Source organism: Cheilinus undulatus, linkage group 13 (genome assembly GCF_018320785.1).
Source record: "Cheilinus undulatus linkage group 13, ASM1832078v1, whole genome shotgun sequence".
Classification (NCBI taxonomy): domain Eukaryota; kingdom Metazoa; phylum Chordata; class Actinopteri; order Labriformes; family Labridae; genus Cheilinus; species Cheilinus undulatus.
This window is the reverse complement of record NC_054877.1, coordinates 33,470,539-33,534,317: the sequence shown is the minus strand read 5'-3', so window position 1 is coordinate 33,534,317 and position 63,779 is coordinate 33,470,539. Positions and strand designations below refer to the sequence as shown.

Below are 63,779 nucleotides of genomic sequence, written 5' to 3'. Positions count from 1 at the left end.
ACATTCAAGTTCATTTTCTTTAATTCAATGTAAATATTAACCTAAAATACAAGTTACACTAATAAATACTGATTGAAAATAACCGTCAAATTTTGATTGTAATTGTCTAATGTCTATTCTTAAAAAGAAGTAGAAGAAGAAAACAGATGCAGGTGAAGCGTTATCATGTCGTGTATTTCTAATCGGGATTAATCTCAGGATTTCTGTAGTTAATGGCAATTAATCACACCCATTTTATTGTATTCTAATATTCCACTATGTTGCATTTAAAACTGTTTTTGTTTCATTTTGGATTTTTCTACTGTCTGCAACTAAGAGTGACTGACTTCCAGTTTCAATATAGACCTGCTTTTATAGGTAGATTGAAGGTTTTTATACGAACTTAACTGCAGAAAAAGGAACTTGTTATGTACTGAAAAGAAATATGTGAAATGTAAAAAGGTAAATGTTTGAAAAACACGGGCAAGGGGATTTTTGACATGTCCACTGAGATGCAGTGGTGGACTTATTTTACATGACTGTGGCTGCAGGGAGATGCTGCAGTGGCTTAATCACGTTTGTTGAAATCAAAAATAAAGCATTCTATCAATTGTGATTGAAAAAAAATGTACTAATTGTGTATTGTAGCTAATCAGGATTTATGGGATCAAACCTGACAGTCCTAAAAAATTGCCTTAAAGAAGTTATTAAAAAAAAAAGTGAAGGTAAAGGCAGCATCGGCCAAGCTAGCCTAACTTACTTTAGCTTAGCAACTCATGTCAGAAACTAATGAAAAGGTTTCTTAATTCAACAGTGGATGTGTATATTTTTGTAAGTGTCCTTTAAAACATTGAATACATTAAAGGTAAGCTTAAATTAGCTTAACTTGTCAGTCAATGTAAGCAGTTACCACATAGCTACAGTGTCTATAGGATGTTAGCTACAGTCAGCTAAAGATGTAAAGACAGAAAACTGTAGTTAGTTTTACAGGGTGCTATTATGGGTCTTCGTTTTCTCAAGGCTAAGCATATTTTTTCTCTAATAACCCAAACAGAAAGGCTATGAGTTTTTAGCTAACAACCACTAGCTGTTGCAAATGTGCTAAAGCTATACATTTTCTTAAAATGGCTAAATTTTTCTTAAAACTTACCTCTGCATCAACAGTTGAGCAAGTTAGCAATGCAAAGAACAGAAATGCTAAATTAATAGTGGCTTAGCAATTTATCAAAATATAATTATGATAAAAAGGTTGTTGCCCACTATGATTAATGTGGATTTTCAAAGTAACGTAGTAATATTAGGAACTAATAGTCGGATGTGAGTTGCTGTTTTGATTTGCAAACAGCTAGTTTATTTCATTTCAAATAATTTTTGTGTCTATGTACTTTCTGATGAAATTCCTGTGAAAAGGAGTAGATTATACAAGATTATTCTCCTTTCATTGCTTGGATTTAAAGGTTTTGTTTGGTCTTTTAATGAAATGAAGTTATTGATTACCACAAAAATGCGGTAGGCAAACACTGCACCAAGTCTCATGCTTTTAATGTTATTTACCACATGTCTCTGAGTAGTTTCTGATTAAGGTGACTACAGTCCCACAGACAGTCCTTTGTTTACTTGTCAGTTTGTCCAGACGCTGTGTATCTTTATCAGTATAATCCATTAATAAAATTTTGTGCAGCTTTAATCCATTTGACCAGTGGCTAACCACAAGATATTTTATTAACCGTAATACTGAGTGTGGAAATTAGTAATTGAAGCAGTCACGCAGAGATAGTGAACTAAAGACAAGCCATAAAATATTTGATTAGAAAACTCAGAGGAAGCACTGACCAGTCGTTGCGGCATTTGAAAGAAGCGTCTTGCCAGAGTGTTTTTAGTTGAGAAAGTGTCAGATCTCTCAGCTGGAAAGCCAGGTGTAGGAACTGTTGTGACACCTAAAATCCAAACACATAAATGTACTGTATATTGTAGAAATTAAACTTTAATCAGCATTTTCAAAACTACCCCTGCTTAACTTGAGTTAATGCACCCACAGAACTGTGACTTTCAATCACCTGATCCCATAGCAGTAATTAAGAAGTGTGTCAAAAATTTAATTGCTTTAGTATTTTGAATGCCATACCAGGAATGAATCCATCACAAATGTTTTAGTACCAAAAAGTGGCCAATGTTTTTGTTCAGTTAAGATGCTGCGTAGGATGTTTGCCTGTTATTTTTGTTACTGGTAAATGAAAACAGAATATTTGATTAACCAATACTGGGTGCCTGGGACTTCTATTTTTTGTACTACAGTATCAAAACAGGTATTGATAATGTTTCTGATGTGGATTATGTCGAAGTTTAACATCCTTGTATTGTGGTAGCTCTAGTTTTAAACCTCAGAGTGTGCCTGGCTTCAGCTCTGACAGCCTCTTCTAAACACCTCCCATGTAAACAGACTGTGATGAAGGTTGCCAAATAGGCAACCTGTGTGCAGGAAACATTAACCTCGTTGGCCAAAACACAAGAAAGTCTCAGAGAAAGTTAAGCCACAACTTACAAACAAAAATAAGCTAGCTGTGGTCTGTCAGGCTACTTTAAAGTGATTCATATTGATGAAAAGCACTGCTACACCAGAGTGGTTCATCAGAGAAACAGACATGTTTGTCACATAGTTCAAACCTGAATCCTGTTCAGGCCTACCTGTTGTGGATCTGATGTGAGGCTACACAACATCCTAACAGTTTGGCCAGCATGCTGCAGTGCTGATGCTCTGGTTTTTCCTGGCCTTGCAGTCCCTTCATCCTCAAACTGCAGATCAGTGAGCACACCATGACCTAAAGGATCTAAAATAAAAGAAAATATAATTATTCATGAATTTTAAAAAGTATGGTTTCTCAATATGCAGGGCCTATGAAACGTAATTTGGCATTTTTGACTAAAAAACCCTCCTTAATGTCAAAGTGAAAACAGATTCCTTCAAAGTAATGTCAAATGAATAAAAATATGTAATGTAACACAAGCGACAAAGAACACTCCAAGAAACTCAGAGAAAAGGTTACAGAAAAGTATAAGTCAGGGGGTGGATACAAAAAAAATCGAAGGGACTAAACATCCCCAAGAATTCAGCTAATTCCGTCATCAAGAAATGGAAGGAATATTTCACATGTGTCACAAACTGATTGACCCTGTAAGGAGACTAGTGAAAGAGGCCACCAAAACACCTATGACTACTCTGAAGGAGTTACAAGCTTACAAGGCATACAAATATTGCCTGGGTTCCTCACCAGTCACAGCTTTATGGGAGACTGGCAAAGAGAAAGCCACTGTTGGAGAAACTCAGATTAAATCTCGACTACAGTTTGCCAGAAGGCATGTGGGAGATCCATGGTCAAGTGGAAGAAAGTTCTTTGCTCTGATGAGACCAAAATGGTGCTTTTAGGGCATCAGACGAGACGCTATGTTTTACAGACACCCTGCACATCCCCACAAACACACCATCCCCACTGTGAAGTATGATGGTGGCAGCATCATGCTGGGGGATGCTTCTCAGAAGCCTGCCCTGGAAGGCCTGTCAAGGTAGAAGGTAAAATGAATTTTCTGGAGTGGACGAGTCGAAGCCCGGACCTCAATCCCATAGAGTAGTCATGGCTGCACTTGAAAAAGGCTGTTAACGCCTGATCTCTGTGCAACCTGACAGAGCTTGTAGAGTTTTGCAAAGAAGAATGAAGTAAAAATGCAGTGTCCACATGTGCAAGCCTGATCGAGACCTATCCACACAGACTCAGTGCTGTGATTGTAGCCAAAGGTGCCTCCATTAAATACTGACTTGAAGGGAGGGAGTATTTTAAGCAATCACTTTTTTTAACTTACATAGTTTTATTTAACTGACATTACTTTGTACAAATCTGTTTTCACTTTGACATTACAGTGTTTTTTTGTTGTTTTGTTTTTGTGACAAAAAAGCAAAATCATATTGACCATGGTTGATTTATAAAATCAATAAAAGGGTAAAACATTGGGGGGGTAAATACTTTTTATAGGCACTGTAATTCTTGTTCCTGACCTGTGTCTGAAGGAGTCCCTGGCTGGGCCCTGAGCAGGAGCAACGTGGACACCGTTTGGGTCTTTACAAGCCCTGTAGTCCCGGACCATGTTGCCATGGAAACAGTTTCAGTACAGTTGACTTCTTCCATCACTGTGGATCCATGCCGCTGAAGACAGTGCAGCTGGGACTGCACTGACTACCAAAAAACAACAGGAAAACAGTTATTCCTAAGAACATGACAAAAGTTATAGTCATAAAAGTGTGTTTTGAAGGTGCATCTTTGACTTTCAGTGGAATTCAGACCCCAAACATCCAGACCCTATTCAGTGGGTCAGAAATCCTAAGCCACATCCTTACACCTTTTTCCATTCTCAACAACAATTTTTCATTAACTTAGGTATAGAAACCAGAGAAAAAAAATCACTGAGTATAAAACACTACTAGAACTGCAGGTGTAAGAAAATATCGATACATTTGTATTAACAATCAAATAATAACATTTCATTATGCAGTTTTTTTGTACATGTGAAATTGTTTATTCCTTTGCCAAAACTTTACAACAAGTAGTGCTATGATAACCTTTGACTGCTTTAAGAAACTTGAATATGGATGCATCACATCTTCTTTGGGGATAAGATTATTACAGGGTATAGTCATTTATTATAATATTAATGATTAACGCTGGTCTATTGTAGACCACAGCAGAGTATAGTATAGACCTGCCCTCTTTGTAAAGATCCTTGAGATAACTTTGTTTATGAATTTGAGCCATACAAACAATTATTGATTGATAGATTGATTGATTCATTGATTTATTGATTGATTCTTACTCACAGTACTGCAATATATTAATTAAGACAATCATAACTAAAATATTGTGAGTAAAACTGTTTTGCTGTTAGTAAGCCACAGGAAAATTACTGACTCACTGATACATTAACTCAACCTTAAGTGATTTAAATATGTGTAGTCTAAAACAATTGAAATCAGACAAACACCCAAACTCCCACAATTCCCAGTGAAGTACATTGCTTGGACATCCTCAGTGTTGGCAACTTATGAGTTCATTTAAACACAGATAAAGAAAGCAAACTTACTGTATCTTCAGTCATAGGTACTGAATGAGGCCAGAAATTTGCCAGCCTGGACTGGTGGCACTCTTTTAGCGCCCTGCTTTTTAACAGCAAAGGTCCTCGCCTCTCATACCTGCTGGTGCACGTCCCGTAAAAATCCATCTAAGTAAGAGTCATTAGAGAAAAGTCCGATAATCACCCTGTGAAAGCTCTACATTTGGCTTGATCACATTATTGAAGGTTATGTAGCAGAAGTGAAGGTGGTATTTGTTAGACTTAGGGAGGACCATGTTGCACTTGTTTTCTTTTGAAAAGACCTCAGCGTGCTGCATGGGGGCCTAAATTACTCAGAACAACAGAGAACTCATCAACCCTCACCTCCTTTTGTAATTCCTGTTTAGAGGCGGAGCGGGAGGTCTGGAGCATGCTCAGTAGAGCCCTCTTGATGTTGAGGGCCCACACCTGCTCCCCCTCCTGGAGACAGAGGGCCGTGACCTTTCCCCCCTGGAGGGAGAACTTGAGGCGCGCTCTCTCCAGTGAATCCCTGGGAAATAAAAACACCAGATGAGTCCCCCTGAGACCCGGGAACACAGACAAGTGGGGCATCTGAACAGAGTATCACATTCATAAGAAAAACAGTTGTAGCATTCCTAAAGATCTGGACTCATACTTTGAATGCTGCAGATGGAGGAGCAGTTTAGCCACATGTATGGCTAAGCAGATGAGGATTCATTCATTCATTCAAAAACACACAAAAAAATGATTTCTCTTTACCTCAAGCTCTTCAGTCTCTGCACAGAGTGTTCCTTTTGAGGGGACAGCCGCTTTATCTGAGGATTCCTGATCTGTTCAAGAAGAATGAGCATGCATTTACACATTTTTGGCAAACTGGATGCATACTTTTACGCAAACTTTTTGTGAAAGCTGACCTGCATCATAAGGTGACACTTTGAAATCACGTCAATATCAACCACACAGTCCAAAGCCAGTCCATTCCTGCCTGCACTAGAGCCATGAAGAGTTGTGGTGATCGTTGTCCTGTATCTGTATGTATACCTCACTCCTCTCTGAAAAGACAAATCAGGGCTGGAGAAGCCTAAATAACAATCATAAGAGACAAAGAAAAGAGAGGTTTCACTATAAACATTTTTGTCATCAATAGTTAAAGCTACTGTGAGGAATTTTTGGTTGTGATTATACTGGGGACCCCTCTGGATCAAGCATTCTTTGTCAATCTCATCCTGTGTCACTTGTGTCCTGTGAGACAAAAGTTTTATTCATGGGGAATTTATGGTGTGTTAAACGGTAAAAAATATATACATTTTTTGAAATGTTAAGTGAATCACTTTGTCTGACACCTACCCTGCGGCAGCAATTTGGACACAAAAAAAACCATACAGAGATAAAACTATATGCTGATGATCTTATTCACTGTCAAGGTCATAAAGAAACATCAGTTTTAATTCTAGTCTGTTTTATAACCCTTTAAACACTCATTACAAGAGCTTTAAAATACTTTCTATCAAGGCATTTGTTATTAGATTATATCAGATAAGCAACAAACTGCATTCTCACCAGCACAACTTGAATCACAGAGATTTGATTCCGTCTGGAGGCAATCACCAACTGCATAGAAAGTAAGATAAAATATCTTAAAATCCTGATTAAAAACATAGAAGCACATCTAAAGAAAACTTACCAATCATTCATACTGAACACTTAAGACAGCAATTGCAGTTTCAGTATGATTCCTCAGAAAACCAGATACATTAGGATGTAAGAATCCAATCAAAAGCCATAAAACTCACCATGTAGTAGCAGAAAAATCAGTGTAACATGACAACTGGGCAGTAACAAGTTCATAGCCATAGCAACCTCAAGTCACCGCAGGTCTGTCTGCCTCCACAGCCTCCCCACATGTAAGCGAGAAGAAAACCAAGCAGTGTTCACGGCCACTGAATGACCACGCTTGTGCGTGGGCTTCCACAGTGACCCATAGAGCTCAGAGCAACCAATCAGGAAATACCTCCAGAGCTGGGGCTACAAACAGTCAGTAAGCCAATCACTTAGCAGTAGGCCTCACAAAATATGACGTTTTCTTGGACTCTTTTAACTTGGAGAAACATTAGACAGGATGGGAGGAAAGCTAGTTTGGAAAGTTAGAGGCTGATCCAGGCTGAGATATCAAACCCATGGAATAGTGGGTTGACATTCATGGATTATAAATAACATAAACACATTATACAGTACAAAAGAATAGCGCCAGGTGTACTCATTGTTGTTAATTAGGCAACATTTTGCATACAATTTTACTGCCAGTATGACCATAATCAATAAGCCAAACTACCACTGTGGACTTCAATCTATCAAAAGTTGATTCATTAACTTTTCTGAGGAACAACAACAACAGTAAATGGAGGTAGCAGGAGGAGAGAGACATCTAGTGTCCATGTCTAATGGATAAAACAGTTGGAAAGTAGAGCTTTCGGGGGGTTTGTGGCTCTTTGTGATAGTAGCCTACATATTTCCCCATAAAAGCTCTACACTACACTACTCAGCCATATTTGTCTGCCTCCGACTGTGCTCAGACTAATTTACCCCACACGCCTTTCATCCCCATCTCCTTCCCCCATCATTACCCAAGCTGCCTGCCACCTACTTTCCACGATGCACCCGACGCCGCGGTCCACGCCCGTGCTGCGACGTCAGTCACTGCGCGCTGCTGGTTAAAGCTGCGTTCACGTACACAGAGAAAATGGTATATCATAATTATCTTTGAATAAGGTCAAACGTTAACTAGCTTTCACTCCAAATTTCATGGCGTGAAATTGTTGTATTGGCATAGCTTGCTATAGAAATTGTGTTAGATTTTATATTAAACAAATTTTCCTTGTGATGCTTGGGAAATTCAAAAAACACTTGAACGAAACAAAGGCGAAAAGTAAGGTTTTCGTTTGTGTTTGCCAATGCGGTTTTTATCAGCATAAGAACAGTTAGTGATTTGTTCACGCACATCGTTAAGGTAGAAACAGTAGACACAGTTATCCATATTTGTATGGTGAGCATACATTAGAGCAAATTAGGGCTAAAAGCCATTTAACCGACAGGACCTGAAAGCATCCTTAGTCCGGACCAGGGGGCGTAGGTTTGACCGGCTTCTCGGAGCTCAGACACAATGAACCGTCAGACGGTGAGAGGCACGCATGCGGGGCTGGAGGCATTGGCACATTTTTAGCACATTATTTTTGTAAATTGTGCCTTTTCTTAGTCTTACTTAGTAATTTTCTAACTATTGATACGCTTTATGGAGGTTACACCACTCAGTTGGAAACGGTTGCTTCGTCGAGTTTGATGAAAACGAGGTCGAGATAAGACAACCGTTAGCCCCTCCTGGTGGATTTTTGTCGTTATTTTTTTTCTAAGCAACAAAACAAGGCAGATAACGATGTCGTTGACTGCTTCATCTGATTATTTCGCTGCCGAGTGTTTGGTGTCGATATCCAGCGGTCCTGTCCTGCACAGACCCACCCCGGTCGCCCCCGCCAGCCAGCCGGCCATGGTGGGCCTTCTCCCTGGGGAGCCCGACGGGTCGAGTGAGGACAGGGAAGTGCGCGAGACGCTAAGGCTGGAGGGGGCGAACATGATGGCGGTGGCCGGTATTCTAACCGACCTCCACGGTAAGTTCCGCCCCATGTCGGCCTACTCGGAGAGCAGTAACTCCTCGTGTGGAGGGGAGAGCGGCTACACCACGTTGTCCGACCCAACCACCCCTACCATGACCCCCTCCGCCACCCCGGTGCCCGGACAGCAGCAGCAGCTGAGGGGGGGAGGAGGAGGAGGCGTGGGGGCCCCGCGCTCCCCGGTGAAGCGACACCAGTGCACTTTTGACGGATGCGACAGAGTTTACGGGAAATCGTCCCACCTGAAGGCACACATCCGGACACACACAGGTACGAGGACAGCAGCAGCTCACATGTATCGCTAGCTGAAAATGTGAACACAACTTCTGCTAAGTTGGTGGCACACACGCCCATATTGTAATCTCACTGTATGGAGATATATGAGAAGTTTTGTCTTTGTGCTTTAGTGGTATCTCTTAGCAGCGTGATGGTAGTAAGCTAATTCCTGTATGTTTACCCCGACTCGGTGCATTAACGTGGTCAAACAAAGAAGGGAAGACAGAAAACTCCCCTTCCGAGCACTGACAAAGAAGTAAACTAACAAAAGAACTGGGCTGGACGTTAAAATCGGTGACGAAGGTCTTCCTCCCGACTGGATTTGCATATGAAATGAACGTAAGATGAAACCTAAACGTCGGAGCAACGAGTTCATCGTCGGTCGTTGCCTCTCCAGTTGATGGCAGCAGCAGCCTGTGCTGGATGTTTTGGACAGGGTTTTTTTTTATAGTTTCATGGCGTCCGCTAATGCTTAAATACAACTGTATTCACTGCAGTGTAAAATATTTATTAAATATCTGAAAAAAAAATGTGCGAAATGCTGGTGGATGCGCCCCCTTTCTGTCTGCTGTAGTCGTTTGTATACTTAATGACTGGCTTAAACAATCATAATCTAGCAGTGTAGTGGCACGATCGATGTTAAACAAAAACCGTCATGTAGTAAGTTGTACACCCACCTGTTGGCGGAGCTGTACCCCTGACTCAAACTGTGCATGTGATTTTGCTCAAAATGAGGGGAATTGGTGCGTTCGGGGTCACTGAGCAGGCGCAAACGGATTAAGGACAGGAAACGGCTGAAAGAAACTGTGGTGGGAACGCCCTCAAAGAGTTCTGCAACAACAACGTGGCCTGGCTTTGTGATCTTGAAAATGGCACCGAGCATCCTACTCGCTTATCCCGGTTTTACTCATGTTGCCTGCCAGAGATTAAGGCTAGTGGTAGCTTAGGGAGACTAATCTGGACCATCTAAATCCTAGATATGTTTTGTCACGTATTTAACTACGAAGAGATGAACATTTTTGTCTTCAGCATGTTTCATAAAAGTGATCCAGGCAGTAGATTAGTGTCTTTATCTGGGTATTTAAGGTGATCAGCTTAAATTCAGATGAAAAAATCTGTGCTTTTCTCAACAGAAAATGCAAGTTCACAAAACCAACCTGCTTTCTTTTGTCTGATGAGAGCACATGCATATTAGTTTAAAGGAATAAACTTAGACTAATATGGATGCCGCACAATGCACCAAGACACATTGATAGTTGTATTGCAACTATTAGTGTTAGAATACTGTAATATAGCAACGATTAAGTGATCATCAAATGCGTTATGCAACATTGGTACCTTTTGTCTTTTTTGAATGGTAATATCACAAGTAAAATAACAATTACTGGCCCAGATGAATCTTTGGATATTGTGGATTTTAATGCGATAGCTAATTTACTTTTTGGTTTTAATTTATAGGGATGCACAATATTATTGGCCTGATATTAGTATCAGCAGATATTAGCTAAAAAATAGGCAAATATAGGTATCGGCAGATAAAATTTCTGCCGATGTTAACATCAGGTATTTTGGCCATGAATATCAGTATATATTGACTGTAAAATTTGGCCATATAAACTAATAAATTAGTGGAGCTTTAGGCTGGATCAACAGACCTGTGTATGTTGATCTTTTTCTTTATTCATCCTCATTCTTTAAACTTTAATGTGCATTTTTTTTCCTTTTTTATCCTCAAGCCTTAAATTGTGTTCAAAGGACTAAATTTTGAGTTATGTAAAACATATCTAGATATCGGTATCGGCTGAACAGAATATGCAAATCAGATATCAGCAAAAATCCAATATTGTGCATCCCTCTAAATTTTTTGTTGTTGGACAGCAAAGGAAATGTACTTTTTATTCTTGCTTTTTGAAACTTATTGGACAATCAGTCCAATCTATGGATCTTTGAATAACATTATTTTAATAATTTTCATATGCTCAAACTAATGCTAAACAATGGTTGTGTGTAACATATTGTAAAAAAGGGACTTGGCATTAGGTGAAGAGTTATCTATCCTTCCAATTAAAGAAATTCATATTTCACTTATTACCATGAACAATTAGATGTTTATTTTCTATGTAATGGTAATGATGGCCTGCTGCAAAGTTGATATTAAACTGAATGTTTCTCTTCTCTTGTTCTCTTCCTTCACGCTACAGGTGAAAGGCCCTTCCCGTGCACTTGGCCTGACTGTGAGAAGAAGTTTGCCCGCTCTGACGAGCTTGCCCGCCACACCCGCACCCACACAGGGGAGAAGCGCTTCCTCTGCCCACTATGCGACAAGCGTTTTATGCGCAGTGACCATCTGATCAAGCATGCCCGCCGTCACCCCGACTTCCAGCCCTCCATGTTGGGACGCAACAAGGGGTCCTCTTCCAGCCTTGCCATGCACCATTAAAGATGGTCCCTGTCGGAGGGTTTCCCGACAGAGGCACAGAAGGTCACGGTGGTTTCAAGTCAACCAGCTACAATCAGATCCACTGATCGGTGTTCAGCATCGCTGTGCTGGACAAAAAATGTGCACATGACACATGCACACACCTAAAACACACACAGAGCTGGATGTGAGGGAAATGTAGCTTCATCTCTCTATCCACATGGATGAGTCTTGCAACCACTATCCTCCTATCTAACAAAACTAGGGTTGGGTATCAGCAAAGTTCCAAAGAGAGCTAGTGATTTGCTAAGAAATGTGCTTTTTGATTCCATAAATCATTTCCTGAAAGCAAGTTTTGGACCTACTGCACTCTACTTAAAATGTTAGTTACATGTAAGCATGGGTATAAAGTTTACAAAAATAAAAAAACTGGAGCTAGCTGTCAGATTTTTAGCTACACTTCCCTTTAAGGAAGTACGAAAGGAATGAATTGCTGCATGATCATTATACACAAGAAAAGGAGGTAAAGCCAGTCATAGACATGGACACATTCATTCCAAAGTGGTTTAGGTATGCAGTGTTTCTGATGCCCTGTCTCATGATGAAGATATGAACTGGTAATAACCTTTCAATAGATCAGCTGCATTGATGGGATGGTTTTGGTTGAGCCATTCAGTTAAAAACAGTAAAAAGTCAGGGTACTACATCACATTGATGCATATAAACCTGTAAAAATATTTCTGCCATAATGCGGTCCTATTTATATGCAACCTAAGCTGAATATGAAGCTTTCATTTCACTTCAAGTAAAACATGTTAAACAACAAAACCCCACAGAGAATATTTATATGCATAGTTTACTTTTATGAACCAAAATCGTACAAGTTTGTCGTTTATGACATGTTTATGGCAGCCTAAACCATATGAGAATAAATGTGCTTTTGAATTTCAACATACTTTGTTTTCTTTTCTCTCAGGATACGATAAAATTTGGAATCTTAAAGCAGATTTTATCTATCAAATTCAGCCCAACCCTATAAAACCTCACTCTCTCAAACTGAAACACTTTCACAAATTGCAGGGATTTTATCACATTATCTGTAATAGTCTGCACATACATCATCAGCCAAAACTACTCTGTTTTCTAGTGGTTTATATGTAGATTGTTGTTGTGCTTTTCAGTACCGTTTCTTTAACATGGGTAGCACAATATTGTGATGTTTGATAGCGAGGCAGTGACTAGAAGTCTTTTAGCTTTTCTTTATTAATGAGCTTTGCTGATTCCATTTAGAAGTTTTAGTGGTGACACATTCCTTTATTTTAATGACATTAGTAACCATCAGTGGCGCAATTTGTTGATATTTTTTTCTTGTGTATTGAATTTAAATGTAGATCAAATATAAATTTTGCCAGAAAGTGGCTCAAACTTCACTGTAGAAGAGCTGTTTGCACGGCATCCTTACGCCTAGATCAGTTATCCTAAATGAAATGCTAACACATAATACACAGTAGTATTATGTCTAATACTGATGCAAATGTATATAAGCTTTAAGCTTTTAACGTAGAATAATGGCAATGCTACTAGCAGGAGAAATAAAACATGATGAATAGTAGTCCTTATATTAGGGGGGAAAGTATACGCTTGATAGGAGGGCATTGCCTGTGAGCGTCTGTGTGTATGTGCTTTTATTTACTTATTCTTAGTGACAGATTTGGAGAAAGTGTGTGTGCGATGGTATTAAAAAATATTTTGGGAAACAAGACATAAGTTAATCTTGACTTTGAGTCTGCTACCTGCAGAATAAAACTGTTCATTCCGCTTATCAGGTCAGAAAAGTACAGAAAAAGATCAGGGGTTTAAGGCAAAGAGATCTAATGTGTCAGAACTTTGTGTAGAAAACAAAATTAGCATAAAAATCATTACATCAGGGCAACTCAGTAAACCTAACACCCGTTAGGGTTGTCATGATTTTAAACAAATGCAATTCAAGTAAGGATCATAAGTTTTTTTCGATATCACACCAACAAAAGATAGAAGTTATTGTCATCCAACTAGAACTACCACCTGTCAGTTATATGCGTCTGCAAGGTTTCAATTCCTGAACAGGGGAAGAAGGATGGTTGGTCAAGAAGAAGGGCTGGGGTGGTTTTTATGGTATCGTGAACACTTAAAGGCAAGGTATAAACATGAGGCCCAGTATCCTTATCCTTTGACCTATGACCTCTGAAATAGAGTCGGCTCATGTTTGAGCCAGTGTGGACATTACTGTGGAGTTCGAAGATAGATCCCTCAAAGGGATCCTGAGATGGCACATTAGCAAGAATTCCCCAAAAGAATGTATGGACACACGCACATACAGACAGAAAATAATGCTTTCAGCTCTGTCATTGCTGTATCTTGTTTTATAAATCAGGTTTGTAAAGGGTAAATGACTCTATCAGATAATGTCAGCAAACTCTTGAACACTGCCTAAATTGCTCAAACATGTTAGCAACTTCTTGGTGATGAAACGTTGATATATTTGTGCAATTTACAGTGCACTCTTGCTTGCAGCAGGATCTGAAGTGTTTTTGTGCTTTGGTACTTTGTCATACCATTGATCATTATAACAAAAGAGATAGTAGTATTTAAAAGTGGTATCAAAGAATTTAAAATTCTGACAACCCTAACACTAGACCTTTATTGTTGTGTACATTTTGCAAAAGCACAGATGAAACTAATAGAAAAAGGTGATGCCTCAACTCAAAGTAGGTGTTACGTCAAACCAGCAGCATGAATAATACAAGAGTGACGCATACAAAGAGGACATAATCATTACTTATGCTATTTGTTACATCTGTGAGAGGAAAAAACAAGTATATTAATGATATTTGGAAAAGATGTCACCGAAACATTCTTATATCTACCAAAAGGATCGCCAATCCTCATGTTTTCAGGAATTTCACCCTAAAATAACTATACTAGCATCAAAGTACACACAGTGACTGTGTCTGACTATAGAGCTTGGATTGTTTTTCTTTTTTGTTTTCTTGTATGTTTCCACACTGTTTTGTCCAGTTTATGGACACGTTCCTTTATCTCAGAGATTAACACTTCTTCAGGAAAATCTAAAAAGCCTTAAACGATGTCATAACTACTTTGCACCATGTTTACAGTTGGATCAATGTACAGGTTTATCAGGCCCATCCTTTGGGCTCATTACAGATACTCATTTGCAATATGGCACTTTTTTCTTACAGTTGTGTTTGGCTGAATATTGTAACGGCTTGCACTGTTACTATGCTTCTAAGAGCAAGCACCATGGAACTTTGCTAGTGTGTTGATAACCATTGGTTTTTAAAACTGCCTTTTTTGTCCAAGTGCTTTAGAGGGCGTGATAAAAAGAACTGGGTAGCTGTAGTTTTTAGATTTTTTTTAGTGTTCGCTTAGTCCTCCAGGCTATCTCTTAATGTGGAATTTGTGTGTTTTTGTTTGTTTTCTTTAAGGAAAAATGCTTCAGTTACATTTCCAGATCTGTTGACAGTCTCCTCCACTCTAAAATCAAGGAGAAAGACTTCATAATTCATCTTTGCACCATCCACATTTCACTGTTGTCTCATTCTTATGAGAGCTTTGAAAACTTGTACTCATTACTTCTGCAGAGGTTCGATCTGTTTACGGTTTTGGGGTTACTGCTGGCAGAAACCTTGAACACTTGGACTGTTAAACAAAAGGGACACATGCTTGTTTTCTAGGTCTCCAAATGGACATAACCTCTTCTCTCCTCTCATGGATAGGAGCATCTTCTCATATAAACTCTGTGCGCATCTCAAAGCTATAATACCACAGTAAGAACATACCTCACTCATTTTGTTTGCAGTGTCTGTACAGAATCCATCCATCCTGTCTCAGAACCTTCTACAAAGCCACTGAGCCTTGGATTTCAGAAACATTTTTTATCACCTAGATAATCTGATGTGTATCCTTATCTTCCTCATGTCTTATTATGCAAAGTCACTACGACTGCTGTGTAGCAGCAGAATCTCCTCCTCCTCTCTGCCTTGGTGAATTCTGGTGTTATTATACAGTAGTGAAATAACCTCCCATCAGGAGTTTTAGACACCAAGGGAAAGACTTGCTGTGGACTCAGGCAGAGGCTTAATAGAGGTATTTAAGTTTAAAATAATACCTGTAGACTGTCACTTCACTGCAGATTTAAAAATAAGAGCTCAGTCCAAATCTATCTGTTCATATCACTGAATGTGGCTCGATGTCAGACGAACGTTATCCACTTTGGATTTAATTTTTCGCTGCCTCGCTGCGAAAGAAAAATACTGCAATGAATTCTCGTGTCACCACACTAATTCAGATATGCACATTGTACAGAAATGGATGTTTTTTTAAATTGATGCCTAATTTTTACATTAATGTAATTTTTAAAACTCCTCTTAGCTTTAGTAGAGGTGACGAGGAGGAACTGTGGAACTAAATACTTGCTGCAAGAAGCTGTTTTGATATTTATATTCTCAGGTGTCTTAAATTTTTTGAGCATTGGAGTTTCAATATTTCCTGTTCAACACCTAAGTACAAGCATGTTTTTATTTCTTTTTGTTACGCTGATTAATTTATTCCAAAAAATGTATCATTTGTGTGGTTTAATTATTCTTTCATAACTCATTTTGTGATATGGAACAGTACTAATATTAAATGGTTCCATTGTTTGCTTGACATGAGAATACCATTGCTTTTTTAAGAATAAAATCCTTAAGTTGTATGCGGTCTTCATGGTTTTGTGTGTTCTTCCTCTGAATGAGGTTGTTATAAGTACTCGTGTGACTTGATCTACAGCTAAATTGAAGTTTCACAAATCTATTTAACCCATTGCTGCCATTATGATGACTTAATTCCAAAAGACATATTTATTTTCTTAATCTGTAAAATATTTTTCCAAAAGTTTAGATGTTATCAGGTTTACAACACACTATTGTATTAATTTTTTAAACAATATTCAAGTGCTTCTATGCCCCAATTTAAAGAGGACAATGGATACAGTGAGAAACTTTGGAGGGAGGGAAAGGGAGCCACAGAAACAACCTGAGCCATCCATATCAATGACAACAGTCTCTACACTCAGGGCATGCTGACGATCACTAAGAATATCAACAACCACTGGGCTCATAAAAAGAGGAAATACACAAATATTTTTGCAAAACAAATATTTATTCTTACCAATGGATCATGTTTCCTCATGTTTTCTTGGAATCCTTTAATGTTGTATTATATGTGTGCTGCATAGTGCTTCAGTAGTTCATACTGTTGCCTAAAAAAGCAAGAAGGTCCAAGATTTGACTCCTTGTTTGACAGGGCCTTTCTGTGTGGAGCTTGCATGACCATCTCGTTCTTGTGTGGGTTCTCTGCAGGTACTCCGACTTCCTCCCACAGACCAAAACTTGCTTGTTAGGTTGATTTCTGACTCTAAATTGTCCCTTGGTGTGGATTTAGGAGTGGCAGCTTGTTTGTCTCTTTATGCCAATCCTGTGATTAACTGTCGACCAGTCCAGGGTGTACCCCACCCCTTGCCCAACTGCAGCTGAAATAGGCTCCAGATCTCAACTGGTTAAGAAGTATAAATAAGAGATGGGGTGGATGTACAAATGTTTGTAATATATGTGCACTTTTAACAGGACTGTCAGAATTACATGAAAAGCATTATAAAAGAAATGCAGTTAGATGAAAAGAACATCATACTTAAACTGAAAACTACATGGAACAAACTTTTTGTGGTTCTTGTTGCTCGTTGGAGGGTTCTTACATTTCTTTTTCAACAGTTATTACATTGAACGTATCACTACATCCGACTATAAGGAGGACAGATTGTCTGAAGTCCTTGCGCTTTAGTGTAGTTTTATTACATAACAGATGTTAAATAATACATTTCCAGGTGCTTAGCTGCTTATTTTATCACTATTAAGTATTTTCAAAATGTGATGGGTTGTTATGAATGTAAGTCTGTATGAAAAAATGCTGAAACAAATTGTCAGTGTTAAAAGTATACATATTTTTGTCCAACAAAGCTGCCCAGCGTTTCAGAGGTTAAGCCTTCTGGACCTCCTATTTTTCCTTTAAATTCAGTGATCTACATTTTCTCTTTTTCCTTAGTAAGTTTTGTTGTTCTATCAGTCACACAAAACAAGTGGAAGGACTGGATCCTGGATGAATGTGACTGTATTTCACTACAACAATATAATCACTATTCCAATGCAAATCTGGTATCATATGGTTGATGAGCAATCTACGTGGTTTGTTGTTTTTCCTTAGTATTTATATATGCTACTTTGTGTTCATGTTGATTGTGTGTTTAATATTTGGACTGCTTTTACCGTGAATATTCATAACTACGGTTTATTACTGCTGCTGAATGTATGCACTACTTGCAGTCAAAGAGAAATTCCCCAAGGGTGCAATAAAGTGTATCAAATCATAGTGTATCATAACATATCACCATATCACAACATATTGTATCGTACCATAACAAATCAAATCGTATCTTATCGTATGAATATAGCATATTGTATCGTAACATCACATCATAGTGTACTGTACCATATAAAATCATGTCATATCAAATCATAATGTAATATATCGAATCATTTAAAATTGTATAACATATATCTCATAACATAGTCTGTGGTGCCATACAGTAACATTTTAAATAATTTTGTATCATATCGTATCATATCATTCTGTAAAAAATCTTATCAAATCGTAGCATATCGTATTGTAACATAGTAAATCTAATATTCTGATTTTCCTCATTCCATATATAAACTTTGAAATGAACTAGCAGGACTTTTATTTTAAATTGAGTAATTTTACCCCATGATGATAGTGCTTCTACTACATGAACTGTCTAAATAGAGGAAAAAGATTATTAAAAAAAATCCCAGAAGGAAAATTCATAATAATATCAGAAAATAGCAAGTATTTAATTACATCATGTTCCATTTGATTTCCACGCTAGGCAGATTTCACATACCCTTAGCTTGCTACTAAAGGAAAACCTCGTCATCCTCCTTCACTAGCCAGTCCTGCAGTTCCTCCTGCTCTTCCTGTTGGGGCTGGTAGACAACAGCACAAAACCTCGAACAGCCTACTGATCTTTGTATACGGATATCGGCACATCAGCCTCGCTGCACTTTAACTTACACGTTTACGTAGTCCCAGCAGCTGTACCTGGTTCCAGATGTTGTAGGGATAAAGAAACCAGCTAATCTCTTCTTATCCTCTTGTGCTTGTGCTCTGAATGTTTCTTTGTATCCCAGGTGCATTTATACTTACAGGGCCTGTAACTGAAGTTCAAGGCTTCTTGGTGGTCACTTTATTAGGTACACCTGGTCAGCTGCTTATTAACACAAAAATCAAACAAGCCAATCACATGACAGCAACAAATGCATTTAGGCATGTAGACATGGTCAAGATGATGTGCTGAAGTTAGACCTGAAGGTCAGAACGGGGGGAAAAGTTTTCTTTAAAGGCTCATGGCTGTTAGTTGGTTGTCAAGATCACTGAAATCAGCCCTCATCCCCACTCTAATGCTCAGTTTTAACTCAGCAGGTCATCCGGACCATGTCTACATGCCTAAATGTATTTGTTGCTGCCATATGATTGGCTGATTAGATATGTGTACCTAATAAAATGATTAACTAGTGTTTATTTGATCATAACCTCAGTCACTTAAAAGATTGTTAAAAAGCCTCTTTCGTACTGTTATAACTCAGCTGATTCTGAAGTATTCTGATTGGATGACTGGTTTTACATGAGTGTTATTATCATACATAGTATAACAACACTGAGACTTTTCATGGAGGGGGGCAGGCTGACCAGCATCTCCTGTGGTTAATGAACGCATAGTTTATACTAGTAGATTAGTCAGGATTTTGAAAGTTTTACTTTCAGTTTGTCTCATAACCAGCGAAACAGTACTCACATGAGCTCAATGAGGAATCTGACAGAGGTGTTTAAAAACAAATCTGATCCATTAACTTCTTTCCAAGTAGGATAGTATACTTATTTGTATGTCTTTAACATATTTAATATATCATTAACCATACTGATTATGCTTAATGTGTATCATATTACATCATACATTTTTCTGCATCTAGCCTCAACGTAGTCTCAATGAATATTACATTTTATAATAAATATCTAAATCCAGATGATTTCTTGCACCACTTAAAATGTAATTTCACAGTAAATTAACAATTATTGAGCAATTATATGGTGAGACACAGCAAACAAAAACATGCTCATATCAAGGAGATGTATCAAGTATAGTCTGAAGATGGAGTGATTCAAAAATGTGGATTACAGAGTCACGTACAGTAAATGTGTAATTAGAGGAAGAGCTCACAGTGCTTCTGTCTGTGTGTGGGTGAAACTCTCCTCCTCTTTCTCCACAGTCTGCTCTGCTCTAAAGGAGGCCTGGTGAATATTCTGATGCTGGTTGAAAACAAAAATCTGAACAGTTCTCACTTTAAAAATCTCCAAATGATTTGAAGAGTTCCTCTCTAGTAATTACAAGAAATGCTAATGGTGTGTAAATGATAATCAAAAACACCATGTTTGCCCTCATATTGAGTTACTTCTTGTCACTATACCAACTCAAAGTTGAGTGATATTACTACTGGTAACCTTTCTTCAAAGTATAATGTGACTTCTGTTCTTTTTAAACCAGATTCACAAATGTTGTTTTTTCAAAGTGGAAGGAAACACAGGGAGGAAAAAAAGGTTTGCTAATGACTTAACCCTTAGCCAGGGATATTATCACTTCTTTCTGTAGATAAAATGCGGCAATAAAGGTCCTATAAAAAGTATTTACCCAATTGGATGTCCTGGCCTTTTATTGATTTCATAAATCAATCATGGTCAATATAATTTGGCTTTTTTGAGTAAAAAAACTCTTCAATGTCAAAGTGAAACAGATCTCTGCAAAGTAATGCCAATTAAATGATCATATTTAATGTCAGATAAATGATTGCATTAATATTCACCCCCTTTAAAGTGACCTACCAAATTCTACAGAAGAACAGCTAATTGGTACTAGTAGTCTCACAATTAATGCAACTGGGAACACCTGAATCCAGTTAATGTGTCTCAAGTGATTGTCGTATAAAACACCTGTGGGTCCACTCATTGATTCATTTGTAGTCTTGGCTACCATGACACCATAATGACAAAAGAACCATCCATGCAATTCAGAAAAAAGGGTATTGAAAAGCATAAGTCAGGGGATGGATACAAAAAATTCCCAAGGCACTAAACATCCCCTACAATTCAGTTAAATTCTTCAAGAAATGGAAGGAATACAGCACATGTGTAACTCTGCCTAGATCAAGTTGTCCTCACTAAGTGAGTGACCGTGCAAGAAGGAGACTAGTGAGAGTGACCACCAAGACACCTGACTACTCTGAAGGAGTTACAAGCTGTAGTAGATAAGGAAGAATGGCAAAGACAAAGCCACTGTTGAAAACTCATATTAAATCTTGTCAAGGCATGTGGAAGACTCCATGGTTAAGTGGAAGAAAGTTCTTTGGTCTTATGGGACCAAAATTGTGCTTTTTGGCCATCAGACGAGATGCTATGTTTGGCAGACACCAACCACTGTACATCAACACAAACACACCCTCCTCACTGTGAAGCACGGTGGTGGCAGCATCATGCTGTGGGGATGCTTCTCAACAGCTGACAGTTGAAGGATTGTAAAGGTAGAGGGTAAAGTGAATGAGGCAAATGTAGGAAAATCCTGGAGGACAATTTTATTCAGTCTGCGTGAGAACTATGGCTTTGGAAAGGGCTGTTCATGCCCAACTCCCACATAACTTGACAGAGCTTGTGCAATTTTGCAAAGAATGGAGTAAAATTGAAGAGTCAAGCCTGACTGAGACCTAGCCACACAGACTCAGTGCTGTGTTTGAAGCCAAAGTGCATCTATAGGAGAGGGTGAATATTTATGAATGCACTTATGTACCTTACAGATTTTTTTAAATTGACGTAACTTTGTTGAAATCTGTTTTCACTTTGACATCAAAGAGTTTTTTGTGTGTGTTTTTAGTTTAAAAACGCCAATCTAAATTAACCATGATTAATTTATAATTTATATTAATTTATAAAATTATTAAAGAAAACATCCAAGGGGCTGAATACTTTTATAGGGCACTATATATCCTGTTACAAGAGTGAAGTTTAGACAGGAGTGCTTCAGGGCTTCTATGCATTCTCATTAATAGCCAGCAGGGGGCGGCTTCAGCGGTTGCTGGAGGAACTCTAATAAATGGGCTTTTACAGTCTATAAAGAAACCAGATCTTTAAAAAAATTACCCTGCCTCTTAGGTGGATTAAAAACTTCTAAAAGTGTTCGCCATTCGAAACCATGTCCTGCTCGCCAAGACAGGATGCACGGGAAAAAATATGAGAAACATTTTCCCACCCGGACCATTTACGCTGTGGCACGCCGGCAAACCTGAAAACACAACTGTAAACATGCCGCAGTGTGTGCTTACATTACACTACAGCTAATAAAACAGTATTTTCCATTTTTATATACGTTTGTTTATTAAAATGTCAGACGTGTCAGAGAAGCCTCCTCAGAACTGGATCCTTCTGCATCCAACCGTGAGTGTAACTCCGCGCTGTGTTCACAGCTCTGATCCTAAAGCTTTGAGTAATAATTTTACTTTACTCGTTTTAGTACCAGCGAATGAAGAACCTGGAGGTGGAGGATACCGAGCAAATTCATGCAGCATTTCTAGTGTACATGGATCTGACTGAAGGTGAGTGTGCCTCCTTTGTGATTGTCTTTATTGAAGAGAGGTGAATGCTGTTGAAACTTAGAAAAAGCATATCAATATAGCATTTTCATCCAACTTTTTACTTTAAAGCTCTTTTAAAAAGAGTTGAACAAGTCAACGTCTTGAAATGGATGGGTCTTAGTATGTGCCTGAGCCCAACAACTTGTGCAACTGGCCCACTTGAGGGAAAACAGACTGTCACTGATTTATGTATGATATTTGACTGCTTTAACACCTAAAATACAGTAACTATTAAAAAATAAAAGGCATGTGGTTCTGTATAGACAGAGAGGGGGCTACATGTAAATTACAGGGTCTTGGCTTTCACCCAGGTAAAAGTCAGACAGCTTTCAAGAAGACATAATGAATCTTAAGTTTAAGAGCCACTTACGTTGGCCCACAAAATAAATTCTTTCTCTGTCTTTCTCCAGTGCGTCGATGGAAAGAGGTGTCTTGTCTCAAGAGTCCTGAGCTGCAGCTGGTTTTGTTGGAGGGTAGGGAAAAGGAAGGAGCACCTAAACAGACGATTCTACCTCTGCCTGTTCATCGATCTCTGAGCCACAATAGGTTTGACACTCTCTGTAACCCTCTTTTGTTTGGAATTTATCACCAAAGGTTGACAAATTTTGTTGCTATTTTCCTTTTTATGTTCTGCAGTATACGACAGGTGCTGGACAGAGGTTTCCCCATGCTGCTGTGTGCTGTAGCTTCTGACTCAACCCTGGTCTATCAGAAGATGACTGACGGGCTGGTGACCCCTGACCCTCCTGTTGGACCCTTCCAGGATTTGGGACGCCGGCAGCATCGCAAGAGACGGCAGCAACAGTGAAAAGTTGTCAGTGAACCATAGAGGAGCAGAGTATGACAGGCAGATGCGCTGTGGTTTGTCTGTCTCTGTGAACCACTTAAAAAGGCCAGGCGTGTGCTGATGACATGGCAGCAGGAGCAAACAGACAGAACAACAGAGCTCCTGTGAGTGCTCCAAGACAGACTATGTTGGCTTCAAATGACCAGTGAAGTTTTGGCAACTGTTTATATGACATATACCTTGTTAGTAAAGAGGTAAACTTAGGAGAGTTTTATTTGAGTAATTTTCAAATTAGGTGAAGGGCTGAAGAAAGACGTAGTTATTATGAGTAATAAATAAAACATTACTCTGAGTTTTCTGATGGTGAGGGTCAAAACAAGCATTTTAAACACCTGTAACTGTTTTTAAGGAGAATTGTTGCTTGAATGTACACATGTTCCTCATCACAGTGATGTGTTTGTGAAGCCATAAGCATAGAATAGTAGGTCAGCTGAACAATTTTAAAATTAATGCTTCAGCCTGACTAAATGTTTTTACGTTGATGCAGTATGGCAATACTTAAAAATTAAGGAAAACAGATTCATTCTTTTTTAATCATGACCTATACAGACTTTGTTCACAAGGATTTCACAGACTGTGTCATCATTAAAAGTTTGTATAATAAAGCTGTTTTTTTCCCCCTTGATTTAATATTACTTCCTTTGACCAAAAAAGATTAAACACATGTTCAAAGTATCCTTTACCATGTGAAAAGGCTAAATTTGTTGGTTACAATTGGCTCTACCAAAATGGGTTGATACTAATGCAAGTCACTGTGATATTTCATAAATGAAGCGTAAGGGAGCTTGAAATGTAACTAAGATCAAGTCAAAACTGAAAACATTAATTTAATTCCTTTTTTATATGTTCTCCCTGCACATGCATGGTTTCTTTCCAGGTACTCCAGCTTCCTCCCACAGACCGAAAAACATGGTTCTTAGGTTAACTGATGACACTAAACTAACCACCAAAGTGTCAGCATAGCTGGTTGTTTCTCTCTGTGATCTACTGGTAACCAGTCCTGGATGTACCCTGCCTCTTACCTCTTACCCAGTGAAAGCTAGGATTGGCTCCAGCCCCCCTGAATGGGATAATCAGTAGGATAATGGATGGATAAGTGAAGAATAAATTTAAGAGTTTTGGAAACACACTTCTGTTTTGTTCCTGTGATGTAATTAAAAGGAGAAGCTGGATACCATACATGTCTGTCTCAAGTATTTGAAGCTGTAAGTTTGGCTTTGGTAAGCTTAGCATTATGTTACATATGACCTGGTTGAGTCATAATTATGACTAGCCTAAATAGTTAGATTTTTTAAATACAGTTTTTTTGTAAACTTGATGAGTCAGGTGAGAAGATTGGTACTAGCATGTGTCTGCAGTGTTTGGAGCTAAAGCTAATAGCAAAAGCTTAGGGAAGGCCAGGTTTATGTAGCTTAGCCTTTTTCAAATATTATACTGTTGAGTCATTAGATGGTTTGATATTTTTGGAAATACAGTTTTCTGTTATCTTGCAAACAGTCAAGTGAGAAGACTGATACCAAAGAATGCTAGCCATACTTGAAGCTAAAGCTAATAGTCAGAGTTAAGCTTGGCCCTGCTTTGTATAGTTCAGCATTTTGTTAAGTATTACATCGTTGAGTTCTTATGATTACAAGATAGTAGGATATTTGTAAATACAATATTCTGTAATGTAGACTCAGGTGAGAAGATTAATAATACCTTGTGTTTGCAATATTGGAAGCTACAACTGTTACATGTTTGCTTTGGTTAGCCTGATAGGTGAGGAGACTATTGAAAAAGCCTTATTTGAAGCTAAAGCTAATAGTCATTAAGTTTAGCTTTGGACAGTTTTATTTGTATAGCATTTTGTTAAATGTTATATTGTTGAATCTTTAGAGAGTATGTTTGTTTTTGAAATATATTTTTTTGTTGTTTTGCTGGGGTTCAGGTGGAAAAAAAATAATATTACCTTGTTTCTGCAGTATTTAATGCTTAAGCTAATAGACAGTAGCTGAGCTTAGCTTTGTGTAGCTTAGTTGTTGCTAAGTATTACGTCATATGCTGCGTTAGCTCGGTTCTGTTTTTGTTTTTAATTAGCTAGCTTGGTTAAGTCATATCATTAGCCCCTCTGCTTTTTGTTTACTTTTCCATCTGACTGTTTTCATATCTTTCTAAAATACTTTAATGCCATCATGCCAAGAGTCAGGTGAGAAGATTGATGCTAGTGTATGTCTGCGACTTTGAAGCAAAAGCTAATAGCCATTTGGTTTAGCTCTTCCTAGGTTTGTATAGAGTAGCATTTTGTTAAATGTAACATTGTAGAGTTGTTATTTATAGTAAATTTTGGTAAACACATTTTATGGTAATTTTTCTGCGGGCCGGGTGAGAAGAGTGTTTGACAACACCTTGTTTATGCAGTATTTGAAACTAAAGCTAATAGACATTTAGCTTAGCTCAGCCCAGCTTTGTGTACTTTAGCATTTTGTTAATTATTACATCTTGGTGTCATAATGGAGCCTTACATGTAGGGAAGAGGATTAGAACCACTGAAAAAGGATTTTGAGAAACAATTTTTTTTTTTTTTTTTTTGGTCGTGAAAAAAAGTCGGAATTCTGGGAAAAAAATGTCAGAATTCCGACTCTTTTCTCAGAATTCTGACTTTTTTCTCACAAGAAAAATTGTGTCTCAAAATTTGCTGTTAATACCTAAAGAAATTCCTCTACCTGTGTGACAGTGTAGAATTTTAGAGCAATCCAAAAATACATTTTTTTGGAAACTGAAATGATTTTATGAGCTCCTGTGCTTTTTTCATGTATGATATTAATTTCGATATGTTGCTGGATTAACGTTACCCTTTGACACCTGCTCTAGTATTTATATGAATAAAACTGCTGCAATCAGGCTAATGGTTAGCCTCCCCTGAGGAACTTGCCACAGGGACGCTGTGCAGGGTTTTCTTTAAATTGTTCATGCTACCTCATGGATGAGGTCATAGGTCAGGGTTATTGGGCATCTTGACCCCTGACTTATAAACAAAATATGTCAAGATGCTTTGGAGGATTTTCTTTAGACTTTGCACAGGTGTCCTCTCTGGCTCAAGGTCACACATTTCTCTTCACAGGAGCTGTGATTGGCTGCACTACTACTGTCTCTGTAAGTAACACAAAGCAGACATTTGGTAAGTTAATGAAATCACTTTTTATTTTTCTAAAAAAACAAAAATCAACATAGAAACTGAGCACAATGACATTACACTGGTGAGCAAAACACATGATGAGACTTGTGACGTGTCCACCTTTAGGGTTAACATGGAAACACACTGAAGCTGGGCTCGACAATCAGCCCACTGTGTGAGTGCATGAGTGTCTTTTTAATGGTGCAATAGTGTCTTAATGACAGGAAGGACTTGGACTACATGAGACAGAAATAACAACACTTCAACCCTGAGCCTTGTTCAACATAAATACTCTACATGGAGAGACGCACATACTGTACTGGCCATCAGACTGTAAAAAAGAGGTTCATACTGTGTCTTGGAATGCAGGAAGTTTCAACCCCATGACTTTTCAGGGAGGCGTTCAAGGATGAAATGTTCAAAATGATGCACATAAAGACATTATTTCACTTTGAATCAGTGTCCACAAACGCACTGGCTTCCGCTGCTGTTGAAAATGCAAGTTTTTGACAGGCTGAACATTTGAAATGTTAACAGAAAGTCTCTGTGACAGCCACGTGTTTATGACCTTCAAGGATTTATCCAAGCAAAAGAAGAGTGAGTGTATTCAAAGTCTCAGGATGCCTGTAGTCCTGTAATGGCTTCATTTAAGTAAGTAAACTTTGTCTTCATTTTGGGGGCAACGTATAAATAAAGTTGTGAGAAGGAGGGCAAAAAGGTGCTTCATTCAAGTCAGAAATCCATGTTTGTCAGGCGTGTACATACAAGGGACTGTCAAAAGGAGAGACAGTCCTCCTGGACATGTTAACACATGGTACGGTCCATCTTAAACACTGGAGTGACAGCTCTTTTATACTGGCGGCGACAGACCACAGTGCTATGTCATGTCCTCCTCTTCTGAGCAGTAGTCCCGGCCCTGTAGAAGAATAACAAAAAAGAAGTATGTGACATTTTTAGTCATGCTTGTTGCTTTATGTTTCTGGTCTTTAAAGATGGGCAAATAGAATGAGCACTGCAGTTTTAAAACCTTATGTGAAACATTTTAATGGCAATTTATTTTAGTATTAAAATTCATCTTAACAAATCCTTTAATGACAGGATTTAATATAACATGATAATTATCAGTGATTATCACACATCTCTTTTTCATTAAAACAAATGCATTTTTACCTTTAAACAGTAAATTTTCTTTTGATGTTTTCAATTTTTACATTAAAAGACAGTTGCACAATTAGTGAAACAGGGATCACCTGAGTGCAGTGAATGTGTCTCTAGAGACTGTCATATGAAGACAACTGTGCCCCACTCCAAGCAACTCAGTGAAAAGGATTATTGAAAAATGTAAGTTGTGGGGAATGGATACAAAAAGAAAAAATTTGAGGCACTGAACATCCACTAAACATCACCACAAACACACCATCCTTACTGTCAAGCACAGAGGTGGCAGCATAATACTGTGGGGATGCTTCTTAGCAGTCAGCCCTGGAAGGCTTGTGGCTGAACTTGAAAAGGACTGTTCACGCCTGATCCTGGTGTAGCCTGACAGAGCTTGAGCAGTTTTGCAAAGAAGAATGGAGTATAATTGTCGTGTCCAGATTTGCAAGCCTGATTGAGACCAGACTCAGTGCTGTGATTGCAGTCAAATGTGCATTTAGTAAATACTGACATGAAGGGGGTGAATATTTATGTAATCATTTTATTTTACATTACAGTTTTGTTATTGACATTACTTTGTAACAATCTGTTTTCACTTTTACGAGTTTTTTTGTGTATTTTTTTGTTAAAAAAGCCATATTAAATTTAGTGTGATGAGTTTATAATTTATATTAATTTATAAATTTAATAAAAGGGTAAAAAAAAATCAAAGGTGAGGTGAACAGTTTTTACAGGACACCGTATGTCAGCTTGGGGCTTCACTAAACCATTTGACACATATTGCATTTTTTATCTGTAATATGTGTCCCACTTTGGGTCCCTTCCCACCAGCTGAGAACCGCTGTGCCATGGGGTGTGATGCTGTGTTGTTGAAAGACTGCTGAATAAGGAGAAAATGATGCTGACACTGCAAAAAACTACATCAGTTTCTGTTCCGATTCATGTACAGCTGTTGACCTTGTCTCACTCCACCAACAGCGTAAATGTTGGATGTAATTTGAGTTCTGAAATGGAGTCAAGTTCATTTTTAAAGGCTGCAGGTAATACTGTTGCTATTAATGCAGTTTCAACTGTAGATTCCAATTGCGGACTTCTAAGCAGAGGAAATAAATCCTTATTGTATCATCAAATCCTTATCCAGTCATTATTTTGTTCTGAATTATTTCTTAGTGAGTTGCCATGTAAGCTGGATTCTGTGAGTGAGTGGGTTGTTTTTGCGGAGGAGTTTTCTTCAAGCCTTACCACACACAGAAATGTTAAATAATAATTAAAGGACCATTTTGCTGTTTAACAGGCCAATTAGTCCTTATTAGAAAAAACAATGTAGCTGAAAGATCTGTTGTGTTCCAATGTATTCCCTGTTCTCTAGGACTTACTGAAAAGCATTATAGTACACATAGGAGACTGGGGGCAAAAACTTAAGCAGAAATGATAAGACTTGTTGTTTTTTTACCTGATAAAACCCAAGAAATAAAGAAAACCATAGTGAGTCAGATTCTTCTGTAAAATTACTGATCTCCAATTGTGTTTGAGAGTTTCTTCTCTCTGAAAATAGATTTTGATTTAAAAAAGGAAAATTTCCAATAACCTACAACATGGAATTAGGGCAGTTGTAGGTTAAATAAAACAAAAAAAAAAATTAAACATAAAAAAAGGAATCTGAGATGAAAGCCACACAGAAACTAAGAGCAGGGTTAGGAGTAGAGGGTATTTTGTTCAAGACTATCTTAAACTGTGGATAAATACATATCCACTGCTCTAGTGACTGTTTCCACAGCAGGATGGTGTGTGTGTGGGAGCAAGTGAAAATAAGCCTCTGTGCTTGTTCTCACTTTCAGAAGAAACGAATCACCCAGTGCAACAGTCGGCCTTAAAGACACTGTCTCAAATCCAAAAAGTTGGGTGTTGTCTTAATGTAATTAAATAGAAAGCAGCACTGTGTAACCCATATTTTATTTACAGTAGAACATAAACAACTGAGACATTTTACTATTTCATGACAATATTAGCCCATTTTTTAATTTGATGGAAACAACACATCTCAAAAAGTAGAGACAGGGTTGGATGGTCCCTCTACACCAGAACAAGGTGTCCGTGGTTTCCAAAAAGAATTTCAAATTTAATCTGACCACAGTTTTCTGTTTGGCTCCAGTCCATTTTAAATGAGAAGACGGCCACGTTTCTAGATCGTGTTCACATAAGGCTTCTTCTATGCAGGATACAGCTTTTTTTTTTTTGTAATTTGCATTTGTGGATGGCATGACCAACTATGTTGACAGACAGTGATTTCTGGAAGTGTTCCTGAGCCCATGCAGTGATTTCCAGTACAGAATCATGCCTGTTTTTAATGCAGTGCCTTCTGAGGGCCTGAAGATCACGAGCGTTTACTACTGACCTTCGGCCTTGTCACATGGGCATTTCTCCAGATTCTCTGAATCCTTTGATGATATTATGAGCTGAAGAAGGTGGGATATTTAAAGTTTTAAAATTTTATGTTGAGTAACATTTTTTCTGAAATCATTCTACAGTTATTAGATGCAGTCTGTCACAGATTGGTGAACCTCCTTTTATAACTAGTCATTTAACAAAATTTCATAATTAACCTTATTAGTTGCAAAATGTTCCTCTATTTGTTTTTCAATAGCACCACTCACTTTTCAAGCCCTTTGTTGCCCCGTCCCTACTTTTTTGAGATGTGTTGTCACTATTGCTTTTAAAATGAACTTGTATTTTTCATGAAATGGTAAAATGTACCAGTTTCAAAATATGATATGTTGTTTATGTTAAAGTTTGAATAAAACGTGTTTTCTGTAATGGAAAGTATGCCTGCCTGAGGACATCATTGGGTGGGAAGGAGGATTGACACAACCCAGGTCATGCTCTTTATGTCCTTGTACATTACCAAGGGCATGAGAAAATAATCTGATGAAAATTATTAAAAGAAAAACTACAGCTTTAGGGCGGAGTTATGGGTAGATGTGGCGCTTAACCATAGCCTAGAGTACTGTTAGGGCAGGTAGGAGGGTTGCCACAACCCCCTGGTTGTCGTGTTTGTTCTAAGCACCTGAAAACTATCAGTGGTTGCTGGGCGTATTACCAGGGGTGCAAAGGCCTGGACAAAAGAAATGCTGTCAAGCTCGACCTTGGCTGCTGAGTGACACACGTACACGTCGAATGTGACGACACTGACTCTGGCTGCCCTCCCTCCTCTCTTCAGCCCAGTTACAAAGATACCCTCTCTGACTCAAAGATGAACCAATTAGATTCTGGGGGTCAAAGTTCAAGGTCATCAGACCTCATGTACATCTGTTGCTCTAAGATGGCTATGAATCACACTAAAAAATATCCCAGTCTTTCTTCTTTACCCACCACTGTACTTTCACTGTCAGCTAGCATTTACCTCACAGAGGCATATAACTGCCAGGCAGACACAGCAGTTTCCTCTGATATCTACACTGAAGGAATTCTGAGGAATTCCCAAAGTGGAACCAATAACAGCTAATTCTTTAAAAAGTTAATAGACAGCTGCAGAACTTTGAGACACATACACCCTACACTGCATTAACAGAAATTTATACCCATTTTGGGCACTCTGATACCAGATACGGATAGCTCAGACTGCATACAGAGGTGGTCTGGGATGCCCTCATCTGGATTGGATTAGTTATGTAGACACAACTAGCACTGACATCCATTAAGGACCACCCCATCAACTGTCATAAAGTGGGAAAAGTGGGATGCAATTGTGGGTCTGGGTGTCTTAAAGTTATCCCAGAGGGAAAACCACTAAAAATGGTGAGTGATTATCTGGGTAAAGGGAACAACAAAGCAAAATAATAGCAAGTTAAAACCAATAAAATACCATTCCTAATAATACTGAGAAAAGGAGAAACTAAGCCACTGCTGCTGTGCAGCTGACCTGAAACTTAAACTCCTAGGTAGACTGAGAAAACTATACTCAAAAGAAACACACACACACACACACAAAAAAACCCCCACCAGACTGGTGTTAAAAAAATAGAAAAAAAAAAAGCTAGTAGAAGCCCCCTAGCCCAAACAGACTTTAACCCTGGGGTAACGAGTAAATCTCAGAAAATTCACTATGGAAAAATGTGTCAGAAATGCTTAACCCCCCTGACACTTGTGTGCATATTAAGCACTTTTCATTTTTAGATTATCTTGGCTGAGTTTGTGCATATGGCAGGAATCTTGGTAAGATTTTGTATTTTTATTTGATCTTGTTATTTCCAGCTCAGCTCCTACAGTAAGTCTAAAATACACTGTGTACAAGCGATTGTTACACTTGGGACCTTAAGCGCATAATATGCATTCCTCATAGCAGCTATGAAAAATATTATACATTTATACTTTATTCTACTTTCATGGAGCTCATTTTTTTCAGCTACATCTGACCTAAATATTGATATCAAATATTCTCGATTTTTTAAAGATTTTAACCCTTTAAATGCCAGGTTTTTGTCACTGTAGCACCATGTTTTCAGATGAAAAAAACAGAAAATATGTATTTTTTTCCATTTTCTACATGTAAAATATTTTTAATAACAACAATATGAGGAGCACATATTATGCGCTTAAGGTCCCAAGTGTAACAAATATTTGAAGGATCCCAGAGGGTTCAGTCTTTTAAACCCAGAAGAAAACACAAGGAGATGCTCTCACTACCTCTGCAGGTGAGAAAATGACTCAGCACTTAGTGCTGCAACCCAAGAGTTTGTAAAAGCTCACCACACCTGGCTCCAACCAGTGGCAATCAGCCACACACACCTGCCACTGCAGTGACTGACTCCCGACTTAGTGGCTGAATCTCAATCTCCTCCCTAAACCCTGAGCCTTTGAGGACTTAACTGACTGCACCTGGAAAGTGATTAAGTGCACGAGGCTGCGAGGGCTCGAAGTTGTAGACATAGGATTGGGACAGCCCGTTGTTTTTTGTTGACAGTCAGTATCTTGCAAAGATAACAAAGATAAAAACAAGGGTGCCTCGTCTATGGACTGATTTCCTCAGAGGATGAAGGCTGTATTATAACAGGAAATGTTTTTCTTTTTTTGCGGCGTCAACACTAATTACACCTTCCATATTTTTTTCTAACTATTTCTCTCTTTTCACTTTTATAGCGTTCGCACTGGGCTTCCCCAGAGAATCCCTGTCATACATCACAATGCTATGAACTGTGGGTAATTCCCTTACGTTAAGTCTGCAGATATGCCCATGAAGGTATCCCATGATGCAGATAGGCTGCATGAAGGGCTCAAAAAGTCTGCGAGAGATCCCTCACGCACTTTACGACTGAGGGACAACCCTAAGCCCTCACAGACTTGGCAGTAAGTGTGTGAGAGGACACTGAGGCTGGGCCAGTGAGATCCTCCTCACATCAGTCTACAAGATTTGTGGTATTCTCCTTATAAACAAAAATCGTTTTTGTTTACGCCGTCCAGCCTCATTTGGCGTGATGGGAATCCTGGTCCTCCCTGGAGGTCTGGATTATTTGGCTCAGTTTAGCAATAAGAACTGGTCTTTCAGTTAGCAAGCTCTTCAGTTGGTACCATTTTGCCTTTTTTATGTCTTTAAATAACAAACATTAAAAAAAGAAATTGCCACTCAAATGAGAGCTGGCTCGTGTCAGTCACAGAAGGAGCAAGCTTTCAGAATCAGCTCATCTGGAAATTAAACATCCCAACTCCCTCATAGCTTGTCAAGAATTTTGTTCTCTCAATCTAACAAGTACCCCACCAGACTTAATTGCTAGATAGCATATCACCTTGTCCTTTAAAAGCATGTTTTTGACTAAATTAGAGTGAAAAACTGTTAAGAAGGCACCACTAACTACTTAGCTCATGGCTAATTCGACCCCCAGTCATTCTTATGGACAGAAGCCTCGCTACATAATGCACAAGGGTATGCAAGTGTACCAAGCCAAGGAAAAAGAGCCATGGAAATGAGGTATGGGCTGTTGGTTGCATAAGAAGTGGTCAAGCGAGTTTCAATTATAGATTGTCACTGAAGTCACCAGTAATGCATAATATGAATGCACGTACAATAGCACAGCCATTTGGTACCCTCACAGCCAAAATGCATTTTGAATGCAAAATGTAAACAGGGCTATAGTGTTGAGCTTCATTCATCTTAAGATACACAAATATATTAGTACATTTGAATGTTATTTTGTAGTTTCAGGGGATTTGTTGATGACATAAAGAAAATATAGAATACTACAGACCCTTTAACACAAAGGTTGAAATTTAGCTACCATGGATGCTATAAAAGGGGCGTTATGGGGTTTAACTAATCCACTCTCCTCTGTGACAGGATTTATTCCCACAGCAGCTCTGTCAGTACAACATGTTTTCAACAATCCCACCCTAAATAACCTCCGTGGTGGATTCACTGGACAGGACAGATTGTGGCTGTTTTGTGTGGTATCATCATGTCATCTGTTGTGTTCTAACTACAGATTTGCTGCGGTGAAAGGATTAACCTCCATTATGTTATTTAGCAGCAGCTTAGTGAAAAAAAAACACACAGAGACATAACAGAATGTGATGCTCCAGGGAGGGGTCCTTACTTTTTCTATTTTCTCATCCAGCATCCTGAAGAATTCCTGCTGGCTCTCTGAGGAGTGGATGCTCCTGCAGGGACAAAACGATGCAGCTGGTTAGAGATGAACTGTACGGCTGCACAGTACAGCACAAAGTCATCATTATTACAATATTAGAATTAATAAACATATAAAAAATGTCTGGATTCAAAGAGAAATTACATAATATGTTAAGAAGCAGTACTTCTCACTTAGTTTTTGAACAACCTATCTATTGGATAGAGGCCCAGATAGATGTGCAAGCTTCAGCACAATTTTTATGTAGCAGGATAAAGCGCTGGCAAACTATCAGCCATCCTCAGATAGCTGCTGCCAATTTCGCAGTGAAACAAAAGCTTTTAAGATTTATTCTGGCTTCCAAGGAAAAAGTTACAAACACAACTATTGTGAAAAACCTGAAAAAATGGTAAAATGATGAAGACACTTTGAGCTATCACTGATACACATTCTTAATATTTGTATTATTTAAATGATAATGACTGCACAGTGCCATGAAAAAGTATTTGCCCCCTTTCTGATTCCTGATGTTTTTGCATATTTATCACACTTAAATGTTTTGGATCATCAAACCATTTTTTATATTTCACAAAGACAACCCAAGTGAAAAGAAAATGCAGTGTCTGAATGATTATTTAACTTTTTAAGGGGAAAAAAATCCAAACCTATCTGGCCCTGTGTGAAAAAGTAATTGCCCCCTGAACCTAATAACTGGTTGTGCCACCCTTGGCAGCAATAACTGAAATCAAGTGTTTGCGATAACCAGTGACGAGTCTTTCACATTGCTGTGGAGGAATTTTGACCCACTCTTCTTCTCATAATTGTTTTAACTCAGCCATATTGGAGGGTTTTTCAGCATGAGCTGCCCATTCAAGGGTCACACCACAGCATATCAATTGGATTTAAGTCCGGACCCTGACTGGGCCACTAAAAAACCTTTTTTTTTTTTTTTGAGCCATTCAGAGGTGGACTTGCTGGTATGTTTTGGGTCATTGTCCTGCTGCATAACCCAAGAGCGTTAAGCTTGAGGGCATGAACTGATGCCGGGACATTCACCTTCAGGATTTTCTGGTAGACAGCAGAATTTATTGTTCCATCAATCACAGCAAGTGGTCCAGGTCCAGAAGCAGCAAAACAGCCCCAGACCATCACACTGCCACCATGTTTGACTGTTGGTAAGATGTTCTTTTTATCAAATGTTGTGTTATTTTTACGCCAGATGTGATGGGCTGCACACCTTCCAGAAAAGATCAACTTTTGTCTTGTCAGTCCACAGAATATTTCTCCAAAAGTCTTGGAGATCATCAGGATGTTTTTTTTGGCAAATGTGAGATGAGCCTTTGTGTTCTTTTTTGTCAGCAGTGGTTTTGGCCTTGGAACTCTCCCACGGATGCCATTTTTGTCCAGTGTTTCTTTTATGGTTGAGTCATGAACTCTGACCTTAATTGAGGCGAGTCAGGCCTGCAGGGCTTTGGATGTCATTCTGGGTTCTCTTGTGACCTCCTGGATGAGTCATCGTTGCACTCTTGGAGTCATTTTGGTTGGTCGACCACTCCTGGGAAGGTTCACCACTGTTCCCAGTTTTCTCCATTTGTGGTAATGGTTCTGACCATGGTTCACTGGAGTCCAAAGCCTTGGAAACGGTTTTGTAACCTTTTTCCAGACTGACAGATTTCAATCACTTTGTTTCTCATTTGTTGTTGAATTTCTTTGGATCGTGGCGTGATGCGTTTCTTTCTGAGATCTTGTAGCCTACTTCACTTTGTCTGACAGTTTCTATTTAAGTGATTTCTTATTTTAACAATCTGACAGTATTCAGGCCTGGGTTTGGCCAGTGAACCTAGTTTTCCAAAAACTGTGGTTAATCACAGTTAACTCATGATTTAACAAGGTGGGCAATTACTTTTTCACACAGGGCCAGATAGGTTTGGATTTTTTTCCCCCCTTGAAAAAATATAACAATCATTCAGACGCTGCATTTTCTATTTACCTGGGTTGTCTTTGTGAGATATTAAAATTGGTTTGATGATCAGAAACATTTAAGTGTGATAAATATGCAAAAACATCAGTAATCAGAAAGGGGGCAAATACTTTTTCACAGCACTGTAAGTCTAAAATGCACGTAAAAACCCTGTTTGTAAATATCACTGCCAGTTTTTTTTCCCAATATCTTTCAGTCCTACAGTGCAGATTAACTTTGGACACAACAGAGAGCTTTAGTTACAAATCACTGAAACACAAAATGTTAATAAATCTTAATAAATATTTGAACATAATGAAAATGAATCATCAGTGAGTTGAACTCACAAAATCTTTCCATTTCCATTTGACCCTGTTTCATCTGTGTTTTGACTTTTACCCAGGAGCGCACTTTTTTCCTGTGGGAAATCCAAACAAACACAGTTAGACACATTTTAAGCACCTATTTTACATTTTCATCCCTAGTTATATGACAATAATTATGACTTAAATCATGGAAATAACAAATTTGTGATTTAAAAAAAAAGCAAATAAAACATACAATTTGTTATTTGTGCAACTGAATTCTACATAATTAGGTGTTGAATTTAAAACTCATGTGTGGAAGTTTTAACAGGTTATGCAACAGGCTGAAACAAAAAAATTCCATGTCTTTATAAGTGAGTAAGAGTGGTCATTTCTATGTTGTTATTTTTTATCCCATATACAGCAGCTGTCTGTGAGGTAGGTTAGACAACAGCACTTACAGAAAAATGCAGAAACAGCCCCTTTATATTCACTTTTCTCTGTTACTACTTGCAAAAAGAGACCATTTAAAGAATAAAGAATGCTAATTTCTTTTCTCAAAACGGCAAGAGATGAGGTTCACCCAGGACAAGTCACCAGTCAATCACAGGACTGACATGTGGAGACAAACAACCAGGGATACTCACATCGACAGGCACAGTTTAACCTCATTTCTTCAGACTGCTGGGAAAAGCCAGAGTACCCAGAGAGAACATGCAAACTCTGCACATAAAGGCCCTGTCCAAGCAGGATTTAAACAAGGAATCTTTTTGCTGTGAGACAGCAGCACCAACCACTGTACCACCGTGCATCCCCATTTACTTATGTACAGGACAGTATCAGTTTAGAGACAAGAGGTTCCACTTTGACCTCTAGGGCAACCAAAATTAACATAAACTAAAAGTTTATGTAAGCTATCAGAATTTAACACAAGTACATCCAAAAAAAGCCCAACTAAAATGTGCTAGCTAGCTCTGACCTCCTATGAATCATAAGGTAGAAAATGAAAATTCAGAGATGTAAGAAACTCTCAAATAGAATGAACACTGACCCAAAAGGGGACCTTTTGTCTTTATGATGCCAACACAAAACATATGATAAAATAAATCTCAAACATTTGTGTGGAGCACCTGTGAGAAAATTTCTTTTTGTGCTTATTTTCGAGTCCCCTGTGAAAAAAAAATAACATGTGTGACCTTGTATGTAATGCTGGTGTTGGGTCAAAACCTTGTATCTCCACTTTATTTGTTTTTTCATAAATCAGTGCTATTGGCCACCGCTCGGGTGGTTTTAGCAGATTTGAAAGCAATAACAAGTCTCAAAAGATGCTGACTATGACCGTTCAATTATTTGAAAAACAGCATTTTTTCATTCCCTGAGAAACAGTGACTTTTAAAATTGGAAGTTTTGGTCCAATGCCAGCGACAAGTACTGTTATCTGATAAAAAACAATCTCATGCCACCATCTTTAAACAGTCTGACCTATCACTCTGAATCTTTAGAAGGTATTAAAATTACAGTGTTGGGGGTAAGACAGTGACTGATTTTTTTTGCCACAACCCTCCTATGGGGGGTTTCCAGGACAGCTTAGGCCTACGCCCAACACAGACAGAGCACACTATGAGCCTAAATCCTGTAGAAGATGGTTGGGGGTGTACTGTTAAACAGAATCAATTTTAGTTAGGCATGACAAGCAGGTGAATCTGGGAAAGTTAAGCAATTTAAAGATTTTAGGGAACACTGTAAGGTAGGTAAGTAAGTTCCTCCGGTGCAAAAAAATCAAACTCATGACATGGGAAGGTTTCTAGTGTGTGCAAGAAAGTTTATCCAGCATCCACCGCTAAACAGTGGATTGATCTTTCTGGACGGGGAGTGAGTCTTTGCCTCAGGTGAAGGAGTTCAAGTATCCCAGGGCCTTGTTCATAAGAGAGGGTAAAAGGGAGCGTGAGATTGACAGGCAAACTGGTGAAGCATCAGCAGTACTGTGGGTGCTGTGGTGGTCTGATTTGGTGAAGAGGGAGCTGAGCCAGAAGGCAAAGTTTTCGATTTACCGGTCGATCTACCTCCCAGACCTCACCCATGGTCATGAACTCTGGGTAATTACCAAAAGAATGAGATCGTGAATACAAGCAGCCAAAATGATTTTTTTTTTTTTTCTGGGGGGTGGCTGGGCTCAACCTTAGAGATAGGCTGAGAAGTTCAGACATCTGGAGGGAGCTATGAGTAGAGCTGCTGCTCCTTTGCAACAAAAGGCGCCAGTTGAGGTGGTTCGGGCACCTTATCAGGATGCTTCCTGGGCACCTCCCTTTGGAGGTCTTCCCAGGAAGCAGGAGGTCTCAGGGAAGACCCGAGTGTGCTGGAGGGATTATATATCCTAACTGGGCTAGGAATGCCTCAAAATTCCCCAGAAGGAGTTGGAAAAGTGCCACTCAGGAGAGGGATGCCTGGGTTGACTTGCTCAGCCTGCTGTCACGGCGACCTGGCCTCAGATAAGTGGAGGGAGGTGAAGATGGATGACAAGTACTTTTGTGTCTTCTTTTTTTCCTCTGTCCATGACTCTCAGTAAGGCATGCAGAATAATAATCCATTTTCAGGCTATTTTCAGTATTTACTTTTTTAAGTTCCTAATTTTGATGAATGTTGCGGACATGTTTTTTTTTAAATCATCTTTTATTTTAATATATTTTCTTTTAATGCCATATTGCTGTCTTTTAATGCTCTTAATGCCATAAATGTTCTGTTTTTAACTGTCATTTAGCTCTTCTAATTGCTTTGTGAATAAAAGGAGCTCTATTAATAAGCCTGCCTTGCCTTGTTTCAAAAACTCCTCACAGGAGCTTTAAATTAAATTTCAAAGCATACATACTCAAAATTTATAAACATTTATATCATGCTCTGTCTTGAAAATATGCATTCAGCCCTGATACAGATACAGATTTTCATCACTCATCCTTATTCTATCATTTTAACATATTTTATGACTCTTTTGTATTAAATATTTCCTCGTTTTAAGTGTAGACTTGCCAAAAAATCTCACTGCTATACTTATATAACTGGAGTGGCAGTAAACATCTACTCAAACCACCTTTTTATCATTAAAATTGAGATGTACTGTATCAGTTGTGCTTATCACATCTGAATGCAAAGTTTATGTCATGACTCATCATTTTTAATATCAACTACATGCCTTTCAAAGAAGAAAAAATACGCACTGTGGTGTCCTGGCCATCCACGCTGCCCTCCTCCCCGCTGATGTACTTGACTTTCTCCACTCCTTTCATCTTGTACTCATCTGTGACAGAGCGAGAGACAGAGAGACAGAGGGGAGCACATCTCTTCTTATTAATACACGCCAGCAGACGATCAGCACAATCCTCCGGGTTAATAGTTCCCACAGTTCACTACTTGGCAAAGTAATTACATGCTTCAGTTCTCACGCTGCACACTAAATCCTCTCTTAACAATAGTTGGCAAGCGTCAAACACATGAACTGTCAGCCTGATCCAGCTTCTCTCTTTTCTCTTCCTCTCTGTCTTTTCCTCCTGCACATGCACAGCCCCCTCTTCTGTCTCATTCCTATATGTTTAAAAGGATGTGATAAAAACAAAGCATAGTAATAATGAGCCATGATGGACACGTAGTTAAAACATAGTTGCTGTTTATGGTGATGTTAGTAGAAGCTTTGAGAACCATAAAAATGACCAGTCACAGTTTGTGGAAGCAGTAGAGGATGTTACCACTGAGTGCAGGTCAACTGTTCTTGTGCACATGTAATTAACAGAGCACTAATTAAACGCTCAGTATGTAATTCTGCTGCCGGCAGCTTTCAGTCAAAACAATTACAAACGGTTGTGTATTGAGGCGCTGCTCAGTTTGAAAGTGACCTTCCTGGTTTGTGCTGTAGTTAGTGATAGGGCTGAACGATTTAGGAAAATAATCTAATTGCATTTTTTTTCCCAATATTGCAATTGCGATTTGATATGCAATTATTTCTTAAATTCCTCATCTCATGTATTTTCCAGCAAACACAACCAATGACTAATTCTATACTATAACCAACACAATATTCGATTAATCAGGCTTAACAATTTTTAAAAACTATCAAATTGTGACCATTTTGACTCATATTGCAAATTGGATATGAATGGTTGTATTAAAGTGAGTGATAGTTTTTATGTCATTCTCATATTTAATAAGAAACACATACAAAAATGAAGAAAGTAGGATTTTTTGTAGATTATTTCTGAGCATATGGCACTTGAATATTGCATGATATGTAATGCATAATATCTTTGCTGCAAAAAAAAAAAGTTTTATACCGGTATTTTGACACAAATATCAGGTTAAATAAATTTTGCACCTTCTGCGATTTGGAAACTGCAGCAGGCCATATTGCGATGTAATCTAATATGCGATTAATTGCCCAGCCCTAGTTAGTGACATCTCCAGCCCACATATTTGCTCCGCCCAAATTAAACCCAGCCAAGAAAGAGCTGAAGGCATTCTAATGCTTTAAATCCAAAATTCAGTCACATGTAAATCTCAGTATTTTCACATGTTTATAGCAACCATATTCCAACAGATCTAGTGTGTTAAGACACAAATTTTGGAGTTCACTTTACAGGGTCTTTAATGTGTGTAGTGCCTGTGTTAGAGGGGTGTGGAGAAGATCATGCCTTTCAGCCAATAAAATAGCACACACACACAAATTAAAAAAAACAGCTCTCAAAAGAGATTCAGGTCTTATCATTCACATTAAATAGCCAGCTCTTTGAACTGGCTTGTTTAAGAATGACACATCACTAGTAGCTACCTTGAAACACAATGTAGCGCTGTGGCACTGGCATTTACTCTCCATCTTTTCAAAATGATGCCCTTATGCAGTACCTGTGACTCTATTTAGATGATTAACTAGCTTAGCTTCAATGGTGTTTCTGTATTGTTACATTAACAGTACAGAAGAATTATTCTCATTGCACAGCCACAAGCATGAAAGTTTACAAAATCATGGATGGTTCTATGTATTTTCAATGTTTTTGGGTCATTAATGCTGCCATTTAGCAGGAAAGGGTCAAAATAGGCATTAAATGCCAAAAATGGGGAGAAAAAGTGGCAAAAATTGATGACAAAAATGAGTTACAGGTGGCAAAAATGGTCAAAAAGTGGTAAAAACATGGCAAGAAAGGGGGAAAAGTGACTAAAATGGGCAAAAAGCAGCAAAGAGTGGCAGAGATTAGGAAAAATGGGGAAAGGTGGTATTCATTGGCAAAAAGAAAATAGCAAAAAGCAGGTTAAACGAGACAAAAACTGGTGAAAAAGATAGAAGTGGATAATAGGGATAAAAGTGGCAAAAATTGTCTTAAAAAGTAAAACTGGACTAAAAGTAGCAAAAAAAGGAGGAAAACATGGCAAATAAGGGCAATGAAAATATACAGACAAAAACTGCATAAGAGTGAACTAATATTTCAAATGAAGACATAAAAGAGCCACAAATCACCACAAAAAATGCCACATGAGGCTCAAAAGCCACGCGTTGAGTATTACTGGTCTATAGGATCAATCAGTGTTGAGGTGTTAATTAAAATCAGTCATATTTTGATCAAGTTCACACAAAATTTGATGTCAGGGTTAGGATGCTACTATCTATAGTAACCTACAGAGACAGCAGATTGTCTAGCAGATTGTATAACACATCTCCTCACCATGTTGGTTAGTGCGTCCAGTTAAACAACAACTTTCTTTTATAAAATAAATATAAAACTAGAGAAGCACTCAGAGAGTGCTGACCTCCGCCATTAGCCTTATCTCTCAAGAGTACAGAATCCTTCAAAAAAATTCCTGGATCCAAATGGTGATCCGGAGCACTCCCAAAATCTAATCAGTTCTTCCTTAGGCCATTTCTGACATTTCCTGGAAATTTCATCAAAATCCGTCCACAACTTTTTGAGTTATGTTGCTAACAAACTAACAAACAAACTAACTAACAAACAAACAAACCCACCCGATCACATAACCTCCTTGGTGGATGTAATAAATAATAAAACTGCCTTTAACATGTAGGTGGTAACTGAGACTGTCAACTTCTCTATAGTGCACAGCAGAGCCAGGCCTCTCTTGCCCGCTGTAGGGCAGTTTGCATGAGTGTGAGTTCACATGACAGATAAGCATACCTGTTACATTTATTGTGAAAGTCTTCTTTGTTTTTGAAACATACAACTGTGCTTTCCAGAAGCTACAGCCACATTCTGCTGATTTTCCAAAAAACATAAGATGTTTTTCTGTACATGCTGAGGATATTCCTGCCAATATAATGGCTGTAAATATTCACAGTTTTTTAGATTTATTGTTTTTTTGCCTTCATTGGATAAGACAGTCGGACACAGGAAACACGGGCAGAGAAATGCACCAAACAAGCACAGAGACCGGGAAACGATCCTGTGACCACTGCATTGAGGACTATAGCCTCAGCATATGGGCTCCTGCTCTATCAACTGAGTTAAACCGGTGCCCTAGCAGATATTTTAAGATCTGTGATGAATGATGATTAACTTTTTAAGCTATGTACTAATTCCAATATAATGCAGGTAATACTGTGAGTCCATAGCAGATAAAACAAGAAAAAAATGACTTTTTTTCCTCTTTTCTTTATATGTACTACAAAAAAAGATAAACTCATATGGTGAAGCTAATATAGTGACACGTGTTGTATAATGGTATTGTTATATCTCAGTAAAGTGCCCGGTTGTAAAGCTCTATTCTTCTGAGCTTTCACTCACACCTTCTCCTCATAAAGCACCTCATCTCAGCAGTATTCAGTATTTCATAATTTGCAATAATTTTGTCAAGGGTGACATCTGTCCAGTGATTTATGATTTTATTATTATCATTATTATTCAAAACACAAATCTCAACATTCATGTGATCTTATTGTTAATAATGCAGACAGTGTTTCAAATGACACATTAGAAGTAAATAACATGAATCAACAAAAGTAATTAATTGGCTTTAAATAATCATGTCACTGTATTCCCTAATCATAGCAAAACCACCTGAATGTGGAACGGCATCATGGGAAAATGTGTTAGTGTGTCCAGGAAACAGACTGACCGGAGAGGAGGTCCCCGTTGCTGTAGGATTTATTTTGGCTCTCCTCACCACCGGGCACAGCAGATACCTGCTTGGCAGAGGTGCAGCCCATCTCCTCCTCCTCAGCTGCTCTCCTCCTCACTCCTGAGCATCACAGGCACACCTGGAGGGAGGCAGGAAAGAGAAATATCAGGTATAGTTATATCCAGAAATCACAGATTGGTTTTATGAGTAAAGATGGCCTCAGAGCACAGATAGGTAAAACTCTGGAGAAAAGTCTACTCTGGTACAGTGGGGGGTCCCCAGACTCTGGCACCTTTGTTTTGGGGGCATGGGCTGAAATGTCTTGGAATCCCTGTTCTACGGGATAGGCACACAGCAAAGAAATCCCTAAACCTAGTTTAATCCTTACTATTCATCTTCACAAGTCAACCGATGGGCAGTAAGAAGCCAACACTTCACTGGAGTTGTCAAGTGGGAACCCCCTTTCCTTGGTGCTTCCTTCAGTTGGTCCCACAACACCTCCAGAGGGCTGAACAGAGATCTCAAGCAACCCAGAGCCATCAATGCTAGCCCTAACAGGCCACCATACCAACACTGAGACATCCTTTACCATATCTACATGGCCTAATAGCATTGCCACCTTCAACAGTCCCAGGCTAAACAAGAAGGTGAAGGTAGCAGAGCTAGGGTGAGGTGCTCTGACTGGGGCTTGAACTCACCTCCACTGGACTGGGCTCACGCTCTGCCTTTTCTTTGAAATTGGAATTATTAAAATTCCAGTGCACCCAATGATGGGGACTTTCTTGGTTTTAATAAATGAACAATCGAGGGAAACTTCAGCCCCCTCTGTAGATTACACAAAAAGATTGGCAACTTTTCCATTAAAACATTCCATGCCAGTGTTTTTAGCAGGCACTGCTAAAGAATTTATGCCAATTCTTTAAGATAATTCTTCTCAAATGTTTGTATTTTTAAAGCTTTAGTGCCGTTCAGTTCTATTAATCATTAACATAGTTCAGATATTTTTTAACACGTGGTATTGAAAAGTATGCAAGTATTTAACATTTTCACATTCTTACCCTTTTTTAAATCCTACGGAGGAGCAAACCCCAAATTGAAAAATCCTCTCCAGCTTTGGGAATCACTAATTTTCCATAATCAATTAGTCATGAAGCGCCCCACCCTGGAATATAAACACGCAGGCATCCCACTCCCCCCTTAAAAACACAATAAAACGGACTAAAATAGGTTTCGGCTGGTTGTGAGTCACGCACACGCCGGTCTCAGAAAACACCAATCAGAACGTGCGCGCGGCGGTGCCAGCTGCACCGCAACAATGAGGCCTTTCAAGCTGTTGGGATGCCACCGTGCCAAGCTGCCGGGTCCTCTACGGGAGTAGGGGGGTGGGGGGGTCTGCGGTGATCAGAGGATTAAACTGCAACCGTGCAATAGTATTTCCATCTCAGCCCTCTGCCGTAATAGAGTAGATTGCCCCCGCAGCGTCGCTGCTGATAAATAAAGTGACTGTGTTCTGCATAGACGGTTACGGATCGATCATTATGTTATGATTGATCCTTACCGCACTGACGGTCCAGCTGCAGTCAGCTCCTTCACACACATTAACGCTCACTATACTCCTCTGTATAATGTGTCATTTTCTATTAATATAACCTACAACGCAACAAAATGCAGTCCATTACAGCGCATCTCTGAGCTGTTACTCACTACTAGCAAGAGAAAGGTGAAAGCCGATTGCATCCTATTTAAACCTGCAAGATTTCTACTGTCGTGTTATTTCACGTCAGAGTAAACAAGATATGGATAACAGATATTCAAACCAATAAAAGATGTTGAAAAAGAGCAGCCATTAAGCGAGGTAAGGAGACTCAGAAACGATACCGCATAATCGGAACAAAAAAAATCAGCTATTTGGTGAAAACCGTACAGCGGTCGGGGAACATTTACCTCTCTGGTTTGTCCATGGTTTTGGGGTCCCTCCTGTGTTTATGGTTCAAACAGGATTCAGTTCAGACGGAGGACCCAGACAGTCCGCATCTGCAGCTCTCAGCTCGATACAGGCATCAGCAGTGGGGATGCAGTCAGTCCGTCTGCCAGCTGTCTGCTCGGACTGCTGGAGCTCATGGCCGGACCCTCTGTTAAAGTAGTGGAAAATGCAGAGGCGAGACAAACAGCGGAAAATAAGAGTTTAAAATAAAGAATTTCCGCCACATTAGCAACATATAAATCTCTTAAAATTCGAAACTTTTACTTCATGCACACACGCCTCCTACCTCTTATTGCGACGTAAATTTAACTACGAAGTCATTTTAGTTTCCGCCCGGGCCTGATTCACAGGCGCACCATGAACTTCCGCACAGCTCACTTCTTCTGCATCATCAAAGTTGACAGCAGAAACACGCAAAGTTAAGAAAGTTGACAGTTCATCTGAAAGCCAACGGCTGAAGCAGTGGATTATTGATTTCTGACAACATGGTTTCACTGACTATGATCGCTCGTGTGGCGGACGGTCTCGCGCTCGCTACGTCCATACAGGAAGATGAGCAGGTATGAATGAAGCTAGCTAAAGTAAAGACCAAACCCTAATTTTCCAGTGTTTCATGACTGTGTCATACCAGATAGGTAGAGTGAACCCTATGATAAAAGATAAAATGCTTGTTTTACTCTGTTAGTTGTAAATAAGACAAACTTGGCACATAATTATATGTAACTTTTCAAACTATTGCTTTTTTTAGTTTAAACAAACGATACCATATGTTTTACCTGCTGTGTTACTGGAATACGCCCTCCTAGCAAACGCCTCTTTTTTTAGTTTCTCATCAAGCGCATATTTATTACGTTTATTTCGACAATTTGACTTATCTTAAACTAAAGATACATTCTTAATACACATTCCTCTCAACGTCTGCTACATCTGCGACAATCACAGACGGCCGATGGTCACCAGTTAACACGGTCACTCGTTAAACCGAAACACCTGCTATGGCTCACCGTATTTCAATTATTTAATTTTTATTGTTGAAAATGCAATGGTGATAGAATTTTATTCTTTTTTTCCTGTAGACTGTTTATTGTACCTGGATTTCCCATTGAAAATAATCAGCGTTTGTATAAATTTATGAAATTATTTATCATATCCGTAAAATGTACCGTATTGACTGTATGCCATTTTAAAGCTCCTGTGAAGTACCATGCCAGGTGGGTTATGAGTCAGACAAAGGACACTGCCAAAACAACTTCTGTTGTTGTTCATTTTCTATGGCAGCGTTTTACAGTGACTGATACAGTGTATTCAGAAACTATTCAGACCTCCTTCATTTTTTTTTTCAATTTTCTTATGTTGCAGCCTGATGCTACAGCTGATTACATTTTTCTCTCATTAATCCACACTCAGTATCCCATCATGACAAAGTGAAAAAAGAATTTTAGACATTTTTGCAAATTCATCAGAAAGGAAAAACTGAAATATCAGGTTGACAAAAATATTCAACCCATTTGCAACAACACTTGAAATTTAACCCTGGTCCCTCCAATTTCTCTTGATTGTTGCTGAAATGTTTCTACACCTTAATTGGCATCCACCTGTGGTACATCAAATTGATTGGACATGATTTGGAAAGTTACACACCTCTCTATAGAAGGGCTTCCAGCTGACAATGCTTGTCAGATCAAAAACCAAGCCATGAGGTCAAAGGAACTGCCTGCAGATCTCAGGGACAGGATTGTTGCAAGGCACAGATCTAGGGCAGGCTACAAAAAGTTTATCCTGCACTGAAGGTTCCAAAGAGCACAGTGGTCTCCATAATTCTCCAATGATACAAGTTTGGCACAACCAGTCCAGGACTTTTCAAAGAGCTGGTTGCTCAGCCAAACTGAGCGATCAGGGGAGAAGAGTCTTCGTAAGTGAGGTGACCAAGAACCTGATGGTCACTCTGACTGAGCTCCAGAGAGCTCCTGTGTTGAGATGGGACGAAGTTCCAGAGGAACATCCATCACTACAGCCCTCCACCGATCTGGGCTTTATGAGTAAGTGGCTAGATGAAAGCCACTTCTCAGTGAAAAACACATGAAACACACTTTGAATTTGCAAAAAAGCACCTGGAAAACTCTCATACTGTGAGAAACAAGATTCTCTGGTCTGATGAAGCCAAGATCAAGCTGTTTGGTCTCCCATCTAAATGTTATGTCTGGAGGAAACTAGGCACCACTCATCACCTGCCCAGTACCATCCCAACAGTGAAGCATACTGGTGGCAGCATCATGCTGTGGGGGTGTTTTTCAGCAGGTGGGACTGGGAGTCTGGTCAGGACTGAGGGAAAGCTGAATGGATAAGTAGAAAGATATCCTCAATGAAAACCTGTTCCAGGGTCTCAGACTAGGCCAAAGAGTCACCTTCCAACAGATTAATGAGGGAAAAAATGAATTTATATGACTGTAGCATCAAGCTGCAAACATAACAAAATTGAAAAAAGTGAAGGGTCTGAATACTTTCTGAACGCATTGTCTATCACTGTCAAAAGTCAACAGGGGATATTTTATCTCAAGAATCAACAACCAGCAATAGAGGACTGCTTTATCCACAGATGGCACCAAAGTGAATGCATACTGAAGGTAGCCTGCAGGAGCTTTAATAATAATAATCTTGTCTGGTATTATGCATACAATTTCATGTGTGGCAGTTCTTGTTTTTTTGTTGTTTTTTTGTTGTTTTTTTGTTGTTGTTTTTTTTATGCACAATATCGGATACTTGCCAATATCTGATATGCAGACATTTACAAACTCATTATAGCTGTTAAACAAATGTAGTTCATCAGACCTAGAACTTCAGTCCTTGAAACACACTTTAAAGTTTAAGGGATGAGGAGAGATAAGGAACAGGTTTTAGCAGATGTAGGCCTGTTGTTCCTGCCTAAAATTCCATAAAATTAATCATACATAGTCCATAAATCCAAGCTAGTATTTAAAAATGATATATGAATTGTGAATATCAGCAGAATTTTTTTTATATCTAGTGATACCAGTTTATTTTTTGAGCCAATATCTGATGCGGATATTATGCTAGTTATATCTTTCATCTCTACTTGTTTAAGGTTTTTTTCTTTAACTTTCATATTTCAGTCAGTAAGGGACCTCCAGCAGTACCAGAGTCAAGCCAAGCAGCTGTTCCGCAGACTGAATGCTCAGAGCCCAGACCGCTGCACCCTGGAGGCCGGCGATATGAACTTCCAGTGAGTAACAACAAGTAACAAGTACTGTTGCTCACTTAGAAATGTATATTTACATGTAAAGTTTGAACTATAAAAGGTTTGTTTTAGTCTATGACTTCATTACTGTACTTTTCATCCAGTGATTACCAATAAATTTGATTAAACTCACCATTCATGTTTACAGCTATGTAATAGCACAGGGTGTTTGCTACCTGTGCCTTTGTGAGGCTTCTTTCCCCAAAACGCTGGCATTTGCATACCTGGAGGCCCTCCACACTGAGTTCATTGAGCAGTATGGGAAAAGAGTGCCCACAGTGACAAGGCCATACTCCTTCATTGAATTTGGTAAGACTATTCTGTAACAGATACATTCGAGAAACATGTTGGCCTTTACTCATTTTTGATAAAGTAAAAAGATATATATATATATATATTGTTTCAGACACCTACATCCAAAAAACAAAGAAGTCATACATTGACAGCAGGGCCAGGAGGAACTTGGGCAGTATTAACAAGGAGCTGCAGGATGTGCAGCGAATCATGGTGGTAAATATTGAGGAAGTTCTGCAGAGAGGAGAAGCTCTTTCTGGTAAGTGTTAACCAGGATACGGGCACAGATTGCTTGGGATACAATAACTGTTGAAATAGAGGAGTCAGTCAATTGTATTTTCCCCCAACAAAATTTTGTTGCTGTTCGATTGCATTTTATTGTAAGATTTTTGTAATAACACAAAATACATGTTCATTATCATGAAATACAATCCCCTTCAAAAGTATTGGAATGGTGAGGCCAATTCCTTTGCTGTAGACTGAAAACATTTGGGTTTGACATCAAAAGATGAATATGAGACTAGAGATCAACATTTCAACTTTTGTTTCCAGGTGTTTACATCTGGATCTGATACACAACCTACGAGATAGCACCTTTTATTTGAACCCACCCATTTTTAATGTGAGCAAAAGTATTGTGAAAATGTGACTGACTAGTGTTTTGTTGCCCAGGTGTGTCCTGTTACATTGATAATGCACACAATAAACAGCACTGAATGTCTACGCTCAGTTTCAGATTTGGGTTTTGCCTGTCCAGACTGCATTTATAGTTAGAGGTGTAAACAATATACAGTCATGGACGAAAGTATTGGCACCCCTGGAATTTTTCCCAGAAAATACACCATTTCTCCCAGAAATTGTTGCAGTTACAAATGCTTTTGGTATACATGTGTTTATTGCCTTTATGTTCATTGGAACAACACAAAAAATCCAAAGAAAAAAGACAAAATTGACATAATTTTACACAAAACTCAAAAAATGGGCTGGACAAAATTATTGGCACCCTTTTAAAACAGTGGGTAAATTTTTATTTCAAGCATGTGATGCTCATTTAAACTCACCTGTGGCAAGTAACAGGTGCTGACAATCACACCTGAAGCCAGTTAGAATGTCTTAAATTTTACTCAACCTTTGTGTTGTGTGCCTGTGTGTGTCACACCAAGCAAGGAGAAGAGAAAGAAGAGCCCTGAATTGTCTGAGGACTTAAGAAGCAAAATTGTGGAAAAATATGAACAATCTCAAGGTTATAAGATCATCTCCAGAGATCTTGAAATCCCTTTGTCCACTGTGTGCAATATAATCAAGAAGTTACAACCCATGGAACTGTGGCTAACCTCCCTGGATGTGGATGAAAGAGAAAATTTGACAAAAGAATGCAGTGCAGAATAGTTAGAACGGTGGATAAACATCCACAGTCAACTTCAACACAAATTCAGGCTGTCCTGCAGACTCAGGGTGCAAAAGTGTCAGCTCAGACCATACGTCATCATCTGAATGAGATGAAGCGCTATGGCAGGAGACAGAGGAGAACCCCACTTCTGGCAAAGAGAAATAAAAAAAGGACAGACTGGAGTTTGCAAAAATGTACCTGAGTAAGCCTCAATCCTTCTGGGAGAACATTTTGTGAACAGATGAGACTAAGGTAGAGCTTTTTGGAAAAGCACGTCATTCTACTGTTTACAGAAAATGGAACGAGCCCTGCAAAGAAAAGAACACAGTACCTACAGTCAAACATGGTGGAGGTTCAAAGATGTTTTGGAGTTATTTTGCTGCCTCTGGCACTGGGTGCTTTGACTGTGTGCAAGGAACCATGAAATCTGGAGACTACCAAAAAATTTTGGGCCGCAATGTAGGGCCTAGTGTCAGCCTAGCTGGGTCTGCGTCAGAGGTCATGGGCGTTCCAACAGGACAATGACCCCAAACATACCTCAAAAAGCACCAAGAAATGGTTGGAGACAAAGCACTGGAGAGTTCTGAAGTGGCCAGCAATGAGTGCGGATCTAAATCCCATTGAACACCTATGAAGAGATCTTAAAACTGCTGTTACAAGAATCACCCTTCAAATCAGAGAGACCTGGAGCAGTTTGCAAAAGAAGAGTGGTCCAAAAATCCAGTTGAGAGGTGTAAGAAGCTTGTTGATGGTTATAGGAAGTGATTGGTTTCAGTTATTTTTTTTCCGAGGGTGTGCAACCAAATATTAAGTTGAGAGTGCCAATAATTTTGTTCTGCCCATTTTTGAGTTTTGTGTAAAATTATGTCAATTTTGTCTTTTTTCTTCAGATTTTTTGTGTTGTTGGCGATAAACACATGTATACCAAAAACATTTGTAATTGCAACAATTTCTGGGAGAAATGGTTATTTTCTGGAAAAATTCCAGGGGTGCCAATACTTTCGTCCATGACTGTAAAACCAGAGAGCTGTCTATGGGTGAAAAACAAGCAACTGTGAAGCTGAGTGAAGATGGAAAATCAATCAGAGCCATTGCACAAACATTGGCCATAGCCAGTACAACCATTAGGAATGTCCTGAAGAAGAAAGAAACCACTGGAGTACTAACAGACATCTAACAGTTAGACCAAGGAAAACAGCATCAGTTGATGACAGAAACACTGTAAGAGCTGTAAAGAAAGACCCTAAAACAACTTTTAATGGTATCAGCAACAACCTCCAGAGGGCAGGAGGGAAGGTATCACCATCTACTGTTCACAGAAGACTTCATGAACAAAAATACAGAGGTTACACCAGAAGATGCAAACCACTCATCAGCAAGTAGAACAGGAAGGCTAGGCTGGAATTTACCAAAAAGTAAAGAGACAAGCCTCTAAAATTCTGGGACAAAGTTTTATGGACTGATGAGACAACGATGAACCTTTACCAAAAGGCTAAAGTTTGGAGAGAGAAAGGATCTGTTAATGATCCCAAACATACAAGTTCATCTGTGAAACACAGTGGAGGTAATGCCATGGCTTGGGCTCCCATGGCTTCTTCTGGGACATGTTTATTGATCTTTATTGATGATGTAATACATGATGGCAGCAGAAAAATGAACTCAGAAGTCTACAGAAACATTTTGTCTGTCAATTTAAAGAAAGTTGCAGTCAGACCGATTGGGAGATCCTTCATCATGCAGCAAGATAATGGCCCAAACACACTGCCAAAACAACAAAGGAGTTCATCGGGGCAGGAAGTGGAAGGTTTTGGACTGGCCAAGTCAATCTCCAGACTGAAACCCTATAGAGCATTTTAGCTGCTAAAGAGGAGACTGAAGGGAGAAACCCCCCAAAAGAAACAACAATTGAAGAAGCTGCAGTGAACGTCTGGAAAAGCATCACCAAAGAAGAATCCTAAAGTTTGGTGATGTCAGTGGGTCACAGACTTGACGGAGGTATTGCAAGCAAAAGATCTGCAACTAATTATTAAGTCTGATTCAATTTAATCTACTTTAAGTCTGTCCGTTCCAACACTTTTGCTCACCTAAAAATTTGTTTTTTCATTACTAATAAAGCCATCTTAGTTATCTCAGATCCAGATATAAATACCTGGAAATAAAGGCTGAAATGTTGATCTCTTGTCCTGTATCCAGCTTTTTGTGTCAAACCCAAATGTTTACAGTCTAAGACAAAAACAAAGAAATTAGGCCCACCGTTCAAATACTTTTGGAGGGGACTGAATGTATAGTAAGCAATTTACAGGTGACTTCCTGAAATGCACAGAATAAGAAAAACTGTTTCATGCACAAAGATTATCTATAAATGCACAATATGGACAAAAGTATTTGGCCACACTTTATAATTATTGAATTCAGGTGTTTCAATCAGAGCCATTGCCACAGGAGTATTAAATCAAGCACCCAGCCATGCAGTCTCCATTTGCAAACATTTATGATACAAAATGGGTTGTTCTGAAGAGCTCACTGACTCCAAGAGTGGTACTATGATGGATGCCACCTTTGCAATAAGACAGTTTGTAAAATTTCATCCCTGCTGGATATTCCATAGTCAGTAAGTGATACTGTTAGATTGTGGAAGCGTATAGGAACAACAGAAACTCAGCCACAGAGCAGAAATCACAGAGCAAGGTGAAAGACTGCTGAGGAACATGATGCATAACAGTTGCTAACATTGCAGATTCCAAGCCTCACATCACCAAGTCCAATGCCAGGTGTCAGAGTTGTGTAAAGCACACCGGTACTGGGCTGGAGCAGAAATGTGTTGTGTGGAGTGACGAATCACACTTCTCTGTTTGGCAGTGAGATGGGTGAGTCTAGGTTTGGCGGATGCCAGGAGGATGGTACCTGCCTGACTGCAATGTGCCAACTGTGAAGTTTGGTGGAGGAGGGATAATGCAACATGTCTGTGTCCCAGTGCACAAATCAAGAACTACAAAGACATGGTTTGTTGAGTTCAGTATGGGAGAACTTGACTGACCGACACAGAGCCCTGATCTCAACCCCATCAAGAACTGTTGAGATGAACTGGAATGTAGATTTCGAGCCAGGCCAATATCAGTGCCTGACCTCAAAGATGCTCTACAGAATGAATGGGAACAAATTCCCACAGAAACACCCAAAAATCTTGTGGAAAGCCTTCCCAGAAGAGTAGAGGCTGTTGTAACTGCAAAAGGGGAGCCAACTTCATATTCAAGTACAGTACATGCATTTGAACACCGTCATGATAGTCCCTGTTTCTATAATGGACAGGCGGCTGAATACTTTTGTCTTTATAGTGGAAGTTTGCCCGACAAAGTTCTTGTGTTGAAAAAGGACAACCCGTAGGAAATTTTTATCAATTTTGAAATAGATATTATTAAAAATGCTAAAGAGCAGAAGGAAATGGTACCAGTTATTTTAAGCTACCCTTTGACAGAAACTGCTCAACAGTTTCCCATGTATTGTATAGATCAAGATTGTGTGACCCCTGAGAATCTCTGTTTAGTCACTAATATTAAAGGCTTGTCAAATAAACCTTTGTGTTTCCCTTAGCTATCAACACCAAAGTCAGCAATCTCTCCAGCTTGTCGAAGAAGTACCGCAGCGATGCCAAGTACCTCAACACCCGTTCCACGTACGCCAAAGTGGCTGCTGTGTCCGTGTTCTTCCTCACACTCATCATCTATGTGCGTTTCTGGTGGCTCTGATGGACTCTAACACACAAGCACTTTGACATGAGGGAGGTGTATATTCTTGAAACAAGCATTTACAGTGACACTATTGCATTTCTGAGTGCCTTATACTCATTCTTTTGCTGTTGAAGGTAGAGATCTTTCTTTGCTTTAGCTTTGTTATATTTTGTGTACGGCATTGACTGAGCCATAGGTTTGTGTTAGTCATGACTGAAGATTGTATATTAAGATGCACCGCTCATCAGCTGACTGTTGAGAGCTTACCCTGCTGACTTGCTGCAGTATAAACCCAGTCTCCTTCATGTTAACAAATGGGACATGGGTCAGACTATTGAGTTTAAATTCATGTAATTTTTTTTGTAATTTCTGTATTTTTAGTTTGTATTGGCTGATTAATGCAAAGTGTTCATTTTTCTGACTAATCAGGTCTTTGGACCTGAATGATCTGCACGTTTAATGCGTGCTTTGGTTAGCAGAGGGGCTCTGACATCGATCCCATAGTTCCACCAGCCATACATCCCTCCTGCACATGGATGCCATGGCTCTAAATTACATCACTAGCATATTAAGTCATCTGTTGCAGGGCTTCACTTTTGTACAACAAAAGGAGATGGACATCCTTACTAACATACAGTCATGGTCATGGGGTGTTTATGTACCTGTTTACTGGAATATTTAGAGCAGGGAGTTGATTGTAAATAAATGTTTACACACTGTTAAAAGGGTTCTTTTCAGAGTATTAGCATTGAGGGGAGACCATACAGAGAGGTTGTGTTAAAGTCTTAAAATTGTTTTAAATGAATGTTTATTGTTTGCAATGTTTACAGTGTAAAAAATGTCCTGTTAGAAAGAATAAATATTTATCAAATAATCTGTTTGCATTTAACAGCTGATTTTATGGCACATAAAATGTTTCATGAACAGATATCCTAAGTTAAATTATTAAAGAAACACTGTATCAGGTAATATACAAATGTACACATTATGCAGAAGAGCTCCAGGAGACTTTGCTCTCATGTTGCCTGAGCAGAGTTCGACGAAACAAAGATATTCTTTTACTTCTTGCTACAGATATTTGAGATGGATGATTGATGATAAACTGGAGATAGAGAGATGTTAAATTTGAAAAATTAAGTCTGGAAGTTGTTTCTGCTCATCTTCCTCAGGTTACGTTTGGTGGTTTTGTTTTACTCCTTCAATTCCAAGTCGGAAACAGTCCTCTCCCATGTTTTAAAGTTCATGTCACTCTGCTGGGATCCTTGGTGATGAGTGGGTGCCAAAAAGGTCTTACACTACCAGATCAAAGTCATCCCTCTGCAGAAGAAAAAAAACACAGTTTGTACAACATTGGCTTTGCTCTACTATGAATGACATTTTTGTATTTCAAAACCCAAATTTGAAGGCTCACTACCCATTGAAACCCAGGCTTTCTTAAACATTGTGTAGAAGTTTGTTTCGGTGTTCTTTAATCACCCACCAAAGACCCGTGTGCAATGGTACAGCTCTAAACCACCCTAAGGCTGAAGATATACTCGCTGCTTTACCTTGCATTCTGTCCAGTTTCATCACAAGTGTTCTTGTAAGTATACTTGCTTTTACTCAACACATGTTTTTGGAGGATACCTCCAGAGGGTGCACCAGAGAGCCCAGACCATATACAACTATGTGATGTGTAGAATGTAAAGTACAAACATGGAGGCACATGTAGTTAAAACCAAGTACATGTCCGGCCTTATGCCTCCCCTTTAAAGGCAATGTGGATTGTTTCTCAAGCAAGGGGTGGTGATGCCAGCAAAGATGTTATGAAAGCTAAAGAGCTTAATTAATTTACAAGCTGCTGTTATATTACCCGACTTTTTGCAAATATGACACTGCTAGCATCACACTAATTAGCTTTATCTGTTAATGTCCTCCTCCATCTCTTGTCCTCAGCCATTGTACCAAAATGTACTGAGACGGGCTACCTGGCTTCTTTCTAGCTGAAGGATGGTGTATAGACTATTTCCATGAAGCTTTATGTTCTTCTCACAAGAAAGCCATGGCCTGCAGCTAAGGTTACACGATGCTCAAAATGGGCAACTGAGGTGGTATATGGAGGTGGGTTAAACACTTTTCTCCCAGTTGAAAGTTGAACTATTAGATCAAATTTGAAACTGTTATAGCTACATGCTGTTGCTTTAGGTATAGAATAATTAAAAATGACACTGAAAGTTTCCTTTTATTTGCAGACCTTTAAAATCAGCATTTGTAAAAGAATATAGTGCATGTAAGTGGATGTTGGACTTTGACTTACCTCATCATTATAATTCATTACATGCTGCTTGATCTTTGAGGAGTCTACCCACGTGACAAAATCTTCCATGTTTCTGAAAAAGGCAGTCAGTATGTGATGAAGTAAGACACTCTCATAATTATCTATACTGTTATTGATATGTTTTTCAGTTAAATCCCTTTGTGAACGGCTCTTTGCAGCTGAAGGTTAAAAAAGACAAAACATAGTACAGACACTAACCTTGTGACGAGAAAGGCCGGGTCTGTGACGATGTCTGGACCAACACGCACATCTAAGTCTGAGTCAAGGTGCAGAACAGTGTACACATGAACAGAACAAAACTTATCAAGATAATTTAGAGAAACATGATATTTTGCTGAAACAAATGCCTGAATTGCTGCTGTGAAGGATACGTCCTTGTTCGATGAATGTGATGGCTGTTTTCAGGTTCTGAGCCATACGCAGGCTCAGCATAATGCTGGGCAGCCTCCTCCTGCAGGAATCATAAAGGTGAATGTGAATAAAGAAGTTGTGATATGTGTTCAATACAAACATTTTACAGTAGATTCTACCTGCAGAATGAAGAAGCTGTGACTTTCTCTGTTAGGGACAGGTTCTGCTTGGTGGGGATGAGGCCAATGCTGTACCTTTTAGTGAAGAAACAGAGAAATCATCAGTGGTGTGGTGTTGATATTTAAACATATATCACAAAATTGCCCAAAAATCCTAGAGGAAAAGAAGACCACTTTCAGACAGGAGAATAATGAGTGAGAAAATTCTATTTAATCTTGCCGTCTTTGGTCAACTGGGGCCTGAACTATGAAGTCAGAGTCAAGTCAAAGAATGTGATTTTACTAATGTTGACAAAGTAAATAAAGCAAACCAGTCACAAAGCTGGTTATGAATTTGTGATGTCAACCCACAGTTTTTGTGAGCAGGCAAACATAAAAGGGGCTTTAGTTTGTATAACCTACTTCAATCATGAACAGGTTTGCTATCATTACATTTAACAGAGTAATAGAAAGCTATGACATAGGAAAAACAAGAAGTTATCGCGGTCTACTACAGACTAAACTCAGCACAACTTCATTTGCAGGAGGAACTTGCAGAAATAGAGGAGAAATTAATGCCTCTGAAAGTTAAAATTAAGGTTTATGTAATCCCTTTACAAATGATAATGCACTAATATTTGACTATTGACTTATATGTTTTGTCTTTAATGAATATTGATGACTCAAACTTCCTTGAGGTGAGTATGAAAGTCCTTGTGATGATGTAATGCAGTCCAAAAATATCAAACAGAGTGGATTACATTTAGATTACTCTGAAAAGGTAAGTTAAATCAGTAAATATGCATAACTTCGCATCATATAATCACAAGTACAATGCTTAGGTTGTTTTTCAGTCTCAGTTTAGAGATGTCATCAGTAAAATGCATTTAACAACTTTCATTATATGAATGTATAAAATCATACAGGAAAGAAAAAGCTTTTCAAGAGTCTCTCTCCCTTGGCCAAGCTCATGATCAGCCCACAGAACCCAGAGATCCCAGATCAATAAGTGTCAGTATGCAGACTCAAGTTTGATACAGAATGATCTTTTAGCCAAAACATAACTTTCTCCAGAGCAGGTTCAGCACCGAGGCTAACAAGGATATCCACGGTTAACAACATGTGACCAAACACTGCTTCAGCTACTTTTTTTTGGAGCTAAAAGTCGAGTATTGTAAGTAGACAGTTTTGCTTTTTACCACCCAGCAACAAGAAAATATCAAAAAATAAAACAATTTTATGCAATCACAGGACTAAACATAACTAAATATAGACAACAAGTTCTTGTGTTACCCTATCTTTTGCAAGGCAGGTTAATTTTGGAAAAGAGAAGAGTGTGTATAGATTAGATTTACATAATTATCTCAAATTTATCTGATGTGTCCCTGGGTTATAATTACTGGATGTTAGGCAAGGCAATTCTGTCTACCATATAAAATATTTTTTTCTCAATTCTTCTCACCTGTTATAAAATCAATATGCCTGCCTATTTGAGGCTCTTTGTACGATGGAGATTTTATCACATTATTTGAAAAAAAAAAGATAATAATAATAAAAAAAAAATCATCCTCAGTACTGGTACAGGATTATCTTGGTTTGACCCAAAGAGCTGGCCTAGCTAACAAAGATGATGGTATAAAGTCCCAGGTGTTGCCAGTGTTATTTGATAAATAAGGAATATTAGAAACTCACAGTTTTTCAAGTAGACGATGTGAGCTCTGGGCTCTGAAGCCATCTTTTTCATCCAGATCTCGAATTTTCTGAGTCAGATCTCTGATGTTTCGACTCAACTTGTTGTACCTGAGAAGAAAAACAGTTATTACAGATGAGCCTACACCTCTATAACAATGTAATGCAACGTTTTGTAATTCTGACCGGTACACTGGAAATAAATCATGCTACATGGACATTTATTTAACATTTTAAAGCTAATGCTTCTGTCTAAGCATGGAATAATAAAAATGTTTACTGGTGTTAGCCACACAGTCTATATTAGCTTACTTTGTGTAGTCCTCCCTCTTTTCGATGCGATACTTCCGCAACACTTTGACCTCGTGCAGGTTGTTGTCCACCTCCCAGTTTATAAAGTCAACCTTCTTTAACAGCTTCTCTTCGTGATACTTCAATTTACGAACCATTTTTACAGGATTCGCTGACTAAACCACGTTTTTTATAAGATAGACCCCCTCCAAAGCAGCATGAGACTGCAACCGGACACATGCGTCTTTATTCTTCTGCGGTGAAATAATTTAGGGTCGAACACCAGACAAAGGTGAGCCACAGCGCCGCCTGCAGTTCTCCACGATTAAACATCTCTGCCTTTAAAAGTTAAGCCCTCATGCCTTAGTAACAAAAACATTAAATACAGATTAAATTAAAACATATTCACAACCAAAGTTAATGGCCCACGTCTTGATTATTTAAAATTAGAAATCAAGCTAGATTTCTTCTAGGAAATCGGAAATGGTTTGTTCAGACATAAATACGATAAAACAAATCATTAATATATATATAAATATAGAAATTTTTCACTACATATTTTAAACTGATATTTTTTAGATCAATACATAGGGGGAAAAGGGTTATATTTTGTACATTTATTTCAAATTGAATTCCATTTCAATTTGATGAAATTTTGTTGTAATTCAGTGCTTAAATAAAGAACAGAAGGTACAAGAAAAAAATAAGATAGATATATTAAAATGAGCTGTCAAAAAGTCTGATTTATCATCACAGAGGGCCCTGTGAAGCAGCAGTGCACTCAGATGAATATTTGATTTTTATTATGATTTTTGTGATTACAGCAATTGATATTGCCAGCTGGTCCCTAGTACCCCTCAGCATGAACTAACCAAAAACAAAGCCTTAATTTTTTTATTTTATCTTGAAAACAGCCCTAATTTGTGAAATAACAAAGTAATTTTGTCATAAATTTAGAAAATACTTCTTTTAAAATCATTTTTGCGACCAAAAAGCCTCGGTTTAGGTTTATACGCGAGGACATAGGTGTATATTTCCACCAGCAGGTGTCGCCAAACCTTCGGAGCATGAAGCCGTAACTTCGATTCATGCATCCAGGTAAGAGAGGGACTGACTGTCCTGCTAAAGTCATCTCGACATGAAATGTGACAGTTAAGTTCCAACAGCAGTGAGAGTTGCCCTAAACTAGACTGTCTCGTTTTTGTTGATACAACAACCGGGGTAACTTTATGGGTTTTACGAAACGCGTCAAAAGAAAGTGAGAAAGGGAAGAGTCCCGCGAATGAATTGGAGCCTGTCATCCTTCAGACTCTTGTGAGGTAAGTTTCTGTGCAGTGAAGACATGTGGCTGCTTCAGACTTGTAGAGGTATCTTGTAGCGGTTTGTATGATACATATTAAATACGCCAGTAACTTTGAAGACTTCTGTGGGTCTGTTTCCTGCTTTTACGCTTTCTTAAGTCTGCCAGGACCTCTTCAGGGACAGTTTGATGTTTTACTCTCAGACCTGTGGATTCCCATGCAGATGGACATTTCTTCATACATTCAGTATCATGCTACTCATTTCCCCGTACCTTTCGGTTGTTTTCTGAGCTCTTGAGTTATTTATCTAATTTTTCGAGATAGCTTGATTGTGGTGATAATGAGTTAATTTCAGATATTTACTCAAGATATCAGAAGTACAGGAAAACCAGGATCTTTATCCAGAAATCACAAATAAATAACCAAAAAAAAAAAAAAAAGAAAGAAAGAAATTTATAGAAAACAACAGAAATGAACTTAGTGTTAGAGGGAACTGAAAAGTAAAGTGTATGGATGCACATCCTTTTATGAAGTGGTTAATACAAAATCTCTCTTACTATCATTATGAAATACTATTTGGGGAAATAAGTCATTTTTCCATCTCCTCCTTTTTTCTAGTACTTTGGCACACATTTTGACGGATCCACATCCTGCTGGCTGTGTGTAATATTTGTTAAGGGCAATAACTGCCCATTAATGCAAATGAATAAATCCCTACATGTGATTACAGCACAGTTAGCTCTAATCCTCTGACAAACATTTACATGAACACCACATTGTCAGGAGAACCATCCCTGCCATATCATCTTTTTTTCCTCTAGTGTTGTGTTACCGTCTGTGTTATATTTAAAACTTCTGTCCTGTGAGGAACTTTTGATTGGTTTTCCCACTTTTGACTCCCCCTAAGGACAAACCAGTCCTTCTCATCTCTTTGCTGATTTTTGTTTGACATTTCGCCTATCTGTTAACGGCCAACTCATCAAGAATCTGCCATGGAAAATGTCTTTATTTTATTTTTTTTTAAACTTTTTTAAAAACCTGACATTTGTTCCTTTTTTCTACACTGTCACGTACTGGACTGGCAGTATAGTGTAGTGACCGTTATTGCTTCTCTTTATGTGTTTGGCCTGATTTGCATAATCTTCCTAGAACTTTAGGCCATGATAGAAAAACAGACAACTGTCATTGGAGCATTGAGACACTACCGCAAATCTCCGACAAACCCCTTTGTAAACCACTACCATAAAATATTGCCTCTATTAGAACAGAAATACACACTAAAACTTTCAAAGTAAAACTGGATTGAATTAGGGTAAAGCTTAAGGTCAGGGTTAGGCTACCCAAAAGTTAAAGTCAAAAACCTGACCTGCAAAACCTAATTACAAAACTATAATGAAGCAGAGTAAACAGTCTGCTGACAAGAAAAAAAGGTATCCTCCATGTAAACGCTCTAATGCAGCTAATATAGCTAAGGCTAAAGCTAACAAATCTATGTTAGCTATATTAGCTCCATAGATAACGTAAATAACATGTAGCTAAAACTAAAGCTAACAAAGCTTTGCTAGTTACATAGTCTAATCTAAAGGTAGCAAAGCTACATTAGCTGTGTAATTTACATAGGTATCGTAGGTAAAGCTAAAGCAAACAAAGCTTCGCTAACTACTTTAAATTATGCTTCCTTTGTCAAAACCAGACCTGTATAAGAAGTAGTTAGGCGAATTCTGTCTCACTTTAGCTTTGTTAGCTCAAGTTAAAGCCATCAAAACTACATTAGCTCCCGTCTTATGTCTCACTAGTAACTATTAACTATGTAGCCAGCAAAGCTATGTTAGCTTTAGCTACACCCAACAAAGCTAAAACATGCCACTGTTGGATCTGTGACATTTATTCTGTTTAATTATAAAATGTTTCTTAGTCTGTAATGTTGTAATGTTTCACTGGGGTTACTTCAAGAATGTTACTGGTAGACTTTGTTTGTGAGTTGAATAAAAAAACGAATAATATATTCTACTAACATATTATGTCTTTCCCGTTCTACAGGGGCGGCGTTTTAAAGTAGTGGTCTGCGAGAAGGAGCGCCTGAGATCTGCAGCCAGACCCCTCTCACAGGTTTTGTTTTATCAAGGTGAGCTGCACCAATAAACACTTTTGTCATTTTTAGAGGTGAAGGTAATCAATGATAGTGAAAAGCTAATACTAGGCTCTTGAGGACCTACCACAGCTGACTGACTTATTTATCACTTTTGTCTCACCTATAAAAGGAGTTCTTCTTAGTGTGACTGACAAATTGCAGTTTGAGTCAGAGTATTTTTAGTGTAAAACCAGGTGGACTAGTAGATGAGTTTAAATATTCAGCATGATGACTTTTAACTTCCCTGACAAACTCTGTGGTCCCAGACATGAAAAAGATTCCATTTTCACAAATGAGGCATTTCAAGATGTTTTTTTTTTGTCATAAAAAAGTTCAAAACCTCCTAAGTGTGTGTTTACCAAAGATTTTATGTCAGGCATCTTAGCAACGCTCATTAAAAACCCTTAGACTTGAACAAAGGAGCTGTAACACATTTCCAGTGTTACAAGTCTTCACTCTGTCTCACGCTGTTGAAGCAGCCTGATTTGGCACCCCACCCTTACACAAATACTGCCTTCTTTGACCTGAGTTGTGTCGGTGTTATCTGATGCTACATCTGTCAATAGATAGATTGTTTACCCTGATAGAGGTTTTTGTCCCAGGTCTGAGAGATTGTATAGTCTTACACAGGACCTGGTTTTTAAAGATGTTGTGATGTAAAGAAATATTTGTAAAGTCAGACCTCAGCCCAAACACTTGTATGAGAAACTATGTTAAGACGTCATTACTTTAAGAGCTGCAAAAGCTGAGAAAGTTTTGGACCAAATTGTCCAGCTGTGTTTGACACATCTGGAGGGAAGCTCTGTGTAACATCTGTGTCAAAGTGGCACGCTCATTCTGTGTGACAGGTTTAAGGTGTAGAGCTCTGGATTCACTTATTCCCTTGACAGATTGCCTAGGGCTTTTGTGTGGATTTTTAACCAACTGCAAGTGTCTGGCATGGATGTCATAGGTAAAACATCTCTTTTGGACACAAGGACACACAGCTTTTCATTTTTTTGAATAGGATCCATTCAGGTGTTCACCAGATGATTGGTTAATGTTTTTTCCCCAGGTTTATCACCTACTAGGAGTAGGGGAGATCAGTTCAGTGAAAGAAGATTTTCAATCCTAACTTAAAGAAGATAAACACTGGAGAGTTGAAGTATCAGCGTGTGTTCAGTTTCATGTAACTGTGTCACTGTGAGCAAGTAAATAGCAAGCTAATTAGCTTATGAGCTTACATTACAAGCATTCAGGGCCCTGTTTTGACAGTGTTGTCTAAAGTGCATGGCCCACAGCCATTTGTCTGTCTACTTTTCCTGTTTTGAAGGTGCTCAGTCCTGGAGCAAACATGGACCAATGCACTGACAGGATCAGACAGGATCTGTATAAAGTAATGACTGTGAGCCAAACATCCAGCACTCCTCTCTGACACTCTCACTAAGGGAGGAGGAGGAA

The 63,779-nt window shown here is 38.7% G+C and overlaps 6 protein-coding genes across 8 annotated transcripts; 3 read left to right on the top strand and 3 right to left on the bottom strand.

Annotated features, from left to right (window-relative positions):
* Positions 1-2,637: 2,637 nt before the first annotated feature.
* LOC121520214 lies at positions 2,638-7,785 on the bottom strand. The gene is made up of 8 exons (XM_041803589.1): positions 7,742-7,785; positions 6,658-6,708; positions 6,012-6,178; positions 5,857-5,927; positions 5,461-5,626; positions 5,107-5,244; positions 4,028-4,205; positions 2,638-2,807 (listed from the first exon to the last, which is right to left on the bottom strand). The coding sequence occupies exons 3-8, from the start codon at positions 6,018-6,020 to the stop codon at positions 2,638-2,640; spliced, it is 732 nt and encodes a 243-aa protein (XP_041659523.1). The 5' UTR covers positions 6,021-6,178; positions 6,658-6,708; positions 7,742-7,785.
* Positions 7,786-8,253: 468 nt separating this feature from the next.
* On the top strand, positions 8,254-16,210 carry zgc:153115 (uncharacterized protein LOC768186 homolog). Its single transcript, XM_041803242.1, has 2 exons — positions 8,254-9,032; positions 11,240-16,210. The coding sequence occupies exons 1-2, from the start codon at positions 8,528-8,530 to the stop codon at positions 11,476-11,478; spliced, it is 744 nt and encodes a 247-aa protein (XP_041659176.1). The 5' UTR covers positions 8,254-8,527; the 3' UTR covers positions 11,479-16,210.
* Positions 16,211-21,944: 5,734 nt separating this feature from the next.
* Positions 21,945-24,310, top strand: tsen15 (TSEN15 tRNA splicing endonuclease subunit). Of its 2 annotated transcripts, XR_005992773.1 has the most exons (5): positions 21,945-22,107; positions 22,184-22,265; positions 22,715-22,850; positions 22,941-23,255; positions 24,029-24,310. XR_005992773.1 is itself a non-coding variant. In XM_041803810.1 (4 exons), exons 1-4 carry the CDS (start codon positions 22,054-22,056, stop codon positions 23,110-23,112), a joined length of 444 nt encoding a protein of 147 aa, XP_041659744.1. In that variant the 5' UTR covers positions 21,945-22,053; the 3' UTR covers positions 23,113-24,310. The 2 variants fall into 2 exon arrangements, 1 of the variants encoding a protein (XP_041659744.1); XM_041803810.1 differs by having other exon boundaries at positions 22,941-24,310.
* A 2,005-nt stretch (positions 24,311-26,315) lies between these two features.
* On the bottom strand, positions 26,316-45,765 carry zgc:55943 (uncharacterized protein LOC406337 homolog). 2 transcript variants are annotated; one of them, XM_041803193.1, is made up of 7 exons: positions 45,720-45,765; positions 45,394-45,581; positions 43,447-43,588; positions 39,552-39,631; positions 36,382-36,452; positions 34,045-34,108; positions 26,316-27,221 (listed from the first exon to the last, which is right to left on the bottom strand). In XM_041803193.1, exons 3-7 carry the CDS (start codon positions 43,535-43,537, stop codon positions 27,183-27,185), a joined length of 345 nt encoding a protein of 114 aa, XP_041659127.1. In that variant the 5' UTR covers positions 43,538-43,588; positions 45,394-45,581; positions 45,720-45,765; the 3' UTR covers positions 26,316-27,182. The 2 variants fall into 2 exon arrangements, with proteins under 2 accessions (XP_041659127.1, XP_041659128.1); XM_041803194.1 differs by lacking the exons at positions 45,394-45,581; positions 45,720-45,765 and adding an exon at positions 44,508-44,603.
* A 15-nt stretch (positions 45,766-45,780) lies between these two features.
* sec22ba (SEC22 homolog B, vesicle trafficking protein a) lies at positions 45,781-54,975 on the top strand. Its single transcript, XM_041803191.1, has 5 exons — positions 45,781-45,993; positions 48,565-48,674; positions 48,838-48,998; positions 49,096-49,242; positions 53,965-54,975. Exons 1-5 carry the CDS (start codon positions 45,919-45,921, stop codon positions 54,117-54,119), a joined length of 648 nt encoding a protein of 215 aa, XP_041659125.1. The 5' UTR covers positions 45,781-45,918; the 3' UTR covers positions 54,120-54,975.
* imp3 (IMP U3 small nucleolar ribonucleoprotein 3) lies at positions 54,893-59,156 on the bottom strand. The gene is made up of 7 exons (XM_041803192.1): positions 58,929-59,156; positions 58,620-58,727; positions 56,949-57,023; positions 56,790-56,869; positions 56,617-56,668; positions 56,398-56,470; positions 54,893-55,418 (listed from the first exon to the last, which is right to left on the bottom strand). Exons 1-7 carry the CDS (start codon positions 59,063-59,065, stop codon positions 55,392-55,394), a joined length of 552 nt encoding a protein of 183 aa, XP_041659126.1. The 5' UTR covers positions 59,066-59,156; the 3' UTR covers positions 54,893-55,391.
* Positions 59,157-63,779: the final 4,623 nt, after the last annotated feature.

What these genes read in the sequence shown, in the direction of transcription:
- LOC121520214 (XM_041803589.1), bottom strand. An exon ending in CAGAGACTGAAGAGCTTGAG is followed by an intron (nt 5,627 to 5,856) that starts GTAAAGAGAAAT and finishes TTTATTTCCCAG; the next exon opens with GGATTCACTGGAGAGAGCGC. An exon ending in TACCTATGACTGAAGATACA is followed by an intron (nt 4,206 to 5,106) that starts GTAAGTTTGCTT and finishes GTTTTTTGGTAG; the next exon opens with TCAGTGCAGTCCCAGCTGCA.
- zgc:153115 (XM_041803242.1), top strand. Translation starts at nt 8,528, where the DNA reads ATGTCGTTGACTGCTTCATCTGATTATTTCGCTGCCGAGTGTTTGGTG. An exon ending in ACACATCCGGACACACACAG is followed by an intron (nt 9,033 to 11,239) that starts GTACGAGGACAG and finishes TTCACGCTACAG; the next exon opens with GTGAAAGGCCCTTCCCGTGC.
- tsen15 (XM_041803810.1), top strand. Translation starts at nt 22,054, where the DNA reads ATGTCAGACGTGTCAGAGAAGCCTCCTCAGAACTGGATCCTTCTGCAT. An exon ending in GGATCCTTCTGCATCCAACC is followed by an intron (nt 22,108 to 22,183) that starts GTGAGTGTAACT and finishes TACTCGTTTTAG; the next exon opens with TACCAGCGAATGAAGAACCT. An exon ending in GTACATGGATCTGACTGAAG is followed by an intron (nt 22,266 to 22,714) that starts GTGAGTGTGCCT and finishes GTCTTTCTCCAG; the next exon opens with TGCGTCGATGGAAAGAGGTG.
- zgc:55943 (XM_041803193.1), bottom strand. Translation starts at nt 43,537, where the DNA reads ATGGGCTGCACCTCTGCCAAGCAGGTATCTGCTGTGCCCGGTGGTGAG. An exon ending in CAACGGGGACCTCCTCTCCG is followed by an intron (nt 39,632 to 43,446) that starts GTCAGTCTGTTT and finishes GCTCTGTCACAG; the next exon opens with ATGAGTACAAGATGAAAGGA. An exon ending in AATGGAAATGGAAAGATTTT is followed by an intron (nt 34,109 to 36,381) that starts GTGAGTTCAACT and finishes TTGTCCCTGCAG; the next exon opens with GAGCATCCACTCCTCAGAGA.
- sec22ba (XM_041803191.1), top strand. Translation starts at nt 45,919, where the DNA reads ATGGTTTCACTGACTATGATCGCTCGTGTGGCGGACGGTCTCGCGCTC. An exon ending in CCATACAGGAAGATGAGCAG is followed by an intron (nt 45,994 to 48,564) that starts GTATGAATGAAG and finishes TTCATATTTCAG; the next exon opens with TCAGTAAGGGACCTCCAGCA. An exon ending in ATACTCCTTCATTGAATTTG is followed by an intron (nt 48,999 to 49,095) that starts GTAAGACTATTC and finishes ATATTGTTTCAG; the next exon opens with ACACCTACATCCAAAAAACA.
- imp3 (XM_041803192.1), bottom strand. Translation starts at nt 59,065, where the DNA reads ATGGTTCGTAAATTGAAGTATCACGAAGAGAAGCTGTTAAAGAAGGTT. An exon ending in CCGGCCTTTCTCGTCACAAG is followed by an intron (nt 56,471 to 56,616) that starts GTTAGTGTCTGT and finishes TGCCTTTTTCAG; the next exon opens with AAACATGGAAGATTTTGTCA. An exon ending in TAATGAATTATAATGATGAG is followed by an intron (nt 55,419 to 56,397) that starts GTAAGTCAAAGT and finishes TTTCTTCTGCAG; the next exon opens with AGGGATGACTTTGATCTGGT.